The sequence below is a fragment of the Enhydra lutris genome, unplaced genomic scaffold, assembly GCF_002288905.1.
Source record: "Enhydra lutris kenyoni isolate GAN:26980312 unplaced genomic scaffold, ASM228890v2 scaffoldscaffold39, whole genome shotgun sequence".
NCBI lineage: Eukaryota > Metazoa > Chordata > Mammalia > Carnivora > Mustelidae > Enhydra > Enhydra lutris.
The window spans coordinates 29,442,389-29,514,477 of NW_019154123.1; the positions used below are offsets into that span (position 1 = coordinate 29,442,389).

General features: G+C 39.7%; 2 protein-coding genes across 4 annotated transcripts in view; both read left to right on the forward strand.

Moving 5' to 3' along the window:
• The window catches only part of LOC111155039 (apolipoprotein D), an 18,756-nt gene extending 13,764 nt beyond the window's left edge, over window positions 1-4,992 (forward strand). Inside the window, exons 4-5 of the mRNA XM_022515059.1 lie at window positions 829-917; window positions 4,513-4,992. Of these exons, the coding sequence (XP_022370767.1) occupies window positions 829-917; window positions 4,513-4,748 (325 nt within the window). The 3' untranslated portion in view covers window positions 4,749-4,992. The remainder of the gene's footprint in view (window positions 1-828; window positions 918-4,512) is intronic.
• Window positions 4,993-25,709: 20,717 nt separating this feature from the next.
• On the forward strand, window positions 25,710-54,224 carry LOC111154997 (protein phosphatase 1 regulatory inhibitor subunit 2). 3 transcript variants are annotated; one of them, XM_022514985.1, is made up of 7 exons: window positions 25,710-26,132; window positions 37,193-37,300; window positions 40,309-40,386; window positions 41,026-41,120; window positions 45,955-45,957; window positions 47,803-47,970; window positions 51,356-54,224. In XM_022514985.1, exons 1-7 carry the CDS (start codon window positions 26,011-26,013, stop codon window positions 51,400-51,402), a joined length of 621 nt encoding a protein of 206 aa, XP_022370693.1. In that variant the 5' UTR covers window positions 25,710-26,010; the 3' UTR covers window positions 51,403-54,224. The 3 variants fall into 3 exon arrangements, with proteins under 3 accessions (XP_022370693.1, XP_022370691.1, XP_022370694.1); XM_022514983.1 differs by lacking the exon at window positions 45,955-45,957; XM_022514986.1 differs by lacking the exons at window positions 40,309-40,386; window positions 45,955-45,957.
• The last annotated feature ends 17,865 nt before the right edge of the window (window positions 54,225-72,089 follow it).

The following is a 72,089-nucleotide window of genomic DNA, read 5'->3' on the forward strand; positions in this document are numbered from 1 at the left end:
CCCCGAGGTCATGGCCAGTTACCCAGAAAAGGAGTCAGCTCCCTTAAAAAGAGTGAAAGTACTTCATCCAATCTGAGACCATCACTTCAGACACACCACCATTTTATAAACCACTAAGAAAGAAATGACACCGCCAATTTTAAGTGGAAGGTGGCACTCGTTGTGAGATGGGCATTTCTTCTCATTCAACATCTCTGAGAATCACAAATGTTTTCTCTTTGCCTGCTGTACCTGGCCAGGGTCAAAATCTCCCACACTCAGTCAGAAGCCTGCTGGGCTGGATAGGGGTCCTGGAGCTCAGGCGAATGAATGCCTTTATGGGACAGATGTCACTGAGACCCCAAGAGCAGGGAAAGCTTGCAGATCTCCAGACTTCCAGCAGTCCTCGTTTTTTTTGTTTGTTTGTTTGTTTGTTTTTTCCTTTGGCTCTTTATTGTTTTTAAAGAAGCCAATCTTCTTAGTGTATTGGGTTGTTTCATTTGTTTGTTTTTCCCTTCTCTTTTACTCCCTCCTTCTGGAGCCTGAGAATGGGAAATGGCCTTGCAGGACCCAAAAAATAGCCCTAAAGGGCAAAGGCCTAACATGTTATCCGGTCCTGGAGCATTTCAGTTCTTGCTTCTTATTACTCCAAGGCCATTTGCTTCCACCTGGTGTGAGACAGTGACAAAGGAGAGGAGACAGAGCCTTCCTAACGAGCAATCGCATTCTTGCTTCCCTGGTCCTTAGTGTCACACATCTTGCCTTTCACTGATTTTTGGCCTCCCATGAATTAAGGTTTTTCGTTGTTTTTTGTTTTTGTTTTTGTTTTTTTGTTTTAACTCATTGCAGATCTGATGGAACTGTGAATCAAATCGAAGGCGAAGCCACCCAGGGCAACCTTACAGAGCCTGCCAAGCTGGGAGTTAAGTTTTTCTGGTGTAAGTACTCACTTCCCTTGGGAGGTTTCAGGGATAAGAGATACACAAACTGAAAGCTAGAGCCTTTTCTACCTCAAATGAGAAGTCAGAGCCCTGGGTGGGAACACTCCTGTCACATCTGGGTGTCACCTGTCGTGACTTAATACATAATTATTTGTTGAGCACCGGCTACATGCAGCTCAGGGCTAGGCACCAAAGATACAATGATGAGCCAGGCAGAGCTGGGTTTGTCCCCGAGGGACTTAAACCCCAGTGTGGATACTGACAAGTACATAGGCGATTTACTATTAAAAACTACCACGTTTCCATAGAGGAAGCACAGATAGCAGCACACAGGGCCTGAGCAGTAGGATAACCAATCCCGCCTTTCCCACCCCCCAGGAAACGGAGGCTGGAAACATTAGCGGTTAGTAATAGTTAATAGTGGTGTTCTTAGCAGAACAATTGATATGCACAGAAGCTTGACAGCAAGAGATAACGAGTGAAGGTAAATCTGAGCCCCAGCTCTGTCTGCCACTTTCTCGCCACACTGTGGGTTTCTCTGAAGGATATTTGATCATGGGCATGTGCCCTCTGAGCTCTGGGCTCATGGAGGAATGGACACGGGCAACAGAGAAAACACCAAATATTAGTTTTACTGTTGATAGAGACACACGGGAGAAGGCAAGTCAGAAATGTGAGATTTCTTAATTCCCAGTGTGCTCGAGGGTCCCTCTCCCCACCCAAGTGGTGGATACTGAAGTCACAGCTGCAAGAGAAATCACTACCTCCCACTGCCCATCAAGCCCCTAAAGGGGGGCAGAGAGGACACTCTTATTTCATACACCAAGATAGGAATGCTGGGAGATGAAAACAGTTCTTCCTGCACATGTGACCATGGGCAAATATCTTCACCTCTGCGCCCAGTGTCATAAAGATAAATGAGATGGCACATGCTCCGTAAACTGGAAGGGGCTTTGTACATGTCAGTTTCTCTTGTTTATATCACAAATAAGAAAGTCCAAGTGCAGAAAAGCTAGATGACGGAGGCAAGGTCACTGGACTAATTAGAGGCCCACTTGGGACCAAAACATAGGACCCCAAACTCTCAGCTGAGGGGTGGGGATAGGAGGCAAGGCCAAATATTATGGGCGCGACCTTCCAAAAGAAGCCTGGAACAGGAGCTGGAAGAGGCAGGATCTCCTGGCAGGGCAAGCAGAGGAGAAGGAGATTTATTCTGGTGGAGGATCAGACGTTTGCACTGGGTCTTCCAGGGTGTGGGGGGGATTATGGGAAAGGCTGTCCCAAGTGCAAGAATGGCAAGAGGAAAGGCCTGCAGAGAGAAGCCCAGAGGATGGGCAGGTATGTGGAGCACAAGACAACTGGGTAGAGCCTCAAAAGCCATGTTCCTGTGTTGAAGTGCCTCCCAGAAGCAGTAGGAGGCTGTTAGAGTTTTCTAATACAGAAATATGGAAATTTTCTTTGCTGAGAAGAAACATCTGGGTAAATGGGTCTTGAGATCTAGACCCTGTGGGAGGAAGACAGCATGTGAACTCCTGGCTATGTGCAGGTGGGGCATGAGGCCATCACCAAAAGAGGTTGGAAGAATATTTCCTCCAGACAACTCAGGGCTGCAGAGTTCTCGGTCCAGCTGGGAACACACAAAGCAGTGGAAAGTCACAGATAGCAGATATATGATGAATACGAGCTCTCATGGTGAGCCCAGCAGGCAGGCACCAACAGGGCTAGAAAGGTAAGTCAGAAACAGCACTCAGTGTGGGCCCCGTAGCCTTGTACAGGCTTCTGTCCATCAGGCATCCTCCAAGTGTCCTTCCTTTTTCATATTTATAAACAGGTAGAAAGTCAGAGAGAGGAGGGACCTGGTTGGGTTGTCATATGGACTGGCCCTCTTGTATTATACTGATGACCAGCTGGGTCTTTGATGCCCAGCCGAGCTCTAACCTCTCACACACTGCCTCCTTTGTCCAGCTTCTCATGGTCATTCACAAGTGTTGAGATATGGTTTGGCTTGGCAAACAGGGATTATTTTGGAGTGGAGGAGGTGGGATGCTTGAAACCCAGGAAAGCAAACCACCCATGACGGGATATGTGTCAAAATCTTTTGTTCTTATGGGGTCAGCTCACAGCTTTCTGCCATTTGGGTTCATGTTCCGCTTAACTTTAACAAGGTAGGCTATGACTTTTCCTTGCCTTGGACTGTGGTGTGGAGGTAGCTTAATAGAAGAAGTTTCTGGATTCAGATGGAGAAGGTAAATCTTCCCTCTTTTTCCATAAGGACCCTTTAATGCTGAAATTTTGATACTAGGCAGATGTCATTCAATGAATCTTTATAGGCCCTTTGTGAGGGAGAGTTTTTAACCTGTTACCACCTGATTTACCATATTCTTTTTTTTTTTTAAGATTTTGTTTATTTATTTATTTGACACAGAGAGAGAGAGCGATCACAAGTAGGCAGAGAGGCAGGCAAAGGGAGAGGGGGAAGCAGGCTCCCAGCGGAGCAGAGAGCCCAATGTGGGGCTCGATCCCAGGACCCTGAGATCATGATCTGAGCCAAAGGCAGAGGCTCAACCCACTGAGCCACCCAGGCGCCCCTGATTTACCATATTCTTCTTTTTTTTTTTGAATCATTGGAAAGTGTTTTTTTGGTTTGTATTTATTTATTTATTTATTTATTTATTTGACACAGAGAGAGAGAGATCACAAGTAGGCAGAGAGGCAGGGGGAAACAGGCTCTCTGCTGAGCAGAGAGCCCGATGCGGGGCTTGATCCCAGGATCCTGAGATCATGACCTGAGCTGAAGGCAGAGGCTTAACCCACTGAAAACCCACTTAACCCACTTAAACCAGGCGCCCCTGATTTACCATATTCTTAAGAACAGAGGAACTTTTGAAGATCACACAAAAAGAAAAACAAACAAATCAACATTAGTCCTTAATTCCTTCCCCAGGCAGTTTCTAAAGGAAGCAGGGAAGTACAGACCTGGAAAGCCTGGGGCCCCTGACCTCACATTCTCTTTTCTTCTAAAGATTTTTAAAATTTATTTGTCAGAGAGAGGGGGTGGGGGAGAGAGCGCGCATAAGCAGAGGGAGCTGCAGAGGGATAAGCAGACTCCCCGCTGAGCAGGGAGCCTGATGTAGGACTCGATCCCAGGACCCTGAAATCGTGAACTGAGCCACCTGGGCGTCCCGACTTCACATTCTTGACTCCACTTATCTAAGTGGTGCCTCCATTTGTACTAGTGCTAAGTGCAGCCTATTAGTCTAGGGGGTCCAACAAAATTCCCTGTTAACCGTCACCTTCTGCAGACCAATCTACTGCCAGGGAGGGAGGATCCAGAATGATGGCTCTGAGCTCGGGCTGCAGACTGGAATCACTGGGGGAAACTTCAGGAGTTCCAGTCACCTCCACATCAGGATCTGGGCAGGCCTGGAGGGTGGTGGCCTAGGATTTTTTAAAGCTCCCATAAGATTCCCACATGAATTCAGAGTTAAGAAACACTCATGTAGAAGAACTAGGACCCTGGCTTCCTGGGTCCTGGAGATGAAGGTTCCTCTTGCCCTATTCCCTCTTAACACTGCCCTCCTCTGGTTCTCAGTGATGCCGTCAGCTCCATACTGGGTTCTGGCCACGGACTACGAGAACTACGCCCTCGTGTACTCCTGCACCACAATCGTCTGGCTTTTTCACATGGATCATGTTTGGATCTTGGGAAGAAACCCTTATCTCCCTCCAGAAACCGTGACCTATCTAAAAGATATCCTGACCTCTAATGACATTGACATTGAGAAAATGACTATCACAGATCAGGTGAATTGCCCCGAGTCACTGTGAGAGGCTCTAGAGGGAACCTGCATTACTTCTCTGTTACTTCTTTTGCTTTGCTCCCCACCCCCATAAAGACAAACCCACCACCGCAAACCATTGCAAACACCAGAAGGGAAATTTGACAGCAGAAACCCATGCAGAGAAAGTCAAGGAGAGTTGGCCCAAACACTTAGCCATCCACCAGTCTGTGACCTTGCCAGTCTAATAATAAACTTGTTGCTGACCTGCTGTGCTCACAGTAGATTCTGAATTGGTTATTGTGGGGTTTTCATTATAAGCTTATGTTTGGAGATCCCTGAACAGTTCTGCTGAAAGAAATGAAGCAGTGCACAGTTTAAAGGTAACAATCCTCTTTCTGGAAGGGGACAGCTGATGGCAAAGGCCGGTGGTGGGTGGCCTGAATCCAGGTGTCCCCATCTTGCAGTGGGCACTCCCTTAGGGGGGAATCACTTCTGTTTTTTGAGTCTCTGACAGGCAGTCTCTTTGAAGTATTTATTTTCTCATCAGGAGGTCCTCAGAGTCAGGCTAAATCAAGGGGCCATCTTGGAGTCCATGCAGGGGAGAATCAATAAGGGAGAAGACTATGGGGATTTTTTTTTTTTTAAGAAAATACTTTTTGGGTGTCTTTCATTCAACTGATATTTATTGAGGCCCAACTGTATTCCAGGCATTGAACCCTTGTCATCCCACAGAAACTCCCAAACTAGCGAGGGAGACTGACAAGTATAGATGCATGTATAGTCCAAGCTGGGGTGTGCAAAGGTAGCAGCACATGGAGGGAACCGTGGGGAGCTCCGGGAGAGTCTCAGTCCCTGCAAGACATAGGCACCCATGGGGTCTCACAGTCACAGCTCTGGGTGTCCCAACTTCAGAGAATTGGAAACCACCTTGAGGTTTTGTTTTTTGGGTTTTTGTTTCTTTGTTTGTTTTTACATCATGACTTTAAAATCAGAAAGGTCTCAGAATTCTCCCCCTGCAATTTCACTTAGTTCACATAGCATTTGTAATCTACTAATGCTTTGGGAAATGAAGACAAAATTAAGCCATCTGATGAGAGTTTTGCTTTTTCAGCATGAACATAAGGTACGAATTGCCTTGAGCACTGGAAACTCTTAATGCTTTCTATTTCTTTTTTTAAAGATTTTATTTATTTATTTGACAGAGGTCACAAGTAGGCAGACAGGCAGGCAGAGAGAGAGGAAGGGAAGCAGGCTCCCTGCTGAGCAGAGAGCCCGATGCGGGGCTCGATCCCAGGACTCTGGGATCATGACCTGAGCCGAAGGCAGAGGCTTTAACCCACTGAGCCACCCAGGCGCCCTTAATGCTTTCTATTAAATGTCACAAGAATCCCAAGCATCTTAAAGGTACAATTTTTTCTCTTTCTAAATAAATAGGACCTCAGATTGCAGGTTCCAGTTTGACATTCCTAAGGTCTGAAAACTACCAGGCAAGAAGGTGGTAAGGGGGAGGTAGGTACTGAAGGAGAAGACCCTCTCCCCAACTCTGCCTGCCATTGTGCCCTGTGCTTTATCCTGCCGACCAGAGAGCTCTTGGCTCCTCTTCTCAAATACTATTATCCCTGAGAGTGTTACCGACCTATTAACTCACGGCACAAGCTAAGGTGTGACTGCATTCCTCTTTACACCTATTTGGCAACATCAAAGACCATGAAGCTGACTAAAGTTAGTATCTTTTACAGTGTCTGGCCCGATACAGAACCTCAAAGTGCGTTGGGAACGAGTTACTGGCTGCGTGTGTAGATGGATGGACTGGGACTGCAGTTTCCTAGTAAAGGAAAAGGGACCTGTGAAGCAGATATCAGGGTGTGATATCTGTGACAAAGCCACAGAAAAACTTTCTCGGGAAATCCAGAGGGAGGCATATGGCCATCAAGTAGCAAAAGGATACATGGGGAAAAGAATAGAAAAATCCAGAAGGAAGAGGAAAAGAAGGGAAGTGGGGAAAAGAGCAAAATAGAGACAGTAGTAGAGAATAAGTCCCCACGAACTATGATGGGCTCTAACAGTCATCAACATCTCACCAGTCTGGTTTCGGCTACCTCCCCAGGACCCTCAATATTTTTCCTAGAGGATTTGAAGCAAATCCCAAATATCACATCCTCTTATTTTGGCCTATAACTGCCAATGTACAAATCTCTAGCAAATATAGGTACTTTTTAAACAAAAAAATATAAGGTTATGTCTTATATCCTGAGGGTACTCAGAGAATGCCATTTCAATGGGATTGGAAGATTATATAATCCAGATGAAAAGGAAGAAGGATGCACAAAAATGTCCATCGGTTTTAGTGGTAGCAGCCCCCAAACCAAAAGGAGCTAAACAGAAGCTAACCCTACCAGCAGCGGGATGGGATCGTAAATGGTAGACCCTGACTTCACATGCATTCATGAAAGTTCCTAGTTATGAAGACAAGGCAGCCACCAGAGAGCTGGGGCCTGCCCTAACACGCAGTGCTTGGGGTGGGGGTCGGCGTCCCTGCACGTGGCCTTGCTCCCTGCAGAGCTGGTGTCTGGAACCGAGATGTATCTGCCTGGGCTAGTGATGGCCAGGCCACAGGCTGAGGAGAAACCTCTGAGTCTTGTGGCCTAACTGGACGGAAAAGATAAATGAGGTCCATCACATCAGGATTTGGCTTTAAGAGATCTGGAGAGAGGATGATTGAAAACTCTAGAACCATGAGGTCACGTTGTTGGTGTTGCACAACTGAAGTTTACGAGGAACGGAAATGCGGGGATGAACTGAGACCCTACCCAAGAAAGAGATGAGCAGAGACCCCACCCAAACAAAGCAGCTCCCTAGCTGATGGCTTACTGTGTCCTGGCTCCAATTCTCATGGAGCTTAACTGTCTTAGTTTCCCATCCTAGAATTTGTGCAAGGTTAGCCACACACACACACACACACACACACACACACACACACACACACGCCTTCCTTTTTTTTTTTTTTTGAGGTAATTTAACTTAACTGAGTGTTCCTTGCAACCAAAATAGCACTAAGACAAAAGTGTTCACATTATAATGTTGAGTGAAAAAAAGAAGGTACCATTGTATCTATGCTATACTTATAGTTACATGGAATGAAGGCATAAAATCAAGGACTAAAAGTGAACAGAGAAACTGAAAGCAATTAATGTGTTAGAGTGCTGGCATCACAAGGTGATCTTCCCCTTTGCTAATTTTTGCTATAGATATTTGTAGTGTAGGCCCTAAAACTTTAGACCCTAAGACTTCCTTCTAGTTCAACCCGACCCTCTGGAAAGTTGAGCACCAAGTAAGAAATAAGCTTTTTCTTCTAGTAACTACCTCAGAATTACAGGCCTTTCTGGATTGTTCTCCCATCCCACCATAATCCCAATACGTTTGAGATGATGATTTATTGTGTGAATATAGAATGTGTTATTAAAGCAATCTTTATTTACTACCAACAAGGTCCTCTGCATGCTTCTAGGAGTCATGAAGGAGGCTCTCAAGTAATTTAGAAAGTTTTTATTTGATTGTCGTCTAAATATTATGTAATTTTATAAAGATTTCCCCCAAAAAACAATCACTTTCACCTTGATAATTATGACAAACTTTTAAAATTTTTAAATATTTGAGGGGTTTTGTTTAAGATTTATTTTATCTTCGAGAGAGAGAGAGTGTGTGTGGTGGGTGGGGGGCAGCAGAGGGAGAGGGAGAGAGAGAATCCCAAAGCAGACTCCCCACTGAGTGCAGAACCTCTCAGTCTCACAACTCTGGGGCTCAGTCTCACAACTCTGAGATTATGTCCTGAGTCAAAATCAAGAGTCAGATGCTTAATTGACCGAGCCACCCAGGTGCCCCATGTTTTGTTTTGTTTTGTTTTGTTTTTTTTAAGCAGGCTCCACACCCAGCATGGAGCCCAACACAGGGCTTGAACTCATGATCCTGAGATTAAGACCTGAGCCGAAATCAAGAGTCAGACACTTAACCAACTGAGCTAACCAGGCACCCCTAAATATTTGTTAAATATGATCAACTTCTAAAAAATGTTTATTTAAATTCAATTAATTAACATATAGTATTAGTTTCAGATGTAGAGTTTATGATTCATCAGTTGCATGTAACACCCAGTACTCATTACATCACATGCCCTCCTTAATGCCCATCACCCACTTACCCCATCCCCCCACCCACTTCCCCTCCAGCAATCCTCAGTTTGTTTCCTATGATTAAGAGTCTCCGGAAACAATAGATGTTGGCGAGGATGCGGAGAAAGGGGAACCCTCCTACACTGGTGGTGGGAACGCAAGCTGGTACAGTCACTCTGGAAAACAGTATGGAGATTCCTCAAAAGGTTGAAAATAGAGTTACCCTATGACCCAGCAACTGCACTACTGGGTATTTACACCAAAGATAAAATGTAGTAATTTGAAGTGGCTTCTTGACCCCACTGTTTTTCACAGCAATGTCCACAAGAGCGAAACTATGGAAAGAGCCCAGATGTCCATTAACTAATGAATGGATAAAGAAGATGTGGTGTATATATACAATGGAATATTACTCAGCCACCAAAAAAAAAAAATCTTGCCATTTGCAATGACATGGATGGAACTAGAGGGCCTTATGCTAAGTGAAATAAGTCAATCAGAGAAAGACAATTATCGTATAATCTCTCTGATATGAAGAATTTGAGAGGCAGGGCAGGGGGTCGTGGAGGGTAGGGAGGGGAAAAATGAAAGAAGATATGACCGAGGAGGGAGACAAACCATGAGACTCTTAATCTCACAAAACAAACTGAGGGGGGGAGGGGGCTTAGGGAGAGGGTGGTTGGGTTATGGATCTGGGGAGGGTATGTGCTATGGTGAGTGCTGTGAAATGTGTAAGCCTGATGATTCAAAGACCTGTACCCCTGAAACCAATAATATATTATATGCTGATTTTTTAAAAATAGTGTCTTTTGGTTTGTCTTCCTTCTGATTTTTGTCTTATTTTTATTTTTCCCTCCCTTCTCCTATGATCTTCTGTTTTGTTTCTTAAATTCCACATATGAGTAAAATTGTATGATAATTGTCTCTCTCTGATTGACTTATTTCACTTAGCATAATACCTTCTAGTTCCATCCACGTCATTGTAGATGGTAAGATTTCTCTTTTTTGATGGCTGCATAACATTCTGTTGTCTACATATATCACACCTTTTTTATCTATTCATCTGTTAACGGACATCTGGGCTCTTTCCACAATTTAGCTGTTGTGGACACTGATGCTACAAACACTGGAGTGCAGGTGCCCCTTTGAATCACTATGTTTGTATCCTTTGGGTAAATAAAATATGGTCAACTCATATGCTAAAATTACTACCTTGAATAAATACCAAATATGAAATTTAAAATGGATTCATAAAGAGTTATCTAACGTTTCTCAGCAATGCTGAATGAGCTGGAAATGGTGAGGTGCCTTGGTGGAAAGTGCTCTGGGATGGGATCTAGCACTACTCTCAGCCCCAGGCAAGCCAGCAGCTCACCCCAGCAGCCCCCTCCCCTGGCAGCCTTGCCTCCTCCCCTGCACATCACTCCAATGACCCTTCCAGATCAGACATTTATCGTTCTATAGTTTTGTACGAGATGAATGAAGTGCTGCTTTTCCTAAAAAGGAGAAAGTACCTGTACCTTTACAGGGAAAATGAATCATAAACTTTAAAGACCAACTCTTTGCATTGTTTTGTGTCCCCTTCTAATCTTTATCAATGTACACACATGCATACACTTACACACTTTATTTTTTTAATCAATATACATGGCTTTTTCAAACTATACATTATTTGGATGTATACATTTTTTCAGAGGGATACTCACATTTTATTCATATAACTTGTTACATTCTGCAAAGGCATGGGATGGATTACATTGTTCCTGGACTGCCAGTTATAATTAAAATCCAGTATGCCAATCTTCACTCAACATGTTCAGTGCATCCAGATGTGGGGGGAAGCAACATCAAGCTGAATTATTAAGTCACTCTCAGTGAGCATGGTGCAAAGGGGACTTGAGAGAAAGAAGGGTTTTCAGAGGCCAAATGCCAAACTTTATTCCAAATCTCTTACCCTAACGTGCCAGAGCCTTCCTGATGCCTCCGGATACCTGCAGAGGGGCCAGTGCCCGCTTCTGCTGGAGACTTATGGTGCCACCTGCTTGCGTCCTCCTAGGTGACATCTCAGCTCTCCCGGTAGCCCTCCCAGCCCAGTTTACCTGCCCCCTCTCCCTTTGCTCCTTCTCAGGCACCCAGTCCACTGGTCTCAACCAAGGCATGCCACAATTACTTGAGAGAATGTATCTGTTTCTTGAGAAGATGTCCCAGAATGGGGAAACGGTGGGTAAAAGAGAGCAAAGATTGCAAAAAGACACCCCCCCCCCCCCCCCCGCCGGCCCGCCCTGCCGCAATGCAGATTTGCTTTCAGGCTTCAAATGGGAACTGCTGTTTTGTGAAACAGAACTGACTACTTACCGCCGCCTGTGTTTCCCATGCCTGCACCTTTGGTACACATCATTCCCCTTCCTGAAATCTACTGATGTCAGAATCCAGCCCACCAAGCGTACATTGATATTTTATCAGAGCCATTTGGCAGCGTCTAGCCAAATTGAGGATGACATAAGCTTTGATCTAGTAACTGCATCCTCTGGTAAATACTTTACAAACACTCCACACGTGGGCACAAGAAGACATGTGCAAAAATCTTCATTGTGTTGCTGTCTGAAAGACTGAAAAACTATAAACAACCTAAATAAATATCCATCGGCAGAAAAACTGATTTTAAAATTGGAGTATGCGTGTGCGTGCACACACACACACACACACACACACACACACACACACTGGAATACTATGCAACAGTAAAAGTGAACTAGAGCGACATGTTTCACCATATATAATATGGTCATCTATCTATGTTATATACAAATATATATAACATGTATATATTTATATATATAAACAAAAATATGCAGAAGCATAAAAGGAAAAAGGAAAATGTGGAACGATACAGTATAATACATAAAATGACATTATTTTGGAATACACACAGGTCATCAAAGTAGAATGAAACTCAGAATTATAAATGCCAAATTCAAGGTCTTAGTTACCTCCTGAGGTAGGAGTGGGTTGCAGTTGGGTAGGGAAACACCAGTGGCTTTCACTGCATTGGTAATTGTATTAATTTCCTGCTCCTGCTGTAAGAAATTATCACAAATTTGGTGGCTTCAAACAACCAACATTTATTTTCTCATAGTTCTGTAGGCCTAAAGTCCAAAGTCAAGGTCACTAAGTCAGAATGAGAGTACAGGCAAGGCCATGCTCCTTCTGGAGCCCCTAGGGGAAAGTCTCTTCTTTACCTTTTCCAGCTTCTGGTGGCTGCTGCCATTCCTCAGTTTGTGGTCCCACCTCTCCCACCTTCAAATCTCTTCCTGCTCTGTCTTCACAGGGCCTTCGTGTGTGTGTGTGTGTGTGTGTGTGTGTGTGTGTGTGTGTGTGTGTGTGAAAATCTCCTTCTACCACCTCCCTTATAAGGATACTTGTGATGATATTTAGAACCCATCTGGACAGTCCAGGATAATCTCATCTCAAGGCCCTTAATTTAATCACATCAGCAAAGACCCTTTTTCCAAATTTAACATTTACATGTTTTAGAGATTAAGGCCTGATATTTTTGGGAGGGAGGGAATTTTTAGTCTACCATAGTAATGTTTGATTTCTTTTTTATTTTTTTAATATTTATTTATTTGACACACACACACACACACACACACACACACACACACACACAGAGGACAAGCAGAGGAAGCTTCAGGCCAGGGAGAGGGAGCAGCAAGCTCCTCGCTAAGCAAGGAGCCCGACTCAGGGCTTGGTCCCAGGACCCCAGGATCATGACCTGAGCTGAAGGCAGATGCTTAACGAACTGAGCCACCCAAGTGCCCCATAATGTCTTGTTTCTTAGGCTGACTGGTGGGAAATAGTAGACATAAACTCACAGAAGTCTACCTTGAGTTGCAGCTGTGTGTGTCTTATGTCAGACACACTGTGAACCAGTCATGGCAAGAGAGGTCTCCAGGAGTCTGAAGAGCAAGGTAAATGAGAGTAACCCAGGGGGCAGGTCAGAGAACTCGGAGTTATGTTCCAAGAGTAGAGTGTATGAAATTGTCATTTCAGAAATGGGGTAATTCTGGGTAAGTCACTTATAAACAGACTCTTGTCATTTTTAGAATTTTTTGCGAGTCCCTTTTAAGATGTTTAATTATCATATTTAAAGAGTGGCCCCTCCTCTAAAACTTGAGAGAACTGAAGACCAAAAACAAATAAACAAAAACCTTCCAAAACTGAATGGTGGATTGGATGCTAACTTCTGGCAGTCAAATTTCAAGCACTGAGGACAGGTCAGGGGAGAAAAATTCAAGCCATATTACATAGGCAGCCACCAGCTCCACCTGCTTCTCATCCAAGCCAAGCGGTTGGCTGCCAACCGCTCCCAGGTCAAACAGGAAGCCAATGCTCTGAGTCAGCTCTATTCCCAGGAGATGACAAACGGGCTCAGGAGCTCCTTGGCCAGCGAGAGCAGAGCTGGAAGCAGCAGCAGGTGGGCACTCTTTCCTCAGCACGGTTCAGTTATGACTAAGCAGGTGTTTGTTTTTTGCCAGCAGCCTGGTGGGAGCAGAACTGATGAAGCCAAGTACCCCAGAGTCAGAGGACTCCCTGCATCCCGTCCCCAGATGAGGGAGCAGCGGGTGTCAAAATTAGTACAAGGAAACCTCATTTAGAGTGGAGCTGAAGGTCAGCAGGGGGAGCTCGGCGGACCCTACCAGTCCGCGGCGGACCCAACAGGAAGAGCCAGACCTTGCACATGGATGCTACCTTACTATGCCAGCAAAAAGAAGGAAGTTTTTACTCCTCCCCTGGCAACAGCCCAGCCAATGAAAGGCCGGCACAACTCAGCCAATGAAAAGCCACTCTACTGCGAATTCCCAGTTTATTCCAGTGGACTTTTGATTTATAACAGCCCCACCCCAACTTCCTCCTTTCCTCTATAAAAGAGTATTCCTCTCCTTTGTTCACAGGACTTGTCTATAGTTTTGCAGTAGATGGATTGTGATTCTCTGTCATTTCCAAATAAATCCAGTTTTGTTGGTAAAATAACTGGCAGTTTTATTTTTAAGGTTCACATTGGTCATGGCCAGAACCAACCTTATTGGAGGAAGTCAAGGAAATCTAAAACATTGAGGCTGACATCTGTGTTATTCTACCTGAGGGCATTCTGTTCATTTTGTACAGTGTTACTGTGCACGGGAAACAGTCTAGATGGGTCATTTTTGCACTTATGGATTACTAATGTGAATAACCTCTCTACTTTTTCAGGCTGAGAGGTTCAAGTTCGACATGTCATTTGTCAAGTCTCAGCTCAGATGGCATCTCTAGAAACATCTACATGCAAGTGATTGGCTCCATGATCTTAATCCTAGAACCCCTTTTCTTTCTTAACCTCTTTTTTACTCTCTGCGATTATCTTATATACTTACTTGCTTATGTAGCTATTGTCCACCTTTCCCACTAGAATGTAGGATTTCTGAAGTCAGGATCCTCGCTTTTCTACTTATATCTTGTATCCTCAGAGATTAGCATAGTCCCTGACATATTAGACAATAAATGTTTACTGAATGAATGAATGAGTGAATGAACAAATGAATGGATGAATGCAGAGGCTGAATCAATGCCCCAGAACTCAAAAAGAATCAGTCATGGAAGTGAGAACAGAACCTAAATTAATGTAAATATCCTATATTCATGTGCTTCAACATATTCAGCACAGATTGTGTCCCAATTTACTATTTCTGCTTTGTTCCCACATATACCTCTGTGTGCATATTCATAGATACACATCTGCACATTTGTTTCCCAGATGGAGAAACCGAAACGCAGCAAAGTGAAATGATTTGAATAAAAGAATGGGTCTAGTTATGGTTGACTTGGACCCTATTTCCTATCAGAGAAGTAATTTACTCATAATATGATTTGGGATTTTTGCCTCATTTTGCTCCTTCCCCCACAAATAAAACAACAAAACACCTCCTATGAGAAAGGGGTACCACAGAGACATGGTCTAAAGTCAGGGTTACATTCGGTAAATCAATAACCACTACATAGGAGGTTATATACAAGGCATGGTTATCAAGAAAGCAACTTTGGTGGGACACCTGAGTGGCTCCGTCAATTAAATGTCTGCCTTTGGCTCAGGTTGTGATCCCAGGGTTCTGGGATTGAGTCCCACATTGGGCTCCTTGCTCAATAGGGAGCCTGATTCTCCCTCTGCCTGCTGCTCCACCTGCTTGTGTTCTCTTTCTCTCCAATAAATAAATAAAATATTTTAAAAAAGGAAAGCAACTTTGGCTAGGCATGCTGATACTCGATGTCATTAGAGATTAGTGAGAGGAGGACTCCCCAGGGCCACTAGGTACACAAGATGACCATCATGGAAGTCTTGGACTCAGATGCTGGTTATTTTTAGCCTTAGGGATATTGTTTCACATAGTTAAGAGGCAATTCTACTAGGAAGCAAGGCAAGGATTTCGTGAGAGCCTCCCAACATCTGGGTCTGTCTAGTCAAGGACAGAACAGGAACCATGAAAATAGGAGCTTCTAATACCCACTTCCCCTCTTCCCATGAGACTAGGCTGCCTCCTTTTGACTTGAGGGACAAAAACTGATTGCATGTACTTGATACATTGACTGAGAAACACTGGTAATTTTTATTGTCTTTGTTTTTTTAAAGATTTTAGTATTTATTTGTCAGAGAGAGAGGGAGAGAGAGCGAGCACAGGCAGACAGAAAGGCAGGCAGAGGCAGAGGGAGAAGCAGGCTCCCCGCCGAGCAAGGAGCCCGATGTGGGACTCGATCCCAGGGCGCTAGGATCATGACCTGAGCCGAAGGCAGCTGCTTAACCAACTGAGCCACCCAGGCGTCCCAACACTGGTAATTTTTAAATAAGCTTGAATATTTTATTTGTGTCCAGTTCTCATTTTCCATTTGTATGTTATTGAAAATGCACCCCAATTCATTCATTCATCCATTCTTCTTGCTCCTTGAAAACGTTGGCCATTCCTAAATCTGTTTTGAATTATAATAGAAAAGTATACCTGTCATTGAAAGGAGAAGGCATTTCAAATAATTTCAATTCTAATAACTTCCAACAAACAAAACCCTGAGGTGCCATATCTTCCCATAAGTAAGTTTACCGCTAACCAACAGCAAAAGAATTACCACAGTAAGGGGAGATTGCGAAGATGAGAGATTTACCAAAGAATAGCCTATGTCTGAGAATCTTTCTTAGGTCCCAAAGAAACCTCATAATTAACCGATAATTTTCATTGTAGTTAATAATATTGTAGCAACCACTTCTATCACCATCTTAAAGAAAGGCATTATTTTTAAAGCCCAAAGAGTAACCAATAGGTGGTTTCCTAAGAAATTATTTTTAATACAGAATGATGGTACCCTAAGTGTTAAACACAAATCTCAAAAAAAAAAAAAAATCACAAAGCAAAGCGATTTAAAACTAAGCATAATTCTTATTTCAGAATAACAAAATAAACTATTTAGGTGGTAGAACAAATTTCTAAAAACAGAATCTACAGAACATGCCAGAAAACATCACCTGAAGCCACCAGATTCAATACTGGACAAGAAATAGTATGGTAGTTTTCCACCCAAGGGACAAAGATTGGTAACCTGGGCAATGTTTTCAGTTACCTGCTCGGAGGACTGGTTTGATTCATTATTTGAATCATCCGTAAGAACTCCAATGGCTCACATATTAGCTGTGGCGGGAAGGCAGTTATTCTTCTTCTTAGAATTACCTCTTCCAAAGATAAATCCAATGTGTCCACCCTAAATAATAAACCTAAATTATCTCCTTGACTCTTTGCTGTTGGTGGGCTGGCATACCTCTCCTACAGGGCAAGAACTCTGTCATTCACATTTGTATCCCTCACTTCTAGCGCAGAGAAACGAAGTTAACACACATGACGGGGTGTGGAGCCTGGCTCGAAAGTCAACCCTCTTTTGAGTACCTTTGTCTTTTATCTGTTCTATTCTTTGTTCCTTTATTTTTGGCACTTTAAAGCCTTTTTTAAAAACTTAGATCAAAAGCAACTCAAACTTTGTATTTCAAATTAGCTCATGACAGATTTGCAACATCTTATGATTAATGGTATTGCTACTTCCCTTATAACTGTTATTTTTCTTTTATTTACTATGAATCAAGATCTCAAAACCACCATAAAATATACTGAATTCTGAAATATTAGTTGTAAGTGCTATTTTTACCAAATATTGTGGGAGACAGAAAGCAAGTTCTCTCAAGTCTTTATACTTGGGATCCACCCACAAACAACAGTCTTCAGAGTCTCCATAGCTCAATGTCTCATCCACAACAATGCTTCCAGATGCCTGCTAATTGCTCCATTTCAGGCTTTGCAGTTCAACCTCCACCACAGGTAACCACAAACACTACCTCTTTGAAGGGGAGTGCCCTAGAGCCACATTTAATGTCTGTGGGAAGCCAGCAATTCCATCCAGAAAAAGCAAACTGAATTGCAAAAATAAAATTTCATTTAAAAAAATAATAAAATAAAATAAAATTTCAACATGAGAAAACAAAATAAAAATGCCAAAAATTGGGGGGGGGGAAGGAAAGGCTACCCCCACAAATACTAAAAAGGGGCAGTATGTTAGGCACACTGCTTTTAGGAGAATTGACCTGAGTTTACTTGAGTTGCCCAGAGTCTAGAGGGAGAGATAAACAAAAAAAATCAATCATCGCATCGCAACATAGGATTCAGAGACCACATAGAATAAGGAGGCTCTAATCGAGGTTAGAATGGGGCATTATGGGAGCACAGAGGAGGGTCACTTGACCCTGGCCTGAAAGAGTCAAAGGTTTCACTCAGGAGCAAATCCTGAGTTACATTCAGGACAAACCAGCGCAAGCCCAAACTAGAAGAAGGAAGAGATGGCATCCCAGGCAGAGGAAAGACTCTCATACAAGAGAACTCACTTCATTCAGTATCATCTAGGGACTAGTGGCTGTGGAGGAGCCATGGTCAAGGGTCCGCTCCCCATGAAAACCATGACAAAGAGTATGGGTCGCAATGCTACTGTCGAGGGGAGTGATCTAGGAAGTAATTTAACTTGCATTTTAAAAATAAAATCAGAATAGCAACTTGTTAATTTGCAGTGAAAATGAGGGGGAAAAATGAATCAAAGTTCTTGATGAAACGTGAAGATTGCCAAGAGCTTATGAGATGGCCCCGACTGAGAGGAGCGGACAGGGATGCAAAGTAGCTCAGGAGGGAGTTTTTACCTGCAGAGGGGACTGGGGTAGAGGAGCGATGAGGAAGGAAGCAGCCTGGAGAGTCAAGGGAAAGCCCCACTCCTTCTGGGCCCTGGGCTCCATGGCACTCAGTGAACATCTAGCTGTGATTTGTAAGAGCTGTATGGGAGAGAAAAAACAGAATTCTGTCATGGCGAGGAAGGTAGGCAACTTTCTGGGAAGTGATTTGGGGTCCCAGGAGGGCTGATATTCAGTGGGTATGTTCCAGCACAACGGGACCAGGATAAGCCACTCTTCTGAGTTTCCAGAGTGTTCCCCATAACCTGACCACCCCGGTACAAACCACAACCCCCTCAGTGAGCCCACAAACTAAAGGGGTAGGTAGCACTTGGTACAGCAGAAGCCTTGAATTATATGAACCCACACCTGCATGGTGACCACTTTCCTTTCTGCTTGATTGGGGCCAGCCCGCACCATTTTGGTTATCAAATACTCTGATTATTACCCAGAGTATAAGCAGTTTGTGAAGAATGGAGACTGGGTTGTCCAGAAGACAAAGTTGAGGAGAAGCAACACTGAGATGCTTGAAGATGACAGTGGGGAAAGAGGCTGCATATCCAGGGTGACAGGACTGGGAGACCTGGTGAGCGGAGCTGGCCTTGGGTGTGAGAGAGCTAGCCACTATGCCCTTTGAACTCTCTAAGAGCTGGCTGAGCTGGGAGAGAAGCACTGCTAGCCTAATTGGCTCCTAGTTGACTTCTCAAGAAGGAAGAGCCTGCCCAGGTCCCAGAGGCTGGCAAAACTGAAAGCAGAGTTCAATGCCTGGGGAGGGGGAGGGGGTAATATTTATGCTAAATTCTGCTTAGGGTTATTTTAGCATTGACCTAATTTCATTATGTCCTAATCCTTCAAATGTATTCTCACACTTAGTAAGTATGTTAACTTGCTTAACCAGAGGATTTTATTCCTACTCATTCCATACAAATTTTCTTTGTTTCTATTTCCCCTCACGCAGAGAGACAAAAGATGAAACAAAAGCAGTTAACACTTTTGTGCATTTGCTTCAACTCTAAAAAAGTTGTAGGGGCAGGGGCACCTGGGTGGCTCAGTGGGTTAAAGCCCCTGCCTTCAGCTCAGGTCATGATCCCAGGGTCCTGAGATCGGGCTCTCTGCTCGGCAGGGAGTCTGCTTCCCCCTCCCCCTCTGCCTGCCTCTCTACTTGTGATCTCTCTCTCTCTCTCTGTGAAATAAATAAATAAAATCTTAAAAAAAAAAAAAAAGGAATACCAGAATACTAGGGGTAGGGTAGATCTTCATAAAACTAAGACAAAATTAATGTGAACTTATTATTTTGGACAGAGTTGGGTTTCCAAGTAGGTAAACTATTAATGGCAGGCAGTTAAAAATAACATTCTAGTTAGTTACCTACAACAATATAGGTGCCACAGTTAAAAAAAAAAAAAAATCCTGGGGCGCCTGGGTGGCTCAGTGGGTTAAAGCCTCTGCCTTTGGCTCAGGTCATGTTCCCGGGGTCCTGGAATCGAGCCCCACATCAGGCTCTCTGCTTAGCAGGGAGCCTGCTTCCTCCTCTCTTTCTCTCTGCCTGCCTCTCTGCCTACTTGTGATCTCTGTCTGGCAAAAAAATAATAAAATCTTAAAAAAGAAAAAACCCTAGGGACAAAACTAGTTTTCACTTTGGCTTCCTTTTTCATTCAGTTTCATTCAAGATGCTGGCTAGAAAACCCCATATGAGAAACGGTGAGAAGCAAATTCTTTTGCACCCTAGCATGTTCTGGATAAGACATATTTAAAAAGGTTATTGGAAACCTTCATCATTTCCTGCTTTATGTTTCACAGATGAGAACGTTTGCACAAAAACCACCAACCCACGTGGCTCCTGCTGCTGGTTTCCCCAATGTGAGCTTCTCCCCACAGCGTCCCTTGTTTTGCTTTCTCCTGACTTTCCTATCTATAGGGGAGAGAGCTAGACACCAGGTGCTCTTGTGAGAGCTCTGTGTGTCCTTACTGAGGGTTTTTCCCCACCTGCATTGGCCCCAGGAGAGCACAAAGGGTCTGGAATCCTATGCAGAGCACATGTCCACGTGGTACAATACCTGAAGAACACATTATAGGAAGATACAACCTCACAAACACAGAAACTTTATTCTTATGGAACATAGGACCAAAGCTTGGAGAGACCTAATTAAAGGTAGATGTGCAAAAAAAAAACCAAGTAGGTGCACGGTGTGCATGTGGGCATGCACACACATGCGCGAGTGTGTTTCTCATTGCTTTAATTTCCTTTCCTGCGTTACAGCTGTTCATACCACAACTGGCCCATAGAACAAGATATATAATCAGCTTGTCTTCCATGTTTTTAAGGGCACCATCATTTGGATGGGAGACTTTCAGAGCCGTTTGTTCACTGCTTTGATCAACATTTGTCGAGGGCTTCTTATGGACAGACACCAAATTCATTGAGCTGTGCTGTTGGCAAGTGAAGGGAGAAACCCACCTGCCCCCAAGAGGCCACCATGCGACAGACAGACACTTAGAAATTTATGACCCTATGAGATAGAGGAATGCAAACTGTTCCCAGGGATCTTGGTGGAGGCAAATACTAACTCTACCTAGGTGGAGTGGGGAAGGAGATGGCCTTTGAGCTGGGGTAATCCCAGGGCAAGAAAGGAGGGTGGCATTTTGCAGATTGGGAAAGGCATGAAAAAGTGAAGGCACATGGGGCGCTCTGGCATCCTGAGAAAGGTTGTATGACTGGTGTGAAGAACACAGGGAGAAAGGAAGGGGATGTGAAAAGAGAAACAGATGGGGCCAGATTGTGAAGGCCCAAGGAATTTGAACTTTATCTTATGCAAAGAGCAGTCACTGAAGACTGAGCTGCTTGAGCAAAGGAGGGAAGCAGAGAAAGGTCTACTGGCTCTGTGCTCCATGCCACAGCTGGCAAAGCAGAATTTAATTTATAAATTCAGACTCAAGATGTAACCCAATTTTTGTTTTAGCAGGAGAGCAGAGTGAAGATGAACAGACATCAAGGAAAACGGAGACTGGCCCCTAGACCAATCTGGAGACAGTAACAACAATCAGATACAAATAAGAAGATTACATTGTTGAGCAATTTCAAAGTAGAACAAGTGTAAGTGAGCATAAGCATAGTTATTAAAGGAAAAAGCCTTCCTAGTGTAAACAATGACTATCCAGTCTTCAAAGTACATTTCAGGTTTTCCAGGAAGTGTTTGTACAAACATTGCATGTACTCTGAATCAAAATCTGCACTCCTGATTCCATTATGAGTCCACAGAATATTAAAATGCAATAGAGTCTGGCAACATTAGCATAATGAAATTACAGTGTATGGCAATGTTGCTTACTTCTTGCAATAATTTACAAACCAGACCAGTTGACATGTATGAAAAATTTACAGTCACAAAAAACTGAGTGATTTCTGGCAGGCACAAGATAAATTGGTGGCTTAGCCGAGAAAATAATTCATATTTCCTACTTACTGATCCAAGCCCTTCATACTAAAGATTTTGAAAAAAGGAAGTGCTTCCTGAGATTCCCTCAATTTAACTAGTTCTTAAAGGGTCAGGAAACATTTGGAAACTAACTAACGAAATCTTTGTATACCTGACAGGTCTGTCTATGTTCTGTGAGTCTTTTCAGAAAAGTATTTTGGCAGACTGGGGGCTTTTGTGGTAAGGTTAAGAAAACTTTTGGGAGATATCTTTGAAGAGAACAGTGTTGCAAATCAAAGTCATTTTTTTTTAAAGCAGAAAATGATTCATCTTTGTCCTTGGCTTTCTCTCTTTTTGAATATTGTTTGTATTTGGTTTAAATAACCTTGCCCCTGCTACCATGAATTTCTACCACGTGTACTGCAAAATCTGTGATTTTCTTGTCTTGTAGGGCAATTACTTGAAACTGGAACTAACGATGTGCTATTCTTGGTAGGGAAAGAACTGCTGCTGACTAGTGGTCATTAAGTCACAACCTTTGGGTACTGTTCCAGAGGTTGGAAGGCAGGTACTATCATTTCTCTGCTCAGTGAACCCTGGTTGATGACTTAGGCAGGCTTGGTAGAGCCAGCTACTGAAGCCCTTGCTAGGTCTGAAATTCTCTTCTTGGGGAGAAACCAAGTGGCATTGGCCTAGTTAGCCAATTTCAATGAGCAGAGAGCCAAGTGGCTCAGCCACATAAGGCGGTACCTTAAAAGGATCTTCTGTCCTCCTCTCTATATGTAGCATTGAATCAGCAACCATATGCAATCTTCAAAAAGAAAGCAGGAATAATTGTGAGAAAATCCTTAAATATGAATATATTTTGAAATATATGATTTGCCTTGAGCTTAATAGCTACCTCCAGAAACTTGGATCCACAATGGAAGATTCCATCTACAATCCATCTCTTGGCGGCCAAACCCTCAACACTCAGGAAATAATACCAATACAGCCAAATGTAGTGTTTGGGCTGTTTTGTCCAGATGACTTCCTATAAGAGTGGATCTTAGCAAGGTGTAGAAGGAGAGCTCTATTTAGAAGCATTTGGAAAACTTCTTTGGGCCATGCTGAGGAATCAAGTGGTTCAATTATTCTAAAATATAAGGAAAATCTACACTGGCACTCACACTCTTACAAACTAGCATTTTATTATTTTTTTGAATATTAAGAAAGTCCTCTTTGCACTCACTTTTAGTGGGGTTGGGGGTGAAAGAAATAACACACGAGGCAGAGTTTGAATTTGGATGAGGGAAACATTTTTTCAAGGTTCTTCAGAGAACTCTTCATTACTTCCTGTTCCAACGTATTTTATTTTATTAACTATAATAAAACACATTAGGTCATACTCTGGAAGGCCTTTTTATTAAAGGGTCTCAAAGCATGACAGTGCTTAATTAGGGGCCCAGTCACAGGTTCAGGGAGGTGACTGTGGGCCCAAGCAGGAACAAAGCAAATCTGCCCAATAATTTAGAATATGATGGGAAGTTTTTTGTATTCCCTTGAAACAGGATTAGCACTGCTGATCTGGGCTCTTGCTGACAGGGCAAGAGTGGCAACGCAGGTGTGAGAAAATGTGGTGGCAAGGACTCAGGAAGGGAGGTGGCCATCCTGCTTCCCCTTTAATGAGAACCTTCTCTGCCCCAGGGGCTGGGCAGCGTTGTCTGGGTGTGAGGTCAGATCTAATGGTGGTGAAGGAGGAGGGCAGCTGGGAACCTGTGGCTTGGAACAGAAGTGGGGCCTGGAGAGGAAGATGCCAAGAGTGACTGTGGAGCTCACACCTGGGGAAATCCCTGGGGAACACAGGGGACCCTGACAGGCAAAGCTGTTGCCTTTCTGCCCTTCCTGCTCACTTCCCCTCTGTTATCTTCATTCAGCAGTCATTCCTTTACTGTTCCATGTTAGAACCTCATGAGGCTACATGCAGGGATGGGGGGTCGGAGGAGGCAGACAATAGAAGCAGAATAATTTTCAGTAACCCTGAAGTCATTTCTGAGGAGCATAGTTCTAAGGACATGAACTGTGTTGCTCCTTAAAGCGCAGAGCCTGTGTTAAGGGAGATGAGATGTTGGGCCCAGAGATAGGAGATGAGAGAGCGGGCTGCCATTGGGTTAAGGTAGAGTACAGCCCTTATCCCCTGACACATTCTCTCACCTCACTTCCTATCCCAGGGGACTCATGTCAGCTCAACCGGAGGAAGAACTTTCTGAGTCAAAACTGTCCAAAGATAAACTGAGCTGCTTTGGGTGGTGGCAAGCTCCTGGCCACTGGGGTTATTGGAGGAGAGGCTGGCTAGCTACTGATGGGACTGACAAGATTCCTTCCAGATCTGTGGTCTATGAATCCCCCAAGGGGCTGATCTCCTGGAGATGGCAGTTCTAGGTGAACTAGTCTGCTCTGCTCTAGCTGATCATGAGGATGATGAGGCCTGATCTGGAAAGGGTGCTAGGATAAAGCCTGGTGAGGAGGGAGTTGGGAACTGGGGGAAGGAGTAGGCAGGAGAGGGGTGTACAGGGCTGCCATAACAAAGTACCACAAAGTGGGTACTTTTAAACTATTTAGAAATTTAAATTCTCACAGTTCTGAAGCTTGAAGTCCAAAATCAAGGTGTCAGCAGGGCTGGTTCCTTCTGAAGGCCCAAAAGGAGAATCTGTTCCATCTTTCTCCCAGCTTTGGATAACCCCTGCTTTTCCCTGGCTTATGGATGCATCACTCCAATCTTGTGTCATCACATGGTGCCCTCCTTAACACGACCAGATTCTTACAGAGACAAGAGTCATACTGGAGTCACACCACCCCCAACTCCAGGAGACCTTGCATTAACTAATTAGATCTGCACTTACCCTATTTCCAAATAAGTTTACACTTGGAGGTACTTCAACTTATCTTATTTTTAGGGGGGATACAATTCAATCCATAAGAGGGAGAACTTGCTTAATTTCTGAGACCTCATCTTTTCCCATCTGTACAAACTCCTGGCAGTGGGCCTGCATGGAGAGAGGCTGGATGGCTGGAAGAGACACCATGCTCTCTGCTAGCTTGACTTTATATACAGCATGATTCTGAGATTGTTCCTAGGGCTTCAAATTTCTGCCCTTCCCTGTACTTCACAACATCCACTGCACCCCACAACCCACTTTTCCTGATACCCTAGAGGCTCAAGCTCTCTCCTCTCATCAAAGTTCTTTCTGGGATCTCTCCCTCACACCCAGGCACAGAACAACACGGACTTGGGGAAGGGGTGTGTGTGTGTGTGTGTGTGTGTGTGTGTGTATGGTTTTTGGTTTTCTCCTTTGGGATTCGTCTTACAACTACCTAAACAGCAGCACCCAAGGTTTTTGGCCTATTTCATCCAGTGTTGGACAACTTAAGTGAATTTCCTGGATTTTTTAGGGAAACAGATTATAAATCACAATTCTAGAAATTTATGCCAGCAATTCCTTTCATAGGATTACAAACGCATAGGAAGAGCGTGGTAAAATGGGGAAAGACAAGACTCAGAGGCACCAGAGGTCAGAAGTCCCAAGTTCTATGACCACACACTATGGAAATGTGATAGTGGTGGTCTGGTCTCCCTTCTCTGTACTTTAGCTACTCCCGTGGTAAAATAAGTTAGACTATTTCAGTTAGACTATTTCTATGATTTCATAAAAGTCAGTATTCTGTGATTTCATAATAGGTCTCTAAGGGCCATTGTAATGCTGATATTCCATGAATTTATAAAAGCTAAAACTTTTTATGCGGTTAAATGGAAGGAAAGAGGTGACACATATATCATTTCTCTGAAAATCAGCTAACATCTTTGTGGAATGATGTCACCGTAAGCCTCAGTTTTCTGATCTATAAAACACAAAAATAACAATATAGACCTTATGAGGTGGTGGGAGGGAGGGTGGGTGCCTGGAGAGATCTGTAACTTTATACGGAGGCAAACCAGGAACCTTCCCGGACGTTCCCTGAAGCAGCTCCCGGACTCGACGTCTGAGCCTGGGTAGGGGCCTGATGACTGAAGAGCCGGAAGGGGGCGGGGCGAGGAGGTTGGCTTTGTTCTCGCCCCGCCCCGGCCCCTCCCTAGATATCGCGAGAGGGCGGGTCCGCTTGGCTTCGGCGTCGGCGTCGCTCCCGCGCTGGGGAGCTAGGCCGGCTTTTCTCCGCCCGCCGCGGTTAAGCGTCGGGGGCGAAGGGCGCGCGAAGGGCCGTCAGCCACGCGGCGTTAGCCGTGGCGTCGGGGTCGTTGTGTCGTGACAACGATTCCGATAGCCGTGTCCGCGACAGCTGGTGCGGCCGCTTTAGCCCCAGGCGGGCTCAGCGGCTGCCTGGCGAGTCTGTGCTCGCGCCCAGCCCTTTCCTTCCTGGACCCAGCGCCAAGCAGCGACGCTGAGCCGACCGCCGGAGCGGCGGGCAATGGCGGCCTCGACGGCCTCGCATCGGCCCATCAAGGGGATCCTGAAGAACAAGAGTTCTACGACTTCCTCTGTGGTGGCCTCGGCCGAGCAGCCCGGCAGGAGTGTCGACGAAGAGCTGAGGTGAGAGCCGGGAGCGACGACCGCGGGTGGGCCTAGGAAGCTCTTCCTTCCTGCTCGGGCGGCCTCGCCTTCCCCCGCGCCGCCGTTACCGGCCCCGAACCTTGTTCCGACCCCAGTTTAGACCCCGAGCGCTGACTGGCAGCTCGGGCGGCTGCGTGGATGCGGCTCCCGCGCCGCTCGGGTCTCCCTCCTCCAGCCAGGCTGCCGATTCTAGTGATTCTAAAGAAGGCAGGAGCTATGACGTTAATCGTTTTTTTCCCTTCTTTAAAAAGTACACGCGCATATGTAATATTTTTTAAACAAACATCTGTTCTTTGAACTTTGGGAAATTGAGAACATGAAAGAATCATATAGAAGTTTCAGAGATTCACCTGTTCGTTATTTCTTAACTTCGTATCTGAAGTATCTAAAATTCCTCAATAATAAAAATCTTTTCTTGGCTTAGGAACCCTTTAAGATCCAGTCTCAAGCCAATACGAGACGTTTTCCACATTTTTCTAATCGAGTTTCCACAGTCGTTCCTTTTTAGGTGAACATTATCAGAGACCTCATGCCACCCTCACTCTTAGATCCTGATCTGTCATTATCTCTACACTAAGAGAAACCAAAATTTTCCGAGTCTTGGTCTATATTTAATGGAAATCTAGTACTAATTATTTTTGCATCTGCAACAAGAATTTGAAGTGCTTTGTAGTCTTTGTGGCTCTTGAAAGACCTAAGCTCGGAACAGTTCAGAGAGTAGCAACTAAAACTAAAATGATCCAGTGATATTTTAGTTGTTTATACTCATAGGTACACGTGTAAGAAGATGTTTCCCATAGCATTGTGTGTAATAGTAAATAATTGGAAACAAGCCAGGGTTTATTAGTAAGGACTGGTGAAATACCAATTATGGTACATTTGTGTAATGAAACAACATACCACCCCTTTTAAAAGAACGAGAAAGATGTTTATGCACAGAGGAAGCTATCCAAGGTGCAGTGCTCAACTAAAAGAAAATAATACCATACACATAGTGTAAAATATACCACTGGATTAGAAGCGCTAGGGGTCTTGGGTGTTACAAGATACTAAAAATATAAAGACTTTATATTCCAGAAATAAGGCTTAAGAGAAGTTATCATTGAAATCAGTAATGTCAAAAAACTAAAATGGGGACATTTGTAAAAACTTAGAATATTACAACTAGAGCACACCTGTTTAAATACCAGTTTAGGACTATAAAAGGAACTACTACTTAGTAGTGGTAAATTTATAGAAATTTGTGTTACCTTGAAGAAAACATTAAAGTAGGATGACAGCTTAGAATCATGGCCTTTTGGGATTGGAAAGGACCTTAATTTGTCTCACAACTCCTACACTCCCACTCTTTTTGGATGCTTGACTTACATTCTCTAACAGGAAATTTTCCAACCTCTATTTTGGGTAAGCTGCTTCAAATGGGAATTGGTGGGGAATGATGGTTGTAGGTTACTGAATTAAAACAATCTCACTGGAACATAGCTATAGCAGGAAGACTAGGACAGAACAAACTGTAGAGAGCTCTTATGTAGTTTCAGGGTATTTAACAGCAAGAGTATCTTTCTTACTGGCATTTATGTTATTTAGTTATTCTTAGTGTGAGCTTCTCTTTGTTTGGCTACCAAGTGGCTTATTGTTCTCCCCTATCTTTCTCTGCTTCCTTATCTTCTGCTTATTCTCAGCTTGGATCTGCCATAATTTCCTGTGGTCTTAGTCTTTCAGCCTCTTTCTGTAATTGGCTGGGGTTTACTTCCAGGTATCTGTCTTGAAAGCTACTATCCTAGGCTGCTAGCAGGACAGATTCACTTAAAAGGGGCCGTTTACAAGGTTCCAAGATGGATGATTTTGATTGACTTGTCTAGAGGGTTAGACAGCACTTAAGTCTTTAAAGGGAACTACCAAGCTCTAATTCATTGAGGTTCATGATGTTTATAGTAAACAAATAAACAAGTAGTAAAAGGAGATGGACTTTTTCATTATTAGTGTTATATGACTATAAAGCAAAGCAAATTCTGTTGGTAATACAATATACATTATTTATGTCACAGCTTATGCAAACATTATTAGCAACTTTATAAGAGCCTCTTTGAACAGAAACAATAAAAGTATAGTTGAACTCTCTTTGTATTGTTTAATTGTCATTTAATTACAACCAGTATTCCCCTTTTGCTATAAAAAGGACTGAAAATAATTGTTTTATTTAATACCCTTTATTAATACACTTAAAATTCAGAAACTAGTAAGTGTAGTGTAATGGTTTAACTTTAAATGTTGGAACAGAATATAAGGCAACAGAATTTCATATTAATATGAAAATGACCTGGGATCTAAGTCGATTCTTGTTATTTTAGGTAGTTCTGTTCTTTATAATCATCACAGATTCTCAGTTAGTGAATAGTGAACCATTGCTTCTAGGGGAAATACAGAGTTAGGTTCCTGCAAGTTTCTCTCTTGTGTTTCAAAAACTCAACAGCACTTGAGCACTACACTTGGGAGCCATTTAAAACAATGAATTCAACAAAAGTACAAAAAAGTAAAAAACTCTGTTACTCAATGGACACAAAAGAGACACTTATTTACAGTTTGAGAGCTGAAACAACAAGGTAAAGTATCAATCACCTTGTTTAACAGCTGGGAAGATGTGCTTGGAGCATCTCAGAATTGTCCCTGTTCTGTGCATGTCTGGGAGAGACAGAATGCGCCTCTCTCACGTAAGATTTTAGAGTTACAAATAAATCTTATCAAGTGGGCAAGTTCGTAAATATAGAATCTGCAAATAACTTACCTTTTATAAGGTAAAGTTCCTCATAAGTTGTATGGATATCTTAACATAATATTTTATTTAACATGAAGAGATGTTACCAAGGGATTTTTTTTCTTTTAAGACCAGAAGTTGAGTTGTCTTACTTCAAGTGTCTATCTTTTTAGTAGGAAAAAATTCAAATATGCTTCAGATATCTTTGTGATTTATCTCATATATTACTATCATTGATAATATTTCAAGGCTCAGTATACACTTAAAGTGAGATTCATATAATGCCAAATTTCAAATAGTCTTAGAATTTTTTGTACACAATTCTTGTCAGACGTTTCTTTTTGTCTCAGTACTGTTACTTTCTTACTCACTTTATGCTTTGCATTGATACTGTTATCTTCAATGAATTATTTCTTCAGTTACCACTTGTCAGATACCAATTTTTTGAGGGTTCGTTTTCAACTGGATAGAATCTGTAGATCCACACTATCAGGCAAAAAGAAATCTCAGTATATGGTATTACACTATTCAACTAGTTAGAACATCACTGTCGTCTCCTATGATTTTGAAGTTCTCATTCTGTCAGGATACCTTGAATATAGTGTACAACTTGTAAAGGTCTGAACAGATCTAGTGAGTAGCTAATGTGCATTTCATCAAAAACAAGAAACCATTGATTCTAAGAAGTATCATGATTTTATGTACCACCAAAAAAGAAGAAAATTATGCAGCCGTCAATTATAAGATCCATTTTAAGATACACTGTTTTCAGAGAGATTAAAATGAGAATGCATTTTGAATTGGTGAAAATAAATGTTACTAAAACTTATGAGAAGTGTTACAGGTTAGTGATTAATCTGGGGCTAGATTGCCTGGGTTTGGGTCCTGTCTACCACTTATTGGCTCTGTGACTTCCTGTGACTTATTCATTATATCCATGTGTAGTTTAATTATATTAAATGAGTTAATAAGGGGCGTCTGGGTGGCTTAGTCTTTTAAGTGTCTGCCTTGGGCTCAGGTCGTGATTCATGGGTCCTGAGATGGAGCTGTTTGTCCCTCTCCCTCTACCCCCACCCCTGCTTTTACAAAAATTAAATAAATAAAATAAATCGGTTAATAAATGTAAAGTTAGTTTAGCTCAGTATCTCATCCTCAAATATTAGTCTTATTCAAATAGAAATGAACTATAGGAATCTAATTTTTCCACATCTTAGTAGATCGTTCTATACAATATGCTTTGAAGTCGCTATGTTCCATTCAATAGTACTCTTAGGTAGTGTAGGAAAATTCTGCTTAAAAACATTGTGCTTGAATTAATTTCCTTTAATATAATTTTATATAAACATGCTTCAGCTTCATCTTTTTCTGCCTGTAAAGGGATACGGACTGTAAAGCCTCACTGAGTCAAGTTTTATGAGTGACTTTTTGATTACTGATTGCTTTTACTGTCAGCTCTTACTTTAATTGTTCGGTAATTGTGTCTAGCGTCATAGTCTTGTACGTTGTCAACCTATATAAGTTGAATCTTTATTTAAAGAAAGAACCATTTCTTGTAGTGTGCAATTAAAATTTAATACATTGAAGCAAAATTCCGCTTCTTACTCCAAACCTGGCTAAAACTTACCAAATGAGCAAATCACAAGCAACGAGATGTACGGGTAGGTCTTTGAGGCAGTATCAAATGAGCTATCAAAGTGAAGGTGAGAAGGGGTGACTTTTTCTGGACCAGATTTAGGCTGCATGAAAACCAATCTTCCAAGAGGGGAGGGGTAAAATGAAACCAGCGGGTGCTTTCATCCTCCCAGCAGATTGCAATGTAAGTGGTGATGCCCATATTTTTTTTAGATAGAGATAATGAACTATTAGAAGGTAATACAGACAGCTTGGAATTAAACTCACTTTTGCTTTTTGGATTTTATTACTCCGTAACGAATGTTAATTCTGCCAAAACTTTGGAGATCCTAATTTCCATATTTAGTGTCTTTGCTGACAGTTCCTTCTACTTCACTACTTTCCACCTAAGAATTCCTGGTATGCTTTGTAACCTATTTTTTTATGCCCTTATTTAAATTGATGTTTTTGCAAGATATTGTTCTCTTCTTTGGAGCCAAGAAATTCTAAGAATTTCTTTTGTTCTTAATATTGTGTTGAGGAAGTGGAGTAAAGCTTTGAATATATAAAATTTTAGTTCTTTTGATAGTGGAAAGTAAACTAAAAGACAGACAAACCAGGAAGAATTTGGGTTACATATAATGTGGTTATATATATGTGGTTTATACCTTGTGTGTATCTTTTGTTTATATATACATAACATGGTTTAAATCTTTACATTTAAATTTGAGTTCTTTATGTTTTTCTACATCATTGTAAGTCTATATATATAGATGTACAAGAACTTGCTCATATTTAAATGTAAAGAACTTAGACTTAGAAGGTTTCCAATAGAAAGCCAAAGGATATAAACATAATTCATAAAAGGAAAGTAAAATGTAGCATTTATAAGGTAATGAGCAAAGAAACATAAAATAGCTTTTAAGTAATGATTCCTACTGCTCAGGTGGAGAGAACACATACATAAATAACCAATCTTGGCAAAGTTTTGGTAATTACTGGGGACATTACATATTGATCTCTTTTTTTTTTTAAGATTTTTTATTTATTTGACAGAGATCACAAGTAGGCAGAGAGGCATGCAGAGAGAGAGAGGGGGAAGCAGGCTCCCGCCAAGCAGAGAGCCTGATGCGGGGCTCGATCCCAGCACCCCAGGACCATGACCTGAGCCGAAGGCAGAGGCTTTAACCCACTGAGCCACCCAGGCGCCCCTTGATCTCTTTTTTGAAACTATATGGCAACATGGAGTGAACTATAAAGCCCTTGATGCATTTTAACCCAGATAAGCCTATCCTAGCAAGTTATCCTAAAAATATCATTGAACAGAATATGCACAAGTGTTTCTGCTTTATTCTAAATAGGAAAAACTTGGATTCAATATAAATATCTAACCTTGGGTGAATAGTTATTATTGAGTATTGAGACTAGGAGTACCTGGGTGGCTCAGTGGGCTAAGCCTCTGCCTTCAGCTCAGGTCATGATCTCAAGGTCCTGGGATCAAGCCCCACATGGGCTCTCTGCTCAGCAGGGAGCCTGCTCCCCCCGAACCCCCGCCGCCTGCCTCTCTGCCTTCTTGTGATCTCTGTCTGCCAAATAAATAAATATTTAATAAATATTTAAAAAAACTAAAGACTAGAAAATACAAGTGGCTTATTATAATAATATATATATACTAATAACTTCCATATCAGTAGATATATTTTTTGTATACGGTATCTACTGCTTTATAAATAAAATATATATACTAAGGCTTCCATATCAGTATATGTATTTTTATGTACTGTATCTACTGTTTTATATATGTATGTACACAGTATATGTATTCTTGTATATACTGATCGTTTATATACTTTTATGTAATATATATTATTTTATATGGTAATGGAGTTTGCAGAAATCAAAACTGTTAGTGGGTTAGGGTGCTGGGATTATCATTATTAAATTTTATCCTTCATTTTAAGTAAACATTATTTCTGCTTTATCCCACAGTTCTCTCTCTCCACCCCCCCACCCCGTTATCTCACCAAATAGATATATAGGGTGTTTGGGATTCCACCCATTGGAGAAGCCTTTTAAACTCCTCTAAGGGTCTGTCATTCTTCTAAGCAGTAAAGATGATAAGTTATCATTTTTAATTTGATACTGTTAACATCATTTAAGAAATAACTTGTTTTACTTTGAAGTTAGGAAGTACCTAACAAGGTCATTAATATGTATTTATTTTAACGTATTTTGTTGTAATGTAATACAAATATGGAAAGTTGTGTTGAATGTAATTATAAAGTTTAAGAAATCACAAAATTATAAATGGTTATATTTATATTATAAAATTATTATATGTATTATAAAACACCTCTTAACCACCATCCTGGTCAAGAAAAAGAATGTTTGGGGCGCCTGGGTGGCTCAGTGGGTTAAAGCCTCTGCCTTCGGCTCAGGTCATGATCTCAGGGTCCTGGGATCGAGCCCCGCATCGGGCTCTCTGCTCTGCGAGGAGCCTGCTTCCCTCTCTCTCTGCCTGCTCTCTGCCTACTTGTGATCTCTCTCTGTCAAATAAATAAATAAAAAAATCTTTAAAAAAAAAAAAAAAAAGAAAAGAAAAAGAATGTTTCCATCACCTCAGGAATGTCCCCTGTCCTTTCCAGTCACACTCTTTCTTCCCCTGGCTCCCAACGTAACCACTTTTCAGACTTCTATGGTAATCATGTAAATATACATTCCAACACAGTTCAGTTTGCCAGCTTCCGAACTTTATGTAGAGATGTGCTAGCTTTCTTTCACAATATCTTTAACAGGAAATCTTAATAGGACTACCTGTTAATACAGGTTTTATGAAATTTCACCTGTGATTTTGTTTCTGCCTGGCACTTAACCTCAGCTGTAACTTCAGAGGCATTTGTTCTCTCAGCAGGGAACATTAGTTATGGTATCCTGAGACTCCCTTTGCTTATTAATTGGATTGCTTTCTTCACAAACTTTATCTAATTCCCTTAAAGCTTGTGTACGTTTCTTTCATGATTCTTCTAATCAGAGCTGCTTGATCATGTTTGCTATCTAAAATCTTTAGAAATACATCTCTTCACTGTGATTATTTTCTTTATATAGCATGAGTAAACCTAGGCATTTGCTTTCTAAATTCAGAGTAATTTGTAGATAGGAACTATTTAACAAAATATCTGAAACTGTGGACTTAGTCGAATACAAAACTGATTGCTTTTTAGAAAAATTCATTCTGTGACACAAAGAAGTTTTTCAAAATCATGTAAATGTTGAGTCTTGCAAGGCAAGGTGGAAGGGATCCAGTTCAAAAGCAGTTTTAAACATTTCTTCAGAATAACCTCCTCAACCCATTTTCTACAGCTCTAAGTGAGATATGGCGCCTGGATTTTTAACCCCCAACGGTAGTGGTTTTTTTTTTTTTTTAAGATTTTATTTATTTATTAGATGGAGAGAGACCATAAGTAGGCAGAGCAGCAGGGAGAGGGAGAAGCAGGCTGTCCGCTGAGCAGGGAGCCTGAGGTGGGCCTCGATCCCAGGACCCCTGGGATCATGACCTGAGCCAAAGGCAACCGCTTAACCGACTGAGCCACCCAGGTGCCCCCAAATTGTAGATTTTAAAGTCATAAAAACCCTTTATGTTTGTGTGGTACTTTTATAATTTGATTTCACAGATATTATTTCAGTTGACTCAACAACTTATATTAAAAGAAAGACTGTTAATAAAACTCCCATTTTGTTACAATTTCCATGTAGAGTAAATGTAGCCCAAAAGAGGGTGTTTGTTGGACTTGCCTGTAGTTAGAGGACTAGTGAAAGGTAACTGGAACTTGAACCTTAAACATTGGTGCTAGTGGGGTTTGTTTGTTTGTTTGTTTTTCTGCCATAAGACCAATTATGTACTACTCAGCAGCTAGACATATGAAGAAATCATATTATAAAGCAGGTTCTATTTTTCTAGTTTAGTTCACGCAAGTGTTTTTAATATTAGTGAGATTTAAGTTTGGTTAGTTCAAAGTTCAGATACATTCCATGCTGAATTTAAAAAAGAAAAGTGCAGTATGTCTGGACCAACCTTTGCCTCTTGATAAAACAAAGGATAAGCAACTTGAAGTTGTAGTGGAAGTACTTAGTCTGTAGTGGAACATTAATCAGCTTTAAAAAGGGAGAAAAAATTTTTTTAATTTTTTATTTTTTATTAACATATAATGTATTATTAGCCCCAGGTCTGTGAATTGTCAGGTTTATACACTTCACAGCACTGACCATAGCACATACCCTCCCCAATGTTCATAACCTAATCTCCCTCTCCCTAGCCCCCTCCCCGCCCCCCCGCAACCCTCAGTTTGGTTTGTGAGATTAAGAGTCTCTTATACTTTGTCTCCCTCCTGATCCCATCTTGTTTAATTTTTTACTTCCCTACCCGCCAAACTCCCCACGGTACCTCTCAAATTCTTCATATCGGGGAGATCATAAGATAATTATCTTTCTCTGATTGACTTATTTCACTCAGCATAATACCCTCTAGTTCCATCCACGTTGTTGCAAAAGGCAAGATTTCATTTCTTTTGATGGCTGCATAGTATTCCATTGTTTATGTATACCACATCTTCTTTATCCATCTGTTGATGGACGTCTAGGTTCTTTCCAGAGTTTGGCTATTGTGGGCATTGCTGCTATAAACATTCAGGTGCACGTGCCAAAAAAGGGAGAAAATTTTGATACATGCCACCACACAGATGAGCTTTGAAGACATTAAGTGAAATAAGCCAGTCACAAAAGAACAAATACTGTATGAGTCTATTTATATGAGGTGCCCAGAGTAGTTAAATTCATAGAGACAAAATGGAATAGTGGTTGCCTGGGGCTGGGAGAGGAGAGGATGGGGAGTTAGTGTTCACTGGGTAGAGTTTCAATTGGGGAAGATAAAAAAGTCCTGAAGATGGTTGTTGGTGGTGGTTTCACAACAATGTTATTATACATAATGCTGTACAACTACTGTGCACTTAAAATGTTTAAATGGTGAATTTTATGTTATACACATTTTACTACACTAAAATATGAAGAAGAAAAAAGTGCTTCGTCTGAAATAGGGACACTGGGTGCTTTGGAGAAGAAAGCAAGAGAACATAAAAGTCAGGCTCACCTGCTGTGAGCCGGCATGTATAATTTTAAGGTGACTCAGGGCATGGTAAAGGGAATATGATATTAAAGTTTGAGTATATCATTTTTCAAGAACATTTCAGAATCTGGGTGTTGGTAGATTTAGGAAAATTAAAAATACTTACGCTAAAACCTTACCAACGTGTGCAAGTACAGAAAAGATTTGAATCTGTGTAAAATCTACATTTAATTTTATAGTAGTTTTATTTTCCAGCATATAACCAAGGCACAAATTGTATATGTAACAAATAATGTTGGGTGGCAGAGAGGTCTTTGATGTCCTTTATATAATGAGTAGATCCAAAGAGTTTGTAATTAAGTCAACTAATTATTTAGCACCTTAAATATTTTGTTGACTAGATATTAATACAGATGTTCATAAAACAGTTATTTTTATCTCTTAAGTAGATTTATCTCAGGTATCCTGAATATACCATTTCTTAGCAAACTCTTATTTTTCTAGATAAGAGCTTAACTGTTATTTTTTTGCAACCTAAATATTAATGGTATTTAAGTTTAGTGAGGTATTTCCTGTAGTTTTTATGTTCTAATTCTTGTGATTGTTTTGGATATCTCTGAAAAAATTAGGCCAAGGAGGTATTCATTTTTTTAAAATTTTAATTTTAATTTATTTTTTTGTATGTCCCAGGCTGCTTTATTTAAGAATAAATGATGAGTAATGGGATTAAAAACAAGAGTAAACTTGAACTTCTCCTTCCCTCCAACTAATTCCCCCCAAATTCCCTGCCCCACACATACTCTTTGTATTCCCAAATTCTTTCTTAATGAACTTAATCCCAAAACCCTGGAACAAACCCCAGGTTCTCTTTCCCTAGCTCTCCCTCTGGCCCCCATTCCTGGGAAGGGCTGGCATCTCAGTTTGAGTGCAAGGGAGAGCCCAGAGTGGTGATAGACAGAGAGTGGAAGTCTTCACCCTCGGAGGGACTGAGAGTACAACGTAGTGAAGTGAGGGCCCACGTAGCCTGGGGTACCAAATTGGGGTCCTGGTGCCAGAGGAAAGGATACTCGTGCCCTGAGAAAGGGGACCCAACAGTCTCAGAATCCTCTCATTTTAATAGTCAGTGCCCCAAGCCAGGGGTCTGGAAATTTTCATTGTTTTTTATTAAACTGTTAACGACATAAAATAGGTGAAAAATCCTCAACTACTGAGATTATGCAATGTGTACATTTCAGTTTTTTGCTATTATTACTTCTATAGGCTAGATGAAGACTAAGCATGTCATAATATAGTGTCTTGAATATCTGATGAAGATTCTGAATAGTGTGTTTTTAATATGTGGGCACTAAGTATACTATAAAGTATTTATTTAATTTTAATTACTTATGGTTTTTACCCTACATTAGTTTCTATTCCAAGAAAGTATATGTAAAAATAGAAGCTGGCAGTCAGATAGAAGTTGAAACGTGGGATTTGGATGTTTATCAATTTTAGATGTGTAACTTTTTTATCTTTTACTTCACTGAGGAAATTTTTTTTTCTTTTTAATTTTAGTAAAAAATCCCAGAAGTGGGATGAAATGAACATCCTGGCAACATATCATCCAGCAGACAAAGACTATGGTTTGATGAAAATAGATGAACCTAGCACTCCTTACCATAGGTAATGTTTTGTTGATTCATTCCTTTTTTAATTCCTTTTTGCATTCTATACGAGCTTCTGGATAACAGCTGATTTAAGTTTCTGTTTGATTTTAGAGTTGTTACTAGAGCACAAGTCAATAACCCAACTGCATATTTGTGTATAATAGTATAAGTAATATATCACTTTATTTTATTTTTTTAAAGATTTTATTTATTTGTGAGAGAGAGATCGAGCATGCATACACACAAGCAGGGGGAGCAGCAGGCAGAGGGAGAAGCAGGCTCCTCACTGAGCCAGGAGCCTGATGCAGAACTCGATCTCCAATCCCTGGGATCGTGATCTGTGCCAAAGGCAAATCCTTAACCACTGAGCCACCCAGGCGTCCCAGTAACAAGTAACTTTTAAAACTTGGGGTTCTAGGGGTACCTGGGTAGCTCTGTTGGTTAAGCGTCTCTTGATTTAGGCTCAGGTCGTGATCTCAGGGTCGTGAGATCAGTCTCCACACTGGGCATGGAACCTGCTTAAGAGTCTCTCTTCCTCACTCTGCCCCTCCCCACCGCCACCTTAAGGAAAAATTGAGAATCCTTTTTTTTTTTTTTTTAAGATTTTATTTATTTATTTTTGGACAGATAGAGATCACAAGTAGAGAGGCAGGCAGAGAGAGAGAGGAAGGGAAGCAGGCTCCCCGCTGAGCAGAGAGCCCGATGCGGGGCTCCATCCTAGGACCCCGAGATCATGACCTGAGCCGAAGGCAGAGGCTTAACCCACTGAGCCACCCAGGTGCCCCGAGAATCCATTTTGTACATTATAATTTTAGTAACTTTATTTGCTGTAACTCAGTGGTCCCTAGCCACTAATGATACACACATATTAATGACTTTTGCCTTCCTTAAAATAATCTATTTATAAAAGGAAGATGAGGGTTGGGCTTATTTCCTTTCTAAGTAGAAACTGGGATCTTATTCAATCTCTGCAGAAAGGGATAACTTCAGCTTTTTTAAACCCATTCAAAGACAAGTGGTCATTACTATTGTTACATGTCCTTATTTTTAAACTTATGTAATATTATAGTTAAGATAATTACATTGTGAATATTGGCAGTTTTTGCCTTCCAGAATTTTTTTAATGAATTATAAAATTATAGTGTATGGCAGTAATTAGTATGAAGACAAAAATAATGTACCAGGAAGCATTATGAGAAGATAGAGATTCTATGTAATAGAAATACCTAATTCAGACTGTGCCTTAATTTGTATTGAAAAAGATTTCCAGGAATGAAATATTTTGTCTGTGAAGGAAGGTAACATAAATCCAGGAGTTACTGTTAAAATAGAGTTAAGGAAGTCTGTATTTTGAATCAGTGGATGAAAACTTTGGAAGGTAAGTTGAGATAACTTATACCTTGTTGATAGCAAAAACAGTAAAAACAAGGATAAGTATGAAGATTTTGACAAAGGTAGAAATAATGAAATAGGTACAGGTGCCAAAACTCAGAACACTAATAAGGCTTGAGGGAAGAAATAGATATAACATTTATGAAAAGCTTATACCCTTATTTTTCTCCTAATTACAAGAATGTTTTTTTTTTAATTGTTTTTTTTTTAAATTTATTTATTTGTCAGACAGGCACAGCGAGAGAGGGAACACAAGCAGTGGTAGTGAGAGAGGGAGAAGCAGGCTTCCTGCAGAGCAAGCAGCCCAGTGTGGGGCTCGATCCCAGGACGCCAGGACCATGACCTGAGCTAAAGGCAGACGCTTACCAGGCCCCCCAAGGATATATTTTAAAACATACCTTAAACCTATTATTGTGCCAGAAGCCACAGTCAGGGCTTTTTCCCTTTTCAGTAATGGTGGTAGATAGACATTCCTTCCTTATCTGTTGGTTGGAAATACCTATCTGACAAGAATTAAAATTGAACATAACTCAAAAAGTTGTAGGCATTATTTTTAGATTGTTTTAAGAGTTTAAGAGTTTTGTTTAGTAGAAGAGGATGCTTTTTATAGAAAGATCGTGTTATACTATCTAAGAATTTCACACTGTTAATATATAGAAGTTATTAATGCTTTTATATATACATATGTATGTATATACACACACATAAATATAATTTGCCTATAAATTTTATATATAGAGTTGTCTATAAGAGTTCTACAAATTGATAACCTCCCATGGAAGAAAAGGCATCATCAAAACTATAGCACTTTTTTAACTTGTCTCTTCAACTAACCAGGAAAGATATAAATCAGTATTTTTTTTAATATAGGTGACTTCTGCTTTTATATACCTTTCAGTGGCCTGAGAATTAAATATGCTCATGTTTGCAATTAAGTGGGGAGAAAATTTTATATTAGAGGATAGATTGGGAAAGCTAATAGCTTTTAAATGCCCTGAATTAGATCTTTAGGATCTAATTATGGTATTTTACCTAGCCTTATGTCTGCATGGATCATTTGTTTCTGTCTTCCTCTAAAACCAGACAGTGGTTTTGGTTTTGTTTTTGTTTTCCTACATATTTGTTCCCTCTCACTGGATGGAATAATTGAAGTTTTTAAATTTTTTACAAATGATTCAAGTTCTTAATATTTATTTTCATGGTCACAGTAGTGGTTTTTTAAAATCATTTGGAGGTTTTTCTTGATTGGTGCTGTATTTTCAAATACTTGCATGGAATAGAAACAATTTGAAATTAAGCTTCCGGGCACTTGGATGGCTCAGTTGGTTAAGCATCTGCCTTTGGCTCAGGTCAGGATCCTGGGGTCCTGGGATCAAGCCCTGTATCAGGCTTTCTGCTCAGAAGGGAGCCTGCTTCTCCCTTTCCCTCTGCTTCTCCCCCTGCTTGTGCTCTCTTGTGTCAAATAAATAAAATCTTTTAAAAAATAAAATTAAATTAAACCTCAGATAGAACAAGAGAGCTATAAATATGTTGATACTATAACTTAATCAATAGAATTATGGTTCTCTACTTTATTTTTCTACTTGAAAAATTATGGTTTAGGTATTAATTATAATGTGCTTTTCGTTCTAGTATGGTAGGTGATGATGAAGATGCACTGAGTGATTCAGAAACCAATGAAGCCCTGACCCCAGATATCTTAGCTAAGAAGTAAGTACTGATGACTATGAAGTATTTTCACTTACACATTTTCACTTGTTTTTAATTGTGCAGAGTTAAAGGCATTCTGCTGTACTTGTACAAATGTAAAAAAGCATGAGCTAAGTTTATTTGGATTTCTCATAGCAACTTTTGTAGTCTTGTTTCTAGATTAAAATCAAAGTGTACAGGTAGCAGAAAGCATAGTAGAGCCTGGTACACAGATTCCTTGTGTCAATCCCCTATGCTTTTGTATTTTTGTTGTTGGTGTTGTTTTTAATTAGTATCCTATGTTTTAAAGTAAGATGGTACATCTGGCTGGCTCAGTCAGAAAAGCATGCGACTCTTGGTGTTGTGAGTTTGAGCCCCCACATTGGGTCTACACCTAGAGATTACACAAAAATAACTGGGTTCATAAACAAAAACTCTATTTCTTTGCTGTTCATTGATTTCTTTCACCTTCCACTGTTCTTATTGCTTACTGGTTTCTATGCTCATTCCCACTTTCTTGCTTTTTATTTTCCTCATCAGGTTATAGCTGGCATAGTAATGACCTTTAAATGTTTTTATAAGACTCAAGAGTTGAATGAATGAGACACTCAATAAAAGAATATCACAGTGTTGATTTCTTTGTAAATGATTGTTGTATAGATTAGCTGCTGCTGAAGGCTCAGAGCCGAAGTATCGGGTTCATGAACAAGCAAGCAGTGAAGATGAGGATAGTGACCTCTCACCTGAAGAACAAGGTAATTGATTTCCTTTACTGCTTTCAGCACTGTGCTAATAATTTTTGCTTAAATAAATTCATTATTCGAAGGTTTTCAAGTGGTTTTCCTTTTGGGGAAATGGATGGTGGGAGGTTAGGTAGCAACATATTTCTAATTCAGCTTCTACTTACATGGGTTTAGTGGATAACAGTTTCCTTCTCCCTGCAAACACATACCACTTTCCTTGATTTCAAGAATTTGGGAAAGTATTACCATCTTTTAAGTAATTATAGTTTCTTTCTTTGTACTTTTTTCTTCTTTTTTACTGTTTGATACAGGGTAGATGCTCAGTAAATAGTAATGCTTTTGGTGTCAGTGAGTGTTTGGATGATCTTAAAATGGGTAGCAGTAAGAGCTAATTTACCAATTGCTTGTGCTTTTTCTGTTTTAAAACAGTAGTGAAACTTACTGGATGAACCAAGATGGTCAGATGTAGAGTGATCTTTTTTAGGTCCCACTGAATAAAAAAAGAACAGTAATGTCATATGCAAGAAGATAAAAGAGCCTTCTCAGCAGGGTTGGAAGAGGCTCTTGTAGTCCATACAGTACACACAGTTAAGGCATTGCTACTTACTCATGGTTTTTGTTATTTCAAGTAACAGTGGTTATCTGTGGAGGTAAGAGGAAAAGGAAGATATATTACCTTGTTGCTTTTTACACTCTTTGAACCATGTGAATGTACAGTCTTTTCAAGAATTAAAATTGTTGGGGCGCCTGGGTGGCTCAGTGGGTTAGGGCTTCTGCCTTCGGCTCAGGTTGTGATCCCAGGGTCCTGGGATAGGGCCCCGCATCGGGCTCTCTGCTCCACGGGGAGCCTGCTTCCTCCCGTCTCTCTCTCTGCCTGCCTCTCTGCCTACCTGTGATCTCTGTTAAATAAATAGATAAAGTCTTTAAAAAAAAAAAAAAAAGAATTGTTTATATAGTTTTTTTAAACTAGTTTTAAAAGGAAAAACCAAGCGTATGTATAGGAAAAAAGATGCAAGAGAAACAAACACACCTTCACAAAAAAGAAGAGTTAGTGGTGTACTTGAAGCCTTGAAATGTGGATGTTCTTTTTTTTTTTTTTTTTAATTTTATTTATTTATTTGACAGACAGAGATCACAAGTAGGCAGAGAAGCAGGCAGAGAGAGAGAGGGGGAAGCAGGCTCCCTGCTGAGCAGAGAGTCCGATGTGGGGCTCGATCCCAGGACCCTGAGATCATGACCTGAGCCGAAGGCAGAGGCCTAAACCACTGAGCCACCCAGGTACCCCTGAAATGTGGATGTTAAGAAGTTCAGAAACTTCAGAACTGCGATTCTGAATATTTGCTAGTTAATGGTCAGAATCTTCGTTAGGTGTAGCTCCTGAGGTATAATTTGCTACTCCTGTCATCTTCAGAATATAGCTTATTCAACAAATTGTGATGGTCTGAGCCTAATTGTTGTAGGAGACAAAAAAAAAATGTACATGTAGCCTAATCCCAAGTTATATTGTAGGTCTTGTCTCCGCAATGACTTCCTAACTTATCCAAAAATAAATTCCAAAGACCCTTGAAAACCGTTTCAAATATAAGTTGTTTCTGGAGCTGGTTTCCTCATTATTCTCTTAAAAACATGATCTATTGAGAACAGGAATTTGTTATTAGCCTATATTGTCAGTTTTCATTAAAGGATTCCCCCCCCCCTCAGATTGTAGTTCCAGGAATTAGCCAGCAGGGGGAACAATTTGGTTACAAGTTCAAAAGTTTAAGTCCTTCTAGTAGAGTTACTGACTCTTATGGGTGTTTATTGCTTTTATTTTATTTTATTTTTAAATATTTTTATTTATTTATTTGACAGACAAAGATCACAAGTAGGCAGAGAGGCAGGCAGAGAGAGAGGAGGAAGCAGGCTCCTTGCGGAGCAGGGAGCCTGATGTGGGGTTCGATCCCAGGACCTTGGGATCATGACCTGAGCTGAAGGCAGAGGCTTTAACCCACTGAGCCACCCAGCCATCCCTGTTTATTGCTTTTAAACAAACAAAAAAAAAATACATATCTGAAAGTCCTTGTTTACTGATAGAAATTCTTGGAAAAAATTATATCTTGTAACTTACAGTATAACAATTAAGATATTGGCTGTGGAGTCAGACAAATCAGTTTGTACTCCAGGTATGTCAGGTGTCTAATTTGTAATTTCTTTTTTTTTTTTTTTTTTAATTTGTAATTTCTCTGAGCCTCAGTTTCTTCATTTCAAATTGGGATCTATAAAAATATTCAGAGGTATTGTGAGTACTAAATGATATAAAGAATTTAAAGCACTTAACTCTGATTCTATCATATTGTATGTGTTCAGTAAATAATAACTTTTAATGACTTAAATAATTGGTGTATTCTCCATTATTTTATAGAATAGTTAAAAAAAAAAAGTGTAAAAAAGGGAATTCGCTTGTGAAGTTCACATGGAGAGTTCATTATTGGTAGAACCAGGCCTAAAATCTTAACATCCTTGTGCTCTTTGTAGTATGTTACTCTACCATACAAGGATTACAGGTAAAATGAACATAAATAGTTAAAGAAGATTGAGAACACTTGTATTAGCCTCTTTCTACAAAATGAATATATTGATATATTGTATATTTTAAACTTAAAGCATTTTGAGTATTCTAAAATTAGAAAGTATCTATAACAAAACCAAGTTCAGCATCTCTTAGGATTAAAAAGAAATAATTTTCTTAGACTCTAAATATTATTCACCAGAGAGAAATACTGTAATGTCAACTTCTAGGAATAAAAAACTAAATTAAAACAGCATCATGGGGCACCTGGGTGGCTCAGTGGGTTAAGCCTCTGCCTTCGGCTCAGGTCATGATCTCAGGGTCCTGGGATCGAGTCCTGCATCTGGCTCTCTGCTCTGCGGAGAACCTGCTTCCTCCTCTATCTCTCTCTCTGCCTGCCTCTCTGCCTACTTGTGATCTCTCTCTGTGAAATAAATAAATAAAATCTTTAAAAAAAAAAAACAACAGCATCATGGGGGCACCTTGGTGATTCAGTTGGTTTAGCAGCTGACTCTTGATCTCAGCTCAGGTCTTGATCTCAGGGTTGTGAGTTCAACCCCTGCCTTGGGCTCCAGACTCAGGGTGGAGCCTACATACATACATACATACATAGTACCTACATAGTACGTAAATAAACACATAGCATCATGGTCTCTTTCCTTTCAGATCAACAAAGGTCAAAAAGAATGAGTTTCTTTGGGTGTGAATGTGGAGAAATAAGTTATTTATGTACTATTGGTGGGCATAAAAATGGTTTGGCTTTTCTGGAGGGCAGTATGGCAAAATATGAGCCAGAAGTTTTAAAAGAAAATGATACCCTTTAATCTAGCAATTCAGTTTCCCAGAGTGTATTCCAATGTTTTGTAAACATTATTGACTAAGTCCTACATGTTATATATGTATGCATAAATTATAAAAAGAAAAATTTCACAAAACAGTACTCACCTTTATTATGTGTAATGCATTCCAGTTTATTCTGTTTTATTTCATTTTTTAAAAAATACCCATTAAAGGGGGCGCCTGGGTGGCTCAGTGGGTTAAAGCCTCTGCCTTCGACTCAGGTCATGGTCCTAGGGTCCTGGGATGGAGCCTCTCATTGGGCTCTCTGCTCAGCGGGGCGTCTGCCTCCCCCTCTTTACCTGCTTGTGATCTCTCTCTCTGTCAAATAAATAAATAAAATATTTTTTAAAAATACCCATTAAAGAATTCTGATACACAGTTTGAAAAAACACTGATTTATATTGAGAAAATAATAGAAACAAAGCACAGAATGTGTGTGTATAAAAACATGAAAATACATAGAGGGAGATTAGAAATTTTTCCCCAAGAATAGAGGATTAAATAGTCACTCAATACCTTATAACCATTTAAAAATTATATAAATCTGCTATGTACATGGCTGAATTTTTTACTATATCTTCATATACCTAATTGTCTAAACTCTGAATCATTTTAGCATGAAAGAAAGCGTCATATTGTATTTCCTCAGATGGTGGGCATAAACTGAACCTTGCCTGGGTGAACAGGGACATACAGTAACTGTAACTATATAGTAAGTGAAAAAACATCCTATAGAAAAATATAAGAGTTATTTTTAGAAAAATTTCTAGAAAAAATTATAAAATCATAAAATATTAATGGTTAATTTCTGAGTAAGTATTGCAGTACTGGAGGCAATCAGAACCATTTTTTAAAATTCATTATTGAAATGTGATTGATGTTACATTGGTTTTCAGATGTACAATGTATTGATCAAACAATTTTGTACATTATTCAGTGTTTATCATATGTATAGTCACCATCTGTCACCATGTAATAAACAGTGTTATTACAGTATTATTGACTGTCCTCTCTAAGTTGTACTTTACATCTCCATGACTTATTTATTTGGTCACTGGAAGTTTGTAAAACCATTTTTTTGTTTGTTTTTTAACATTGGTTTTTACATCATTTGAATACTTGAAAGGCATCACTAAAAATTAAATCATGAGGATTTGGTCTTTTTATTGGCCTCTTTTTTCAGTTTTACTTCCCTCTACCATATGGTATTCTCAAACAGTAAGACAAATCACAAAAGTAATTCATAAGTAGAGAAGAAGAAAGATGCCTGGCAAGACTTGGTCATCTGAAACAAATGTTTATGGAATACTGAGTTGGTGGTCTCAGAACTTTCCTTTTCCCAACCCAAATAGAGGCTGAAAAGAACGATAAATGCCTGCTTTTGAAACAAATTTAAGTGTAAGTCATCTGTGAGTATAGATGGTTATAAAAACTGAGAGGGAATTAAAGGAGAATGAGGAAGTACTTTGAATAGCCTTATGCAGAGATTTCTCTATGCTTTTTGGCATTAAAATACTTTCGTGAATATAATAAAACTATGATAAATGAATTTTAATGCTCTTGTTTGACAAACAGGTGGCAATTTTATGTCATCCCCCCTTTTACTTACCAGTCTAAGAAATTTTAAAATCTTAGAACTATTTCTACAGAAATAGTCAGTCTTTAAATGCTGTTAATAAAATGATCAGTTATGTTGATTTGCTGCTAACCTATGTTTCTGTGGTGAACACTATAAATGAAAGAATAGTCCAGGATTACTTCACTGTGCCTTATAACAGCTTTTTCTTTTTTTCTTTTTTTTTTTTTTTAAAGATTTTATTTATTTATTTGACAGAGATCACAAGTAGGCAGAGAGGCAGGCAGAGAGAGAGGGAAATGCAGGCTCCCTGACGAGCAGAGAGCCCGATGCGGGGCTTGATCCCAGGACCCTGAGACCATGACCTGAGCCGAAGGCAGAGGCCCAACCCACTGAGCCACCCAGGCGCCCCTATAACAGCTTTTTCTTAAAATTACTCTGGGAATGATGTTACGTTTTAACTAGCAGTGTTTTAAATCACTGCAGTTTCTTCATGGATAATGAGAATTTTTATTTATTTATTTATTTATTTATTTGCTAATAAGAATTCTTTTTTTGAAGACTTTATTATTTATTTGAGAGAGAGAGTACGAGTAGTGGGGAGAGGTAGGGGGAGAAGCAGGCTTCTGGCTGAGCATGAAGCCCCATGAGGGACTTAATCCCAAGATCCTGGGATCATGACCTGGGCCAAAGACAGAGATATTCAAGTGCCTGAGCCACCCAGGCACCCTGCTAAAAAGAACTTTTCAGGGAATTTGTAATTAATTATAAAACTGGAAGACTTGAAAATACTAAGGTTACCCCACAGTTCCTTGACCCGAAGTTAAGCATGCTAATTGTTGAGTCTTATTTTCTGTGCGTATGTATACACATGCATGCAGACTTTTTAAATGACATATACATGGTGTATGTAGCTTGTTTTTCTCCCTTGTTTAAAAAAAAAAAAAAAAAGCTTTTTTACACTTTTTAACCAAGTGTAGCTCGTTTTTCTTTCTGGAGATTTTTCTTATGTCTTTAAATTTTCTTCACAAATTTAACTACTGGTGGTTTTTAGTCCTATTTTCCTAGTAAGATGTACTTGAACCATCTAAAAGCAGAGGTGTGCAGACTTTCTGTAAAGAGCCAGATTTAGGTTTTTCTGTAAAAAAAAAAAAATTAAATATTTTAGGTTTTATGAACCATGTAGTCTTGATTGTACCTACTCGACTCTGCTATAAGCATTATAGAACCAAATGAGCACAATCATGTTCCAATAAGGTGTTTTTTCTTTCTTTCTTTTTTTTTTTTTTTAAATTTATTTGGCAGACAGAGATCACAAGTAGAGAGGCAGACAGAGAGAGAGGGGGAAGCAGACTCCCTGCCGAGCAGAGAGCCTGATGAGGGGCTTGATCCCAGGACCCTGAGATCATGACCTGAGCCGAAGGCAGAGGCTTAACCCACTGAGCCACCCAGATCCCCCAAAGTTTTTTTTTTTTAAGATTTTATTTATTTAAGAGAGCGTGCACACGAGGAGAGGGGAGGGGCACAGGGAAAGGGAGAAGCAAACTTCCCACTGAGCAGAGAGCCCTACCCTGGATCCCAGGACCTGAGCTGAAGCAGATGCTTAACCGCTTAACTGATTGAGCCCCCCAGGACACCCCCAATAATAGTTTATTTACCAAACAGAGCAGGCTGTGTTTTCCTAATCTTTGAGTTAAAGGCTTACTAAGCCTACTTCTTGTATCTTACAGAAAAAAAGCGACAGTTTGAAATGAAAAGGAAGCTTCACTACAATGAAGGACTGAATATTAAATTAGCTAGACAATTAATTTCAAAAGACCTACATGATGATGAGGAAGATGAAGAAATGTCAGAGACTGCAGCTGAAGAGAGCATGAACACAGAAGAGTTAAATCAAGGTTAGATGTTTCTGAAATTTTCATGGAGACTCTTATAGTTCTTTGTGCCTAAATAACATACTTTATTTTGCTTTACATGTTTGGAGAAGCTCAGAAAATTTTTTTGAAATTCACTTAAATTTATTATGCCAAACTTTCTAAAATCTCAGCCCCTGTGGCCAATATCAAAATAAAGTTTTTATGCCCAGAGTTGTTTTGATTTAAGACCGTATGTATATGGGGGTTTTGTTTACTTAGCTTAAGCAGTGATGTTTGTCTTCACATTAAGCTGTATTTTGTTTTTGATGTTTCAGATTATATTCTATCTGTCATACCAATCTAAATTAAGGTTTAAACTTTCTAAAAGAAGCACGCTTTTAATTTGGAAGATTTGTTCTTAGCATTCTTTCAAGTAGAGTATGTCATATCTTTCCAATGTTGACTCTTTTGACTACTGGATTGACAAAAATACTTGTCTCATTTTTGTTTTTAAGTCTTGGACAGTCAGCCCTTGCAACCTGCCAACTGTTAATCCATCATAGTTAATAGAGTTTATTTTTTTAATTAAATTCTGGTATTTAATGAAGATGAATCTTCTGTACTGCTAATGCAGATTTTGTGCCCATTTACCTACTCTTTGTACTTGAAAACTAATGCTTTGTACTTGAAAACTGGAGATGTAACTTTATTTGTTGTGCCTCAGATGGTTAAGTCTTAAGAAAGGAAATCACTATATATTATTGTTTTGGTGCGCATATATGAAGTATGAATGATTCTGTGATAGAACCTAATGACTGTCTCATTTAATACCCTAATTATAATATTTTTTTATTCACCATGGTTTTTTTTTTTTAGCTTATATTTAACTGAACAAACTTCATTTTAAGTAATTAGTGTTACATGTCTCCCTCTTCCTCTTTTAAAGTTTATTATCCATTTTTAGGTGACATACCCTAATCAGTCTCTGTTTCCCATTTACCTATATCTTGGTGATTTATTTTAATGTATTCAAAGTGAATGTTTCTTTGGTTATAACTTTTCATCAATTTCTCCTCAGACTTTTTTTTTTTTTAAGGTTTTATTCACTTGACAGAGACACCACAAGAGAGGGAACACAAGCAGGGGGAGTGGGAGAAGAAGAAGCAGGCTTCCCACTGAGCAGGGAGCCTGATGCAGGGCTTGATCCCAGGACCCTGGAATCACAACCTGAGCCGGAGGCAGACGCTTAATGACTGAGCCACCCTGGCGCTCCTGCTCAGACTTTTTTTTTTTTTTTTTTTAAGATTTTATTTATTTATTTGACAGACGGAGATCACAAGTAGGCAGAGAGGCAGGCAGAGAGAGAGGAGGAAGCAGGCTCCCTGCTGAGCAGAGAGCCCGATGCGGGGCTCGATCCCAGGACCCTGGGATCATGACCTGAGCCGAAGGCAGAGGCTTTAACCCATTGAGCCACCCAGGTGCCCCCCTGCTCAGACTTTTAATATCAGTTCTTGGTGACTCTGGCAGAGCACAAGGAATGTCCTTCATTTGCCGGAAATTTGCATCAGTAACACTGTGTCAGAAATTAAAAGGATTTTTTTTTTTTAAGATTTATTTGTTTACTGAGGGGGTGGGGAGAGGCAGAGGAGGAGAGTCTTTTTTTTTTTTTTTTCCCAGTGTTCCAAGATTCATTGTTTATGCACCACACCCAGTGCTCCATGCAATACATGCCCTCCTTAGTACCCACCACCAGGCTCACCTAACCCCTACCCCCCTCCCCTCCAAAACCCTATTTGTTTCTCAGAGTCCACAGTCTCTCACAGTTTGTCTCCCCCTCCGATTTCCCCCAATTCACTTTTCCTTTTCTTCTCTGTGTTATTCGTTATGCTCCGCAAGTAAGCGAAACCATATGATAATTGACTCTCCCTGCTTGACTTCTTTCACTCAGTATAATCTCCTCCACTCCCATTCATGTTGATACAAAAGTTGGGTATTCATCCTTTCTCATGGAGGCATAATATTCCATTGTATATGTAGACCATATCTTCTTTATCCATTCATCTGTTGAAGGGCATCATGGCTCTTTCCAATCTTTGTCGATTGTGGCCATTGCTGCTTTGAAGATTGGGGTACAGATGGCCCTTCTTCTCACTACCTCTGTATCTTTGGGGTAAATAGCCAGTAGTGCAGTTGCAGGGTCATAGGGTAGCTCTAATTTTAATCTCTTAAGGAATCTCCACACTGTTTTCCAAAGTGGTTGCACCAACTTGCATTCCCACCAACAGTGTAAGAGGGTTAGATGGGGAGAGAGTCTTAAGCAGACTCTGCTCTGAGGATGGACTCAATGTGGGACTTGATCTCATGACCCTAAGATCATGGCCTGAGCTGAAACCAAGAGTTGGACACCTAACTAATTGTACCACCCAGGTGCCATGGAGTTCTTTTTCTTTAAGTCATGGCTTTTGAAAAATAATTCTGGCCTTTTGTCTGTAATTGCTGGTAAGATATTAGATTTCACACATTTGGTACATAAATAAATTTTTTTCTTTTAAATATAATAAATGAGGGGCGCCTGGGTGGCTCAGTGGGTTAAAACCTCTGCCTTCGGCTCAGGTCATGATCTCATGTCCTGGGATCATCAAGCCCCGCATCGGGCTCTCTGCTTGGTGGGGAGTCTGCTTCCCCCTACCCCTGTCTCTCTGCCTACTTGTGATCTCTGTCAAATAAATAAATAAAATATTTTAAAATAAATAAATAAATATAATAAATGATTAAAATTTGTGTTAGCTCAGTGCCTATTTTTTTCTTCATTGGAGAAGTACTTTTTACGCAGGAGTCTATCTTATTTAGCATCAATTCCACAAGGATATAAAAAACTCTGTAATCAGGCTTAGGGAAGTCAGTTCCTTATTTGTACTCTACTCTTTTTGAGCCCTTAAAAAAAAACAAAAATCTTACCAGCTTTTAAAATTTCCAGGTTCTCTATAGCCCATTACTTCATGAACATTGTCATTCTCCTCCTCTCCCCAACCTCTGCTGATCCTCATCTGTTTTATTGCTGTTTTTGTAAAAAGAAAAGTAGCATGTTTAGACACTAAGGAAATATTTTCTTGTTTTGAGATCTTTTAATAACTTTGGATATTTGAGTTGTCTTAACTGCTACTTGTGATTTATTCACAGAAATGTTTAATCTGAAACATTTGTCCCAATACCAAGTAGATACTCTTGTTTTGGTGTTTAGAATATTTAGGAGGTATACTAATTCTTTAATGTCAGACTAATGAGCCTACATCATATATACCTTATTTGTTTTTTAGGTTTTTATATTTATTATCCATGGCAGTAAAAGGGGAATTTAGCTCAGGTGGTTCCAAGGTTGGCAATACACAATAAATTATATTGACTTGTTTTCCTTTTATTTTTGCAGGATCTACTACAAGTGACCAACTGCAAAACAAATCACAGAGTTCATAGAAAAGATTTGTTCAGCACTGTAATTGTCAGATACAGACCCTGTTCCTATAATACTCTGCTTCTTGTTCTCAACAATTCATGACTTAAGTACCAAAATGCGTACCAGTTATTATATATTGCCAAGAATTAAATGACTTTTAAGACTAATTAGACTGAAAATGCCTAATTGATACATATATTCTTGTGCCTAGTACTTCACCACAAATATAGCATAATGTCATCAGTCCAAAACTACATTACTTTTGTAAGAACACTGGTTAATTTGTATATTATATAGCTTTTTATGCTTTAGAGGTTAAAATAATATCTTTTGGGGGGATCTAATTTATTTTCTTCACTTCTAGATGTGATAGCTCTTATAAAAAGTGGGGTTTTTTTTAAATCATAATCCAGTTGGAATAGCAGATTATATAAACTGGTAATAGTCTGAGCAGTATTTTAACATGTGTCTTCAACTTGATTTGTCTGTTTAATTGAAAAGGATCATAAGAGTAACTTGGCATTTTCTGGCCTACTATCTCTAAAATTCCCCTTGAGTTTCTTTATGTTTACAAGGACAGGATTGACTTTTTCCTCATCAAAACTAGCTTTTTTCACAAATAAATTACCGGGTTAAACTCTCAGTAACATCTGCTCTGTTTTTTGTACACTCGATGGGCAGACTTTCAGATCAGTTTTTTAAATAAATACAGTTCTGATACAGTCTCAACATTCCCTTTATATACCTGTCTTAACCTCCTGCCTTTGTTTACTTCTTTCCACATATACACACACAGCTCTTTACTTTATAAAGGGTAATAAAGATGGTCATGGAATTAGGAACTCTTCTTTCTCTCACATATTCTATCATTTGCTGCTACAATGAAATGTTTATTTGACTATCAATGCCTATTAGTTCTTCTAATGTATGGGGAAAGTTGAACAGCAGCCATACTATAGACAGAAAATACAATTCAGCTGTGGAATTTCTACACCTCTCTGATTTACAGCTTGCTAATTAAATCGCTATAATTAGTTTATTGTTTGACTTGATTAGACCTTAGAAAACAGCTAGCAGGTTTTTTGCATGATGAGAGAATTGTGTGTAACCGGTGATATGATAGTTCCTGAATGTACAGACAGAATAATCTTGAACACTTTTTAATTTAAAAACTTTAAATAGTCCCTGCTTTAAGGGAATATGATAATGTATACTACAAATGTGCTTTATTCTTCTAACACAGTAAGATCTGGATTTTTTTCCTGAAATGAAGTGCAGTTCCTGTGTTAGTTTAGTGATAGTTTCATTTCTAGTCAATTATTTGTATCTTAATTTTTTTGTCAGTACCAAAAGAATTCATTATATGAACAGACTTTTAAAATAATTTCTGTATATTGTATATATGAAATGGCTTTTAATGAACAGGTTATCTTCCACTTGCAAGTTTATGAAAATACCAATATGTCAAAATAAATAAAAAGTGGGAGAATTCTTTGCTGTTAGAAGAATGTGCTTTTTATTTTGAATGACTTTTTTTTTTATGGGATCCAGTCAGAGTACTTCTAAACTGTATAGTATTCAGACTGAAACTTACTAGCTCAATATGCCTCTGATTTATAAACAAAATAGTGTTTGTGTCTGCTTTTTGCTTTCTGAATTTAGAATGTTGAAGTATTCTTGCTGGTTTAAATCCACTTTGGGGAATTTAAGTTGATACATATGTGTATACATATGTTCATGCACATAAACTTCTGTTCTTGGTGTTCTCATTTTGAGCTCTAAGAAAGTATGCATGTACTCTGTAGAAATAGCTGCTATATTGAAGACGAGGTAAGACCTTTAACAACTGATTTGTTTTGCTGTTTTCTACAAACTCAAAGGCAAACACTCATTTCTGGTTTCAGGAAGTACATAATTATATCAGAGGAGTAAGATGTAAAAAATGACATGCTCAGTAGAATTTTAGGTAGTCTTATGTAATTGAGTAAAACCATTTTCGTGTCATGAGTTCCTCACTGACATGTTATTGGACTATATAAAAAAATGAATATAATTCAAGTTAGATCTTCCTTTGGAGAAAGTTGTCTGTCAGTGTTCAGTTCTAGCCAAGGCGGGTTTTTAGTCAGCATCACTTCTGCTTCGTTTTTTTAGTATCTTTTTTTTGTTTGTTCATTTTTCAGTCTGAAATCGAGCAGTGATGCTCTTTAAAATCTGAGACACATAATGGTATGAAGGATTGTTAAAATATTAATAACTTTAAATTGAATATTGAAGGAAAGTGCCATTTTCTCCAAATGTTCATAATTTTTTCCCCTCTAGGTTAGTAAACACATTATAAAAAACTATAGCAGTATGACAGTTTTCTTCCTGTGGGTTTTATTTTCTTGTTACCCACCTGTCTTAGGCCCATGTTCTGTTTACCACGTGTTCTGGATACCATGAGAGGTTCTTGGACTATATTGTGGCAAACTAATTGTTTTGTTATAGAAATAGTAACAAGAACCACCATTTCTTGAAAACTATTATTTGTTCTTGCTCATCATTGTGCTCAGTCTTTATTATCTGATCCTCAGAACGATCACACAAAGCAAATATTCTTAATAATACTTTGTAGGGAGGAAAAAGCTCTTGGCCAAGTTATTCAGTCTCTCATAAATATTCAGTCTCTCATAAATGCTAAATGACAGGATTCAAATCCAGACCAACTAACTATGTTTTTTATCCATGCTTTTTTAGATACATAAAATTCCTTAGAAGTTGCACCTTACAAATAAACTTTATTTGGATTATTGATAAACATTGTGTGCTTGTAGGAATATTTTTCATGTGTTTGAGTTTTTATTTCTTGTTTTAAACTGAAAACTTGGTGGGACACCTGGGTGGCTCAGTTGGTTAAGCATCTGCCTTCGATTCGGCTCAGGTCATGATCCCAGGGTTCTGGGATCAAGCCCCACATCTGGCTTGCTGCTCTGCGGGGTGCCCGCTTCTCCCTCTCCTACTCCCTCTGCTGTGTTCCTTCTCTTGCTCTCTGTCAAATAAATAAATAAAAATCTTAAAAAAAAAAAAAAAGAAAGAAAGCAAAAGGGAGGGCTTGGGGCACCTGGGTGGCCCAGTGGGTTAAGCCTCTGCCTTCGGTTCAGGTCATGATCCCCGAGTCCTGGGATTCAGCCCCGCATCAGGCTCCCTTCTGAGCGGGAAGCATGGTTCTCCCTTTGCCCCCTCACTCTGCTCATGTTCTCTCTCTCTCTCAAATGAATAAAATCTTTTAAGAAACAATAATTGTTGGGGCGCCTGGGTGGCTCAGTGGGTTAAAGCCTCTACCTTCGGCTTGGGTCATGATCCCAGGGTCCTGGGATCAAGCCCCGCATCGGGCTCTCTGCTCGGCGGGGAGCCTGCTTCCCTTCATCTTTCTGACTTGCCTCTCTGCCTACCTGTGATCTCTGTCTGTCAAAAAAAAAAAAAAAAGCCTCTGCCTTCCGCTTGGTCCGAAGGATCTCAGGGTCCTGGGATCGAGCCCCACATGGGCTCTCTGCTCAGTGGGGAGCCTGTTTCCCCCCTCTATCTGCCTGCTGCTCGGCCTACTTGTGATCTCTCTCTCAAATAAATAAATAAAATCTTTAAAAAAAAAAAAAGGTAAGGCTTGGTAGCTGTAAGTGCACAGTATCTGTAGGTGGTATATAATTTGTTAAAATAAGACTTCAATTTTTTGCTGACTTATGGGATGCCTGGGTGGCCCAGTGGTTAAGCATCTGTCTTTGGCTCAGGTCATGATCCCAGGGTCTTGGGATTGAGTCCTGCATCAGGCTTCTTGTTCAGCAGGAAGCCTACTTCTCCCTCTGCCCACCACTCCCCCTGCTTGTGTGCTCCCCCTCCCTCAACAAATAAGTAAATAAATAATTTTTTGGCTAACTTAACAAGAAATGGTAAATCACATATCTGGGACAGATAAAGATGTGGTTGATGTGGTTGCTGTATTTTAATATTTTATATATTTATATTATATATATACTTTAATATTTTTAAAATTGAAATATAGTTGACATACGGTATTCTATTAGTTTTAGCTATACAACATAGTGATTTGTCATGTGTACATTACAAAGTGATCACTGTCATAAGTCTAGTTACAGTCTGTCACCATACATTGTTATTACAATATTATTGTCTGTATTCCCTGTTGCTATACTTTACATCCCTGTGATTTACTGTTTTATAACTGGAAATTTGTACCTCTTAATCCACTTCATCTCTTTTGCCCATCCACCTGTTCTCCCTGCTGGCAACCACCAATTCTCCATATTTATGAGTCTGTTTTTGTTTTGTTTGTTCATTTGTTTTGTTTTTCAGATTCTACATATGAAATCACAGTATTTGTCGTTGGCTTATATTACTTAGCACAATACCCTCTAGGTCCATTCATGTCTCAGATGGCACGATTTCTTTTTTTTTTTTTATGGCTGATTAATACTCCATTGTGTATATATACTGTATCTTTAATCAGTTTATCTATTGATGGACACATAGGTTGTTTCCCATATGTTGGCTATTGTAAGTAATGCTGAAGTAAACATAGGAATACATATATATTTTTGAATTCATGTTTCCATTTTCTTAGGTAAGTACCCAGAAGTGAAACATCTGGTGGTAACGTTTTTAACATTTTGAGGAACCTCCATACTATCCATAGTTATTCATAGTGGCAGTACCAGTTTACCTTCCCACCAACAGTGCATAAGGGTTCCATTTTTCTACATCCTCATCAATGCTTGTTCTTCTCTTTTTTTTTCCCATTTCATTTTTTTAAGTTTTTATTTTAATTCCCATTAGTTATCATACAGTGTTATATTAGTTTCAGGTGTAAAATACAGTTACTCAATAGTTCGATATATCACCCTGTACTCAACAGAACAAGTTGTTCTTGTCTTTTTGATCCTAGCCATTCTGACTTGTGTGAGTTGATTTCTTACTGTGTTTCTGATTTATATTTTCCTGATAATTATTGATACTGAGGATCCCTTCTTGTAACTGTTGGCCATATGTATGTCTTCTTTGGATAAATGCTTATTTAGGTTCTCTACTTATTTTTTCTTTGGATTGATTGTTTTCTTGGTGTTGATTTGTATGAGTTCTTTGTATATTTTGGATATTAAACCCTTATCAGATACATGATTTATAAATATCTTCTTTAATTCCATAGGTTACCTTTACATTTTGGTGATGGTTTCTTTCACTATATAAAAAATTGTTTATCTTTGCTTTTGTTGCCCTTGCCTGAGGAGATAAATAAAATATATATATCTGTCGCTAAGACCAATGTCCAGGAGTTTACTGCCTATGTTTTTTTTCAGGAGTCTTAACAGTTTCAAGTCTTACATTTAGTTCCCTAGTCCATTTTGAGTTTTTTTTTTTAACATGGTATAAATAGTGATATAGTTTCATTGAATATTCCCCACTGTATATTTTTGCCTCCTTTTTCATAGATTAATTAACTCTGTAAGTGTGGGTTTATTTCTGGGTTCTCTATTCTGTTCTTTTGAACTGTGTAGATTTTTCTTTTTTGTGTGTGCCACTATTTGTAAGTGTGTCGATATCCTACTGTTTTGGTTACTAAAGCTTTATAATATAATTAGAAATCTGGAAGTGTGATTTGGTTGCATTGTTCTTCTAGCCTCCAGCTTTGTTCTTTTTTTTTTTTTTTTTTTTTTTCCCCCAGCATTGCTTTTGGCTATTTGGGGTGTCTTGTGGTTCCACACAAATATTAGAATTCTTCATTTTAGTTCTTTGAAAAATGCTACTGATAATTTTGATAGGGATTGCACTGAATCTATAGATTGTTTTGGGTAATATGGACATTTTAGTAGTATGCCAATTCATGAGTGTGGTGTACCTATTTATTTATGTCATCTTCAGTTTCTTTTATCAGCATCTTACAGTTTTCAGAGTGTAGGGCTTCCACCTCCTGATTAAATTTATTTCTGTGTATTATATTCTTCTTCATGCAATTGTCAATGGAATTGTTTCTTAATTCCTCTTTTTTTAAAGATTTTATTTATTTATTTGACAGATGGAGATCACAAGTAGGCAGAGAGGCAGGCAGAGAGAGAGGAGGAAGCAGGCTCCCTGAGGAGCAGAGAGCCCGATGCGGGGCTCGATCCCAGGACCCTGGGATCATGACCTGAGCCGAAGGCAGAGGCTTTAACCCACTGAGCCACCGAGGCGCCCCTTAATTCCTCTTTCTGATAGTTAATAGTGTATTTAAATGCAGCATATTTGTGTATATTTTGTATTTTGAAACTTTACTGAATTCATTTATTCTCATATTTTTGTTGTGTGGAATCTTTAGGGTTTTCCATACATAGTATCATGTCATCTACAAATTGTGGCAGTTCTACTTTTTCCTTACCAATGTGGATGCTTTTATATCTTTACTTGTCTAATTGCTTTGGCTAGCACTGCTAGTATTATGTTGAATAAAAGTGGTAGGAGTGGACATTCTTGTTTTGTTCTTTATTTTAGAGGAAAAGCTTTCAACTTTTTACTGTTGAGTGTGATGTTGACTTTGGGTTTGTTATAAATGACTATTATTATGTTGAGGTATGTTTCCTCTATATCTACTTTTTTGAGAATTTTTATCATAAATATTGAATTTTGTCTGATGCTTTTTCTGCATCTGTTGAGATGATCATGATATTCATCCTTCATTTTGTTAATGTTTTACATCACATTGATTTGCAGATATTAAACCATCTTTGCATCCCTGAAATAAATGATCATGCTATATGAATCTTTGAATGTATTGTTGAATTTTCTTTGCTAATATTTTGTTGAAGATTTTTGCATCAGTATTCATCATGGACATTGGCATCATAGACATCATGGACAGTATTCATCATGGACATTTCACTTTTATAGTATCTTTCTAGTTTTGGTATTAGGGCAATGTTAGCCTCATAGAACAAATCTGAAAGCATTCCTTCCTCTTGAGTTTTTTAAAATAGTTTGAGTAGGATAGGTATTACTAATTATTTTTGAAATGTTTGGTAGAATTCACCTATGAAACCATCTGGTTCAGGACTTTTGTTTGTGGGGAGTTTTTTGGTTGTTACTTAGTTTCGTGGTTAGCGATCAGTCAGTTTAGATTTTCTATTTCTTCTTGATTCATTCTTGCAAGAATTGTATGTTGGAATTCTTGGAAGATTGTATGTTTCTAGGAATTTATCCATTTCTTTTGTTAAATTTGTTGACATCTAATTGTAGTAGTCTCTTATAATCTTTTGTATTTCTGTGGTGTTGGTTATAACTTCTTCATTTTTTACTTTGAGCTGTTTTTTTTTCTTTTCCCCTTGATGAGTCTGGCTAAAGTTTATCAGTTTTGTTTGTTGTTTCAAAGAACTGGCGCTTATTTTCACTGATCTTTTATAATGCTTTTTCAGTTTTTCTTTCACTTATGTCCACCCTGATCTTTATTATTTCCTTCCTTCTACTAACTTTGGGCTTTGTTCTTTTTCTAGTTCCTTTAGGTGTTAAGGTTAGATTGTTTATTTTTCTTGTTTCTTGAGGTAGGTCTGTAAGCTATGAACTTCCCTGGTAGAACTGCTTTTGCTACATCCCACAGATTTTAGAATGCTATGTTTCTATTTTTACTTGCCTCTGGTATTTTTTTATTTCCTCCTTGATTTCTTTATTGACCCATTGGTTGTTTATTAGCATGTTGTTTAGCCTCCATGTGTTTTGTTTTTTCCATTTTTTGTTCTTGCAATTGATTTCTAGTTTCATACTGTTGTGGTTAGAAAAGATGCTTGATATGATTTAGATCTTAAAGTTATTGAGATTTATTTTGTAGCCTAGTACGATCTATCATGGAGAATGTTCCATGTGTACTTGAATGTGTATTCAGCTGTTTGGGATGGACTGCTCTGTATATTATCTGTTAAGTCCATCTGGTCTAATGTGCCATTCAAGACCACTATATCCTTACTGATTTTTTTTGTCTTTTTAAAAAGATTTTATTATTTATTTATTTATTAGAATGAGCATGAGCAGGAAGCGGGGTAGAGGGAAAGGCAGGGAGCCCCAACATGGGACTCAATCTCAGGAACCTGGGATCATGACCTGAGCCGAAGGCAGACACTTAACTGACTGAGCCATCCAGGCATCCCTCCTTATTGATTTTCTGTCTGCATGATCTAACCACTGATTAAGTGGGGTGTTAAAGTCCCCTGCTATTACAGTTTTTACCCTGTATGTCTGTTAATATTTGCTTTCTACATTTCGGCGCTCCTTTTTGGGTGCATAGATACTGAAAATTGTTCTTTTTAGATCGATATCTTTATCATCATGTAATGCCCTTCTTTGTCTCTTGTTACAATCTTTGTTTTAAAGTCTGTTTTGGGGGCGCCTAGGTGGCTCAGTGGGTTAAGCCTCTGCCTTCGGCTCAGGTCATGATCTCAGGGTCCTGGGATCGAGCCCCGCATCGGGCTCTCTGCTCAGCAGGGAGCCTGCTTCTCTCTCTCTGCTTACCTCTCTGTCTACTTGTGATCTCTGTCAAATAAATAAATAAATAAAATCTTAAAAAAATAAATAAAGTCTATTTTGTCTGATAAAAGTATTGCTGTCCCAGCTTTATTTCCATTTGTATGTAATATACATCTTTTTTTATCCCTTCACATTCAGTTTGTATGTGTCTTTAGGTCTGAAGTGAGTCTCTTGTAGGCAACATATAGATAGGTCTTGGTTTTTTTTGTTCAGTCAATTATCCTATGTTTGGGTTTTTTTTTTTCTTTTTTTAATTGATTTTATAGCTACTGTTTTAATGAACTGGCTGGGGTTAGGTTCTCTAACTTTCTGCCAAGAATGCTAACAGCTCCAACAAGTGTTGGGAAATGGGCCAGCGAGTAGAGAGTCCATTTTTTAGGCATAGCACACTGTATCACTGACAATCACTTGTTGATTTTTCCTCAGGGGTGCTGACATGTTGCACAAAGTTCTTGAACATCTAGTTATACACCAGAGACGTACATCAGATTGGGTGTGTTTTGCCTGTGGAGGAGCTGACATCTCAAGTCCACTTATGTTTAAAGTAATTATTGATAGGTGTGTGCTTTTTTAAAATAATTTATATATATATTTATATATTTAGGTGTGTGCTTTTGTTGCCATTTTATTAATTGTGTTTTGGTTGTTTTTGTAATTCTCTGTTCCTCTCTTCTTGCTGTCTTCCCTTCTGACTTGGTGACTTTCAGTGTTATATTTGGATTCCTTTCTTTTTATTTTTTGTATATATATTACAGGTTTTTGGTTTGTGGTTACCTTGAAGTTCATATATTACACCCTGTGTATATAGCAGTCTATTTTAAGTTGGCAGTCACTCAAGTTCAAACGCATTTTAAAAGCACTACATTTTTACTCCTCCCCAGTCAGGTCTTATGTAATTGATGTCAAATTGTCCATAGTTTATCTTATGTATCCCGTAACTAATTATTGTAGATATAGTTGGTCTTACTACTTTTGTCTTTTAATCTTTATACCAGCTTTATAAGTGGTTGATCCACTTACCTTTACTGTATGTTTGCTTTAACCAGTGAGATTTTTTTCTCATTTTCTTCTAGCTTTGACCATTTCTTTTCCGCTTAAACAGGTCCCTTCAACATTTCTTGTAAAGGCAGTTTAGGAGTGATGAACTCCTTGAACTTTTGTTTGTTGGGGAATCTCTATCTCTCCTCCTTCAATTAATTGCCATTGATAACCTTGCCAGCTGGAGTACTGTTGGTTGTAGTACATATCAAGCCACTCCCTACTGGCCTGCAAACTTCCCGGGGACAAGTCAGCTGATAATCTTATAGGACTTCCCTTATACATAACTAGTTGCTTTTCTCTTGCGGTTTTTAAGATTCTCTATTTTTAGTTTTTGGCATTGTAATTAGTATGTGTCTTTGTATGGACCTCTTTGGATTCATCTTGTTTGGGCTCTCTGCGCTTCCTGGACCTTGATGTCTGTTTCCCTCTCCAGGTTAGGAGAGCTTTCACATACTGTTTTTTCAAATAAGTTTTCTGCTCCTTTCTCTTCTAGGATTCCTATAATGGGAATGTTAGTGTGATTGATGTTAGCCCAGAGGTCTATCCTCATTTTTTTTTTTTAATTCTTTTTTTCTCTTTACTGTTCAGCTTGGGTGACTGCCAGTACACGGTCTTCCAGATCACTGATCCATTCTTCTGGAGCTTCTAAGCTGCTGTTGATACCCTCTATCATATTTTTCGTTTTAGTTATTATTCAGCTCTGATTAGTTCTTTATATTTTCTATCCCTTTTTTGAAGTTTTGTTTTCATGTGTGTTCTTCTCAGTGCAGTATCATTATGACTTTTACTTTTGATTCCTTATCAGACAGATTGCTTATCTCTGTTGTATTTAGTTCTTTTTCTGAGGTTTTGTTTTGTTCTTTTATTAGGAACATATTCCTCTGTCTTCTCATTTTGCCCACCTCTCTGCATTTGTTTCTATGTATTAGGTAAATCAGCGGGGTGCCTGGGTGGCTCAGTGGGTTAAAGCCTCTGCCTTTGGCTCAGGTCATGTTCCCAGGGTCCTGGGATCGAGCCCTACATCGGGCTCTCTGCTCAGCAGGGAGCCTGCTTCCTTCCTCCTCTCTCTCTCTCTGCCTGCCTCTCTGCCTACTTGTGATCTCTGTCAAATAAATAAATAAAATCTTAAAAAAAAAAAAAGTAAATCAGCTATGTTTCCTAGTTTTGAAGGATTGACCTTCTGTAGGAATCCTGTGGAGCCCAGAAGCACAGTCAGCCCTGGTGACCAGAATCAAGAGCTCCCCTTTGTGGGCTGCATGTGCCCTCCTGTTGTGACTGGCTCACTACCACAGTGGGTGCACTGTTGGTCGGGGCTGGTCCCCGTGCTCCCTGGGCAGGAAGCATTTTAGATGAGCCATGGTCCCAACCAAGCCTGCCTAGCACATGTGACAGGGAAAGAACTGTTTTGTGCTGTGGTTTACTATTGATACAACTATTGCTCAAAGACTTGCTGCTCTAAGCAATTTTCCAAAATGCCTTCTCCTCCCCATCAGCTCATCTGCTACACATTAGGAAAATAAAAGAGCCTACAGCAAGTGTCTCTGGTCTGTGGCTTACACCCCCAAGCCTTGGTTAGCTGCCCCACAAAGTGTTTGGGGGGTTCTGGTTGGGGGGTTGACTCATCTAGTTTTTTATATGAGGAATTATTTGGGGGAGGTAATGCTGAAAGTAGGTAGGTGAGGGTGGATTTGGCAAGTGTTTTAGTCATGATTTTATCTCAACTGCCCAACCTGAAGTTTTTTTCAGTAAGTCTGCCAAGTGAGTGTTCAGCATTTCAATTCTATTACCAATAGGATTATTGGAATGGAAGAGGACTTCTATAAATTTTTGTTCTCATCTGTTTAGTTCTTTTTGAATTGATAACAGCGTGTTTGACTAGAAATAGAAGAAGATTGTGCAGGCTGATCTTTTTTATCTTAATATCATATGACCTCACTTTTTAAGCAAAAAGGAATTATAAGCAGTATGCTTTGCAGTATGAATTGTTCTAAGAAAATGGTTCAACCTAAAAAAGTCTTACCAGTAATAGAACTAACAAAACACAGGAAGAAGACAGTTTAGTTATACTCTCGTTTAGTTATACTCTCTGCTACCTGAAGTATCTCTCACATGAGCAGCTACTTAAAAGACAAGGTATAACTGACCCTTGAATAATGGAATGGTTAGGGGTGTCTACTCCCCACACAGTTGAAAATCCACGTGTAACTTTTTTTTTTTTTTTAAGATTTTATTTATTTATTTGACAGAGAGATCACAAGCAGGCAGAGAGGCAGGCAGAGAGAGAGGAGGAAGCAGGCTCCCCTAGAGAGCAGAGAGCCCGATGCGGGGCTCGATCCCAGGACTCTGAGATCATGACCTGAGCCGAAGGCAGCGGCTTAACCCACTGAGCCACCCAGGCGCCCCCCACGTGTAACTTTTGACTCTCCCAAAACTTAACAGTTTTCTGTTGACCTGAAGCCTACCAATAATATAAACAATTGCTTAACACATATTTTATATGTTATATGCATGATATACTATATTTTTACAATAAGCAGAGAAAATGTTTTAAAGAAAATCTTAAGAGAAACTACATTTATAGTACTCTGATGGATCTATCCAAAAAAATATTTGCATGTAAGTGGGCCCATGCAGTTCAAACTGTTGTTCGAGGGTCAGCTCTATTTCCTTTTATCTTCCCATGTAAAAGAGAGACCTAACTGAAAATTAAGCACTTTATTGTAGGTCACCATGTCAAGCTAATTGGGAGCTATGGACATAAAGGAATTTCCCTGCCTTTATAGAGATTTTTAATATATGTGTGCAAATGGAGCAGAAACCATTGCTTTGGGGAAAAAGGAAGGAGTAAGCAGTACACTCACCCTCTAGCCATTCTAAGGAGGCCTTTCTGGTAGGAAAGGCTGGGCTAATCAGCAAGACTTTGCTGCTAACCAGATTTGTATACAGTGCTCCTGAAAACCAAAGTACAATCTCTTTAATCACCTACCACAAAACTGTTATCAAGCAAGTTAGATCCCACAGAAATCAGAAATTTCAATTTTTTTTTTTTGAAAGTCTATTCCAGAATGTTGGATTTCAGAAATTGAACTTGAAGCAGATTACGGCTTGGGGCGCCTGGGTGGCTCAGTGGGTTAAAGCCTCTGCCTTCAGCTCAGGTCATGATCCTGGAATAGAGCCCTGCATTGGGCTCTCTGCTCAGTGGGGAGCCTGCTTCCTCCTCTATCTCTGCCTGCCTCTCTGCCTACTTGTGATCTCTGTCTGTCAAATGAATAAAAAAAGAAAATTACGATTTGTTGCAATTAAACCCTATTAGTAATCCCTGAGTCAGTTTATTGGGAGTAAGGGGGGATGGGTAAGAAGGTCTGAGTCAAGACCATAGTTATGGGAGTCCCACTCTAGCTTGAGACTATCAGGAAGTGTGCCCTGATCCAGTGCTAACTTTGGGAAGCAAATTATTCTCCATTAACCTACTGGGAGCATTCTGAATTTTTCATGTTAAATCACAAAATATAGAATCTAATCTAGGAGTCTTGAAAGCAGTCCTAGGGGGAGAAATGGACCAGATTGCAAAATGAATTGGACCCAGAATAGTATGCTATGTTGTTCTAAGCCCAAGCATTGTTCTGTAGACCTAGACTAGAGTTACCCAGAATTTTGTGGTTTGAATGAGAACACGTTGATGAATATAGAGTTGATTGAAGATGTTTATTTTTGAGAACATTAGTAAACATTTATTAGGCACTACCTATATGCCTAGGAATTTACTGAGCGATGTGCATAAAAAAGTAAAAGATGGTTTTAGAAAAAAAACACGCAATTGCTGTGACCAAAATCAAAACATAAGATGTAAGAAGTAGAACAGAGGGTTCAGAATGTCTGTTGCTTACATAAGATGTCTCCCACACCAAACAGCATGTCCAAAACTGAGCTTTTTATTTGTCCTCCAAACTATTCTTAATTACTATTCCCCACACTAAGCATTCTTCCACTGTCATTTCTCAGTGTTGATTTTGTTCATTCTCTCAAGTATATAAAGCCAGTCCTTTTAGTAAACATTTTTGACTACTCCATGATGTATCTTATATCCCTTGCCTTCTCCAATCCTTACTGCAGTATCCTAGTCAAGCTCCATCATAATTTGCCTTTACTCCTGTCACAACTTCCTGATTTCCCTGCTTTCATTCTATCCCTTTCCAATGCATTTCCTATAACAGCAAGCGTTGCTGCCCTACTTAAAGCCCTTTGTTGATTTCTCTACCACCCTCTCTGCGTGTACTGGTCCCCACCTACCTCTTCAAATCTTGTACCACTCTCCTGCACTGTGGTTGCAAACTAGTGACCCCAGACATCATCTTTACTTATTGACCACAGTTTGTTTTATGAGCATTGATCATTGTGTTGTCTGGAAGTCTTGCCCTCAAGAGCCCATTGAAGGGATTTTTCCAAAGTCTAACAAGCTGGTCTTTTTCTTTCTTTTTTTTTTTTTATATATTTTTTAGATGTTCATTATTTAAAATAAATGAAAAGCCATCATATTTATACTCGCTTGTATTTTTAGAACTAAACCAGAAAAATAAAAGCATAAGGTAAAGTAAGCTCTTCCAGTTTAAATCTTCACAAGAATCTCATGAACATATAATCTTCCAGAATTTGGGCAAAAGAGAAAGTTAAATGCTTAAAGTATTTAAACTGCGGTTCTCAAAATTTGTAGAACTTTTTGAACTCACGTTCTAGTTGGACTACAGAACTTGGCAACTGGTATTTTTTCAAAAGTGTAAAGACCTTACTGAGACAGGTAAGGCTGGGCACAGTTCAAGGAGTATTACATTACAGTAATTCACCCTGGCATGAAATTTTGGCAGTTGTAGCCAGAAACAAAGACAATAAGCCAGAAATGAAATGCCTTTTGGCATCAAGGAAAACAGTCACAAAGCCCCATACCCAGAAGCTGGTAGCTACCCTCACATATTTTGCTTTTGAAAAAGACCAGCAAAGGAGTGCCTGGGTGGCTAAGTTGGTTGAGTATCTGCCTTTGGCTTGGGTTATGAGATGGAACCCTGCATCAGGCTCCTTGCTCAGCATGGAGTCTGTTTTTCCCTCTGCTCCTCCCCTATCCTTACCCCACCCTCGCTCATGCTCTCTCTCGCTCGCTCTCTCAAATAGAATCTTTAAAAATAAATAAAGAAAGAAAGAAAAAGGAAGAAAGAAAGAAAGAAAGAAAGAAAGAAAGAAAGAAAGAAAGAAAGAAAGAAAGAAAGAAAAGAAAGAAAGAAAGAAAGAAGGAAAAGATCCACTTGCTGGAATACCTATAGAAGGTATGGATAGACCAATGAAAGATACATTTGAAACATGTTTTTAACATTTCAGACACTTAGTACTAAATATAGAATTAACTTACTCAGTCCCCAAAGCAAGAGGGCTAACCCCACAAAGTCTTCATTAGATTAAGCATCACCTAGATCCTGCTGATCTTGGGGAGAACTGACTTCATTGGGTTTGTGAAGGTGGAAGGGGCTGTTGCAGGGGGCTGAGGAGTGAGTGGAAGGTGTGGACACAGAGACTAATATGTGGGTAGCTTGTTCCAAGAATTTAGTTGTGAAGGGGAAGATGGAGATAGTAGACAAGGTAGAACAGATTTGTATGTTTATATTTTACAAATTAGTATAAACTTAGAAGATAGAAAGAGAAGGGTCACCTTTTGTATATAGGTATGAATGTACACACTACTAGATAAAGTTTACAAATTAATCACCAGCAATAACAGTGTGAACAGAGACCTACGGAAATACCTAATTAGTAACTGTGACTTAACAGTTCTTTGAAGCAGCTCCCTCTTTATCTGCGTACATTACAATGTACACATACTCTTTATTAAGCATCTCATTGTGACATCGTCTCATCCTGTTCTTTTAAAGCAACGCCCAAAACACACCATTGTTTTCTGTAGTGTAGGTTTATGAGAGCTATATTAATATTTTCTATTATTTTCATGTCATTTGCCTTCAAAAGATCATCTATTTTTAAACCATTAGTTTCTAAACAGATGGCACAACAGCTAAAAGATACGTTCTAGAGTCAGAGGCTTTGGTATAAGGTTAGAACCCCAAACTTTATGGTTCTTTGTTCACCCATCTTACTAACAAAATTTATTGCATCCGGAATTTTATTATAGTAAAAATTAAGATACCTACTGATGGCAGAGAGGGGAAAGACTATTGAGAAAAACATTTAAAATTACCATGTCCTCTTTTTTTTTTTTTAAATGAAATTTTTGGACAGTAAAAGTGGCAGGTCTTAGAGAAAGGGGATATTCTAACGCCCCTCCAAAAAGCATTTGAGTATGGAGCTGGATAGCTCAGAGCTAATTTTGGAACTCAGCAGTCAAAGCAAAATTTTTCAAAATAGCTGAAAAAAAAATTTTAAGTTTGAATCCTTTTGTTTCAACTCAATGTGTACAAAACTAAACTCATAAAATTTCCCTACCAAAAAATGCCGTAATTGTGGAGCAGTGTCTCCTGTTACCCATGCTATGCATGGTCATCTTTGATGCCCTTCTTGCCCTCATCCTTACATCTTCTAAATTACTGAACTGTGACTATTACCTTCAAAGTACTGCTTTCATCTGTCCTTTACTAGCTTCTCTGTAACTGTTCTCACTCTGACCTATTATTACCCACCTTCCAGTTAGTCTACTGCCTTCAGTACCTCTTCTGTCACCCTCAGTAATCTACATTCGATTCCTGGAAGTTAATTTCCTTTTAAAATGGATGTAATCAGGGGCACCTGGGTGGCTCAGTGGGTTAAAGCCTCTGCTTTCGGCTCAGGCCATGATCCCAGGGTCCCGGGATCGAGCCCCGCATCGGGCTCGCTGCTCGGAGGAGAGCCTGCTTCCTCCTCTCTCTCTCTCTCTGCCTGCCTCTCTGCCTACTTGTGATCTCTATCTGTCAAATAAATAAATAAAATCTAAAAATAAAATAAAATAAAATAAAATGGATGTAATCATACATTAAAATATTCCCAGTTTGGAGACCCCAGGCTCCCTCTAGACTGCAGAATAAAATTGAAACTGAGTATCCTCAGGTCCTTTGTGCTCTGACCCTCATCTACCTTCCCAGGTATATTTTTCTCTACTCGCTGTATCTCCCCTGGCTTTGGGGCAGGCTGACAGCTCTTTTTTCTCTAACATAACTCTTGCTTTCTTTTCTTCTTTTTCTTTTCTCTGTCAACACTCTATCATTCTGATCATTTCTGTTATTTAGGTTGTTTATTAACCTTTTTTCCATATGATTTCCCCCCTTTGAATCCCTATTACATTATGCTTATTTCTCCCTAATCGTGTTCTCTTCTGTGTTACAATTATTTGCGTACCTATCTTCTCTTTTCTTGGACCAATCACTTATGTTCTAACAGGTAGGAAAATGCATGACAAATGTTTAATAATTCTTGAGTCTTGAGGCATATTAACTAGTAAAGCATTAGTCTGTGTGATTTTTTAAAATTTTTTTAAAAGATTTTTTATTTATTTCACAGAGAGAAAGAGATCACAAGTAGGCAGAGAGGCAGGCAGAGAGAGAGGGGGAAGCAGGCTCCCCGCTGAGCAGAGAGCCCGATGCGGGGCTCGATCTCAGGACCCTGGGATCATGACCTGAGCCAAAGGCAGAGGCCTTAACCCAGTGAGCCACCCAGGCGCCCCAGTCTGTGTGATTCTAATCTCTAATGATGGAGCCCGTGATAAAATGATTTGTAATAAATGTTGTATGTAAATGTAGTATGTAAATGTAGTATGTAAATCATTCAGATGACCAAAATATTATTTCTCAGACATATTTGGTTTTCATCCACTGTTCCTGAAAATGCTTCAGAGACAAAAAGGTGAAACGGGTGTCTTGTTATTAATGAAGGTGACTTTTAGGTCCTACCCCCCAAGAGTGAGCCTGGTTGCCAGGAGAACCAACCATGTAATTAGAGGGTTGGTACTTTCAGTCCTGACCCCCACCCACCTCCGGAGGTCAGAGCTGGAAGTTGAATCGGCCGATGGCTAATGACTTGGTCTATCATGCCTATGCAATGAAGCCTCCATAAAAACCTGAAAGGGCTGGGTTTGGAGCGTTTCTGGGTTGGTGAACACATGGCACACATGGAGAGGATATGGAAGCTTCCATGTCTTTTCCCCATGCCTTGTCCTGATAGCTCTTCCTCTGGTTGTTGGTTCCTATCCTTTACCCTATCTTTTAACAAATTGGTAAACATGTTTCCCAGACTTCTGTGGGCTGTGCTAACATTAATCCAACCCAATAGGAGGCTGGAGACTCCACAACCTGTAGCTGTTGGTCAGCAGTACGGGTAACAGCATGAGGATTGTGGCTGGTGTCTGAAATGGTGGGGTGCAGAGCAGTCTTCTAGGACTGAACCCTTAACCAATGGAATCTAAAGTCCTGAGTAGATAGTGCCAGAATTTAGTTGAGTTGTAGGACACTGAGCTGATACCCAGTGCATTGATTGGATGTGTGGGGAAGCCCTCCACTTCCACACATTGGAAGTTGGGTCCAGGAGCCCAAGAGAGCCCTAGTGGCAATGTATAGCTGGATAGTGGTGAAGGGACCAAGAAGAAAGATTCCAGCGCCTTGGGTTTCTTTACTGGATGTAAGAAAAACATTACAGCTGTGTTGCTCTTCCTTCCTCTTTAGCTCTAGGCACCAAACAAACTTGCTGGATTGCCAATGCATTATCTATATGCAGATTCCAACAGATGGGATTTGGGCTGCCCCAGACACATCTATCCAGTTTAGTTAGTTTGAGATGAGTTTACCCACCCTGTTCAAGGCCTTACAGTATTCACAGGGGATAGGAATTCATGATAACATAGTCCCTCTCTCAGGGGACTGGAGTAGGTTTGGCTTAACAGCTGCTTCTAAATGCTGGTTAGCACAAAACATGGTATTTTGTATTTTTCAGAAACATGTGGGTCCATGGAGATAAAAATGTTAATTTCAGCAGCTGTGTCAATTTTACTTAGAGGAAAGGTGTCAGAACGCTGTACCATCACCAGAAATAGCTTCTTAAAGGCACTGGGTGCTTGGACTTAGAGAAGTTAAAAATAAAAACAAAAACATGTTTACTTTTCAAATGGTGGTAAAATATGCTATGCTTTACACCAAGACTTTTTCAGTGTGCTCATTTATCAGGGTAGTTTCCTGAATGACCCAAATGATAGACATCTCTGCCAAGTTTTTATAAATTCCTAGTGATTTTTCACCTGCCTCTTTCAAGCTATTTACTGGTATCAGAAGCCTTGTTTCACAGCATTTTGTTATGCACATGCATCTTAAACAAGTTTTGAAGAGAATTTGTTTTTGGCTGCTCTTCAATTCCAAGAGAGCAAATTAAGTAAGGTGGGTGATTGAGTAGCTGGTTGGCAACTGGGTTTCAGAATAGCTATGTTCTCGGGCACCTGGGTGGCTCAGTGGGTTCAAGCCTCTGCCTTCAGCTCAGGTCATGATCCCGGGGTCCTGGGATTTACTGAGACTGAAATCACTTTCTCTGAAAAGTAGTAAATACAATGAAAGCTTGATATGACACAGGTCATTCCTAAGGTGCCACTACTAGCATGAGGTCCTCTGTAGATCTGAAAACAGGGTTACCAACAATATTGACAAAGTCTGTGCTTGGGTTTATCAGTTAAGCAGACATTGATTTCTAACCTTCATCCTTATCCATCCTGTAACATTCGTACTGAATTTTAAAATGTAGTGGATTCTTGAAGCATTGTATAAAGAATGTTATACAGACACAAGCTATTACAGATTTTGGCAAATCAGAGTGTCTTTCATGGAAGGTATGTATATCGAGAATCTTCTGGTACGAGTGACAAACGAAATCCTTAAGCAGAACAGGAATTTATGGTTCACATAACTGTCAAGTGCAGAGGTAGATCTGACTTTAGACATGAATGAATTCCCAGCAGGGCTCTGATTCCACTTTTTGATGCTTCTGTGTTGGCTTCCTTCTGTCCACCTGGTGGTAGGTAGTGTTGGCTGCTGGAGGCTTGAGATGTCAGAGAGTGAGCATCTTTCTCCTATGGTTTGGCAAAAACCTCAAGGAGGACTCTGATTTGTCCCAGTTTGGGTCTTGTCCTGTTCATTCTTAGAACAATCACTATGGATATACAGTGCAGAGAGTGGATGGGGATGGTGATGGCAGAGTGCAGATGGAGGACTCCGGGCAGACCTGGATCTTATTTCCCTCCTCACCATTATTACATGGATCAAGAAAAATCATGGGAAGAGGGAGGGCTGGTCCCTTGAAGAAGAGAACAATGGGCAATAAAGCCCTTCGGTGTGTTTAACACCCTTTATATTTAAGAACTTTGATATTATCCAGAATTGGGGCTCAGTCAGTTAAGCTTCTGCCTTTGGCTCAGGTCATGTGTTCAGGGCCATGGGATTGAGTTCTGTCTTGGTCTTCCTGCTCAGCAGGGCGTCTGCTTCTCCCTCTCCTCTTCCCTTTGCCCCTCCCCCATTTGTGCACACTCACTCGCTCTCTCTGTCACTCTCTCTCCAAATAAATACATAAAATCTTTTTAAAAAAATATTATCCAGTACTTTGTAGGAGGTTAATTTCACTTATTGCCTGAATTCTGTAACACTTTATATATTTAAAAATATGCAATTAATTTTTCTGTTTAAAAGGTTTTTTCTTTATGTGTAAATTTTTTGTTTAAAAAATAAATTGTAGGAGCACCTGGGTGGCTCAGTTGGTTCCACGTCTGCCTTTGGCTTGGGTCATGATCCCGGGGTCTCGGGATTGAGTCCCACGTCCAGATCCTTGCTCAGCGGGAAGTCTGCTTCTCCTGCTGCTGCTGCTCCCCTTGCTGGTGCTCTCTCTTGCTATCTCTCTCTCTCTCTCAAATAAAATCTTTTAAAAAATAAATGGTAGATTCTTAATTAGAGAACTCTGGATTAGTGAACTCAGGCTGTCACAGACTTTGGTAGTTAATAGTAATAACAGTTAACATTTACTGAGCAGTTGTGTTATAGAAATTATTCTAAGGGTTATATATGTAATATCTCATTTAATTGTCAACACCACTCTAACATGGTAGGTACTATTACTCCTGTTTTACAAGTGGGAA

What these genes read in the sequence shown, in the direction of transcription:
- LOC111154997 (XM_022514985.1), top strand. Translation starts at nt 26,011, where the DNA reads ATGGCGGCCTCGACGGCCTCGCATCGGCCCATCAAGGGGATCCTGAAG. An exon ending in CCTAGCACTCCTTACCATAG is followed by an intron (nt 37,301 to 40,308) that starts GTAATGTTTTGT and finishes TTTTCGTTCTAG; the next exon opens with TATGGTAGGTGATGATGAAG. An exon ending in CACAGAAGAGTTAAATCAAG is followed by an intron (nt 47,971 to 51,355) that starts GTTAGATGTTTC and finishes TTATTTTTGCAG; the next exon opens with GATCTACTACAAGTGACCAA.